Below are 72089 nucleotides of genomic sequence, written 5' to 3' on the forward strand. Positions count from 1 at the left end.
TGGTATATTAGAACCGGTAGTGGAGCCATCTTCTTATCCTGTCAACTAGCACTGATAATGGAGGCTTTTCTTTTATGAACCGGTCGAGAGGACAACATACTGGTATCAAAGTTCTGGTACAACACAACCGAAAACCAGTCGTGGCAGCTTTTTAGTGTTCCGACAACCATATTTCCGCTTCCTAGTCTTCATGATAACCGGTTGTGGGGGTCAGTTTTTTAAGGTTTCATCTGGTCTCGTCCTGACCTGCTACTCTAAATTTAGCCTCCAAGAGGCTCATTCTATGGGCAGGTCATATCTATCTCTTCGGATCTTCGAGGGGCTTCTTCTCATAGCCTCCTTTCCTCTTTTTCATTGTATCTAAGCAAGGATATAGGATTTTCTTCTTGATTCTTTCCCTATTGAGCTCTTGAATCAGTTTTCTTATTAATATATATATCAGTGGCTTACCACTTTTTCCAAACAAAAAAAAAAAATCAAAACTCGGTTTATGAACTCTTAAATTAGGAAAATCAAACAAATATTGATGATTTTAAACTAAATTTAAATGATCATTATATGAAATGTCTACACAACTAGACAAAGCTTTGATGTTGCAATTTTTATTTCAATAAATAAATATTTATTAAGAAAATAAATCACCTTCACTCAATTTCATATCATCTCAAGTATTGTGTTCCATTATTTATTACCTTAACTTGTTTCTAATTTGTGACATATTTTCCTCTAGGTAGTTCGGTTGCAAAAAGTTCAAGGATAGTGAAACCACTTTGATACATAGCAAATACCCAAATTTTTGAATTATCTTCATTTGGAAAGAGTTGAAATAGTATAACATGGATACTTTGACCAACGATGGATTGGTCAACTAAGGGCTAGTAGCTTAGTTGTTAGAGCACTCCAACAATAGATGGAAGCTCTTCAATTTGAGTCCTAGTTTGTCCATATGAGTTGCAGCTCAACATGTGGGCTCGAGGCTAAGTTAGGAACCCTAGGCACCATTAGTGTGGCTTAAAGGAGTTTTGGAAATAACCTATACTTAGATTGATAATGGGTTGGCCATAAAGGGCCCAATAGCTCAATTATTATAGCACTCTAGTAATAAATAGAAGGTCCTAGATTTGAGTCCTACTTGGTTTATATCACTTGTAGCTTGACATGTCACTTATCTTCTCACCTTCCTTATATAACAAAAAGCATCACATGTACATTATGTATCATTATATCATTATTGCAACCAAAATCAAGCAATCTATTCTCTTGCTACTCTCTTATGGAAGGTTACAGGTTTTGAGTTTGCAAGTGATCTCGAGAGCTTGAGTCCTTTTGTGGCTCTTACACCATGAAAAAAATTAATCTGAAGACCATTTTAAGTCATTGTCATCATTATTATAGTGACAAATAATCAAGTCCTTATAAATTTTGTTCATGAGTATCCAATATATCTTTTAATGCAAGTAACATAACTTATACATTTATGTAAGATAAAATGTTTAAACTTATCAAATTATACTTTCATGCACAAAAAAAACTAGATATTTTATTCAAACAATTTGAACCAAACAATTATTTTATTATAAATGAGAATTATTTATCCCAACTAGCTAATTTTGCCTTTCACTTTCAAGATTATCTTTTCCTACGCTAAATTTTAAGGAGTTACATTGACATTGCTTAAATCATGTTTCAAATTATATTCTTCTCCATTACCACTAACCAATTAGATTTTTTGTATTGATTTTTACTTTCATCATTATTATTGTCATCATCAGCATCATTGTTATTTTCATAATCATTAGAAAATCATCATGTTGTTATTATCATAAACCACTACCATAACCACATGTTTGAGTTTGTTACCATTTTTAGAACCTTCTAATATACTGTATGTATCTTATACTAAGTTCCTTATTTAGGCCAAGCTCCTTTGGTCTGTGCTAGTTCTACCCTCTTAATATGAATACTGGATTTGGGACGCGTTTATTTTGGCTCCAAAACGGCAGTAAGGATTGACTAACATGCGTGTTAGTCATGCATTTTACAATAAATGGCTGCGATTGACTAACACATTGCTATCACGCTATATGAAAGGTCTTTTTTGAAGCCAAAGTAGCTCCAACCCTAGATTTGTACATATACGCAGCTAATCCCATTGTTATATCATTAAAAATCACCATAGAATTATTAGTTCTTGCCATAGGCAGGAATACTTATGAATTCATTAGATACCAATTGATCATGTTACTGAATTTTAAAACTTTCTTTTGTCATTCTATAATTTTTTTTTTTTGGCAAGGTGGCAATGCCACTTGATATATTTGATTAATAATACATAATTTTTACATTATATTTAAAAATTGGTTCAAATTGAGCTCCCAGAGAAAAGAACCAGCAAGAAAAACTTCAGTCATTGCTCATCAAAATGACTATAGAATAGAAGTAGTGAACAATCCTCTAGCCAGAGCTAGTTACAAAATAGAGATCAGCAAAGGAGCATGCAGGCTCATTTACAAATAGGAGCATGCAAGCTCATTTTACATAATAGGAGCACGCAAGCTTATTTACAAAATAAGGACATGAAAAAGAAATAACATAGGCTGCCCAGTGAATGAAGAAGAGAGCTCCAAAAAGCAAGAGGACTAAACCAGCATCGAAGGACAGATCCATCTTCATGGGATATCTTGAAGGCCTTGCAACCAAGAACTCCTGCAACCAAAATTGACATGCCCCTGCACCAAAAAACACTTGCAACCAATATATATATATACTACAAAACACAGAGAATTTACAAGAAACAAAAGGGTCCAAAACATAACTGACACCAATGACATGAGATCTGTGGTGTGCCATTATAGACAAATGCCAAAGGAGAAGAGGTGAATGCGGAAATGCTAGAGAAAAATGAAGCCCAAAAATTTTCTGTCGTAAATGAAAAGAAATAGGAGATATATCATAAAAAATCTGACAAACCAAAAGAAGCGACGTACAAAGATAATCATGAAAACAACACCACGCCAAACTTTAATTGGCATATGAAGGACAGATTCCCAATGTGAAAATAAATATCTCCAGATTTCGCACCAGAAGAGAGTACCAAACACACGAACAACATCAATAACAACCAACTCATCATTAATGAATGCCAAGTGATGATCGAGTAAAGCAAAGTACTTCAAATCAAAACCAAATGGAATTATGAAAAGGAATACCTCACCGAGAGAAGAGAATATCAACTCGTATAAATGAGCAATCATATAATAAGAAAGATTAAATAGTCAACTCTCTATAGGCTATACTTAATAGGTTTGGGAAGCTCGTCAAATCACACCCCAATCGAGAGGAATCAATAATAGTTTTGTCACAACCCATATTAGCGAGACAATCAGCCAATGCATCACCTTCACAATAAACATTTGAGATGATGAGGTGCTCAAACGTATGAAGAAGAGTCCATATTTGTTCAAGAATATATCGGAAATGCCAATTATTAGCTTTTCTTACCTTGCAAGCATTAATGACAATAATCGAATCACCTTCAATATGAAGGTATTTGAAATTCAAATCCTTAGCCATAACAAGACCTTTTAAAAGAGCACAAGCCTTGGCCATATTATTTGTGCCAAAAGAAATTGGCATAGATTTTAATGCTAATAAAGAACCCAAATGATCACGAAAAACTACCCCTATTCCTGAATCACCAGGATTTCCACGGGAGGATCCATCAAAATTCAATTTACAAAAAGGGGCATTAGGAGGATGCCATTTTATAGAATTTTTGTCTATGGGTGTTTTCTAAATCCTTGGAAAGGTGGGTGATACAGGAATAATGATACTTTTCCAAGAAGAAATCATAAAATTGTCCTAGGAAGAGAACTCTGAATTCATATTAAAATATTTCTGAACATGAGCATTAACTTACTCAATAATACTTCTTTCCAAAATCCCAAGAACAACAGTTAAATCCGATGAGTCACATCTAAAAATGCGTTTGTTTCTTTCCCACCAAATGACCCATATGACTGAAGAGGGAATTATAAACCACAAACAAGCAAATAGAGAAGATGAATACAAAACTGGCCAAGACTGAAACATGTCCCATAAAGATAAAGGCAAAGGGAATGAAAGAGATAACTTTTGGAGGACAAAATGCCAACAACTATTCGCAAACTCACAATGAAGAAAAAAATGATTGACATCTTCAAGAGCTTTACCACATAAGACACAAGAAAAGGAGACTGCAATATTAAATTTGACTAAACGATCACTAGTCAAAATTCTATTTTGCAGCTCGAGCCAGGAAAAAACACCAGCTTTAGGTAATACTGAATTATTCCAACAGAACAAAAAGGCACGATGAGGAGCAATTTGATTGGCCATTTGTTGAATAGCAAAATATCCTTCTTTAACAGAGTAGTTTCTCGATTTAGAAGGGCACCAAATAAGTTGATCTTTGATGTTAGAAAGGAAAGCCACTCGGTCTTGCAAAATAGATTTAAAATTAATATATATTTTAATATTTTAAATAAAATAATTTATCTTTTTTCCTATTGACTTATCAAAATAACAGTCATTGCAGAAATTTGTGTTTTTTTTATAACAAATATTTATGAAAATTTCCAGAAATCTTATCATAAATATAAAAACATAAGAATTCAATCAGATGCAACCACCTGTTTTTGCTTGATCGAGACAGGTAAAAAAATTGAATGCGGATTGAATGCAGGTAATGAAATAACAAACTAATGGGTGCAAACACCATAGACATGAATTGCAGAGTGAATATATCCAGCATTCTATAATAATTTTAAATGGCTACCAATTTATTTTTATTTATTTTTATACTTTAGTTTATAACGGATTAAAAGTTAAATAGAAGGATGGCTAATAAACTTAAATGAGTTGCCGCACACGCATCCATGATACTCTAGGTTTAGTTTCGCATTAGGATTATTATTATTAGAGGTTCCTTTAGCATTAGGTTTAAAGTATTTTAGTATTTATTTTATGATTTTTTTTTTAATTTCATAATTATTGTGTAATTATTATTAAAATAATTTAAATTGATTTTTGTTAATATGAAAACATTTTTATTAGATTAATTTACATTAATTATTGTAAATACTATTTTTTAATGTTTTTGAAAAATTAAGAATGTAATTATTTAAATTTATGTCATAAATAGTGTATAGCAATGACAAAATATTCCATTTACAACCTACATCATCTAATTATCATCCATTCTTGAACTACACACACCTTTCCTTTTATTTAATCATAATTTATACTTCAATTTCAATTATCTATCCTAGCTCAATTATTAGATAATTGTTTTTATTTTATTTTTCAATCTAGATTTATACAAATAATTTTTTTTTATTATAATAAAACTAGATAATGATCCATAAAATGTTAAATATAAATATAACTTTGCATTTATAACTTCACATACATATTGCACAACTCATCATATCTAAGCAACTTCAATATACTTAATATAAAATATAATTTTTGCTATTGTTAAAATAAAATAAAATAGCAATATATACTTATCTCTATCTATTTATTCCTCCATCATAGTGCCACATCTCTCTCTATCTCTCTATCTCTCTATCTCTCCATATATAGTTATCTATCTCTTTCTATATTTCTCTACCTTTATCTCTCCCTCTTTATCTCTCCATATATACTTATCTATCTCTTTCTATATTTCTCTACCTTTATCTACCTCTTCCTCTCTATATCTCTCTTTACCTCTATATCTCCCCTCTTCCTCTTCCTCTTCCTCTTCCTCTCCCCTTCTATCTTCATCTCTACTTTCATCTCTTTGCAGTCTCTTGTTTTTTATAAGCATCATCATATGGTTTTGTGTCATTTTTTATTGGTTTTGTAGTTTCAAAGCTTAGTTTCTTCTTCCATTATGGTGAAACTAATTTTTACATAAAAATAAAGTAGTTAGGAATTTATTTCAAGGCATCTCAATTTAAAGATTTTTTTATAGGTAAACCCATATTTTTTAGAATTGTGAATAATTTCCAAAGTATTACTTGTTTTAAAATGATTTTTTCAAATCAAATGAAAATTCACATGTCTAAATTTTATATTTTTATGAGTATTTTTAATAATTTAATCAGATTTGTATTTTTTAATCAGTTCATTCTAAATGATGCAAAATTTAGAATTCATCTAATTTAAATTTACATTTTTTAAAATATCAAGAAATTTCATTGTTGATATGTTTCTTGGATCTTTAGATTTATGTCCAACCTCATTTTAAATTCGTCTAGTCAATGTGTGGTCAACTATGACTTATTTACATACTTCTTAATACTCTTTACTTAAGATCATCAAAGATTTGAATTCTAAGGACCAAAGTACATGCATAGACACTATCACACTACACCATCTTACTAGAATATTTCTCTAATAAGTCTTTCTATTTTTAAAATTATTTTTTAATTTTCATAACAGATTAATTTTTCAATATTGAAAAGATTCAAAGCACAAACCATGACTTATGGTTCATATCTAGTTTAAGGGTTTTTAATGTACATCATTAAACATTATTTATTACTAGAAGTTATGTTGGAATTGAAGACTGGGGAAAGGAAGCCAAAGAAAGGCTTATCAAATTATCCTTTGTGTAGTTGAATAAAGATTCATGTGTAATAGTGAGGAAAAATTAGAGTTTTACCAATTATGATAATAAAACACTAATCTTACCTCATGGACCAAAACATTGAAAGGTGGGCAAATCCAATAGATCTAGCCACAATCCAAATAGGAAAAGGGCTAAAATTCTGATTAGATTCATTGGTTATTGTTTGCCACCCTCTTTTAGTTGAAATTTGGATGTGAACTGTGAAATTGGGGCAAGACAATGGATAATTAAGATGAAATAGTAAAAACAGAGTGCTACAAATATCCAACAAAGGGAAGCAGAGATTCACCATGGTCCTCCAATTTTTACTTTGTCAAAATATGAACCTATTTGCCATCATCAACTCTATCATAATCTCTAAGTACAACTCCTAAGTCAATTCCCTACACACAAAAAGAGAGGAAAAATAATGTGGATAGGGGTTTGTCTTACCCCAGTTTAAGAATTAACCTTGAAATTGAATTAATAATTGTAATGGAAAATTGCAACAATATGCTTTACTTTTGAGGGAAAGGTTGAATCTAAAATGTAATGCTTGTAATTGAAATGTATACCTTGGTGAAGCTTTCTTGAATCCTCATGCAAAGGTTTTAGGATGTCTTGTAGAATGTCTTCGTAGAAAGTTGATCATGGTTGTCATCTTGAATGCTTGAACTTGAATTCACTTCTTCTCCAATGCTTGATGAATGTCTGATTACTTGGTCACTTGAATTGAATTTTCTAGAGTGTAATTGAGATCATTAGATAGAATAGGTTTCAAATGAGAGGGGTAGACTTCCTTTTATACTTGATTGCTAAAAAATTCTTTAAATTTTTGGAGTAGGATGACACGAGATCTAATTTCCTGCTCACTTGATCCAACCACTGCGAGGACCAAATTTGGGTCCTAATTGAGAGTACTGGAGCATTAGGCACCCTGGTCCTAAGAATCAGGACTCAGATTTGGGGAGAAGATGGGGAAGATGGTGAAATTGCAAGTTTGTGAGGTGGTGTGAAAAATCAAAACAATCATTGGGTATCAAAAGATGAAACACCAAGGTGTGTTCTAGGTTAGGATGAAATTGTATGTAGATACAATTTATGACACTACATTTAGCCCCCACTTTAGCAGGAGTATGAGACTAAACATACTCACAATAAAGTACAAAGTTGCATTGAAAAACATTCACCAAGATATCAAAAGGACAAAACACACCAAGCCCCTAGGAACTTTAGGATCTTACTAATCTAATATCAAGATAAAAGGGACAACACGTGAAAGGGAAAGAGAGAGCATGACTGCACTAGCCTAGTAATATTTTCTTACTATGAGTCATGGAAAAAAAAATACCAAATTACAAAGAAAAAGGCTTAGTTTGCAAAGTAACTTGAGTATCGAAAACATGACATGGTGTGTGCATAAAGTGTAACATTGAGTGGAGTGTATGCCCTCACATTAAATTGATTGTGTATGCCTAATTGGGAGCAACTACTTTAGGGTAGCATGCATCCAAAATAAAAGAATGTTACTACAATTAGATTCCTCCAAGAAAGGAAAAATCAAAGAATAATGATCAAAAAACACACACGAAAAAGAACATAAGGGATCTAGTAACTCTAGGGTTAGTTTTCTCTTATGATAAATAATGTATATCAAGAATATTTGTATTGAATTTACCTCATCCCACAAAGGTAGTGGAACTACAAACACAATGGAAGAAGAGCACAAGAGATAATGAACAAATGTCTTTTTGAGTCAACATGGAAGAGACTGAAAAGAAGATCTCAATGCTTTGTGTCATCCTCAAGTAGATAACACAAGGCACATTTAGGAATGATAGCACTTGTACAACATAACGTAGATACAACATATAGAAGAATTGAGATACAAATAGAAGAATGTCATAATGGATTTGACCTCTTTATTACCTTGCACTAATGAAGTAACAAGGGCCATCTAAAGAGAACCTAACATAATGTAAAAACATGTCAAGAAACACATCACAAGAAAAGGACATTATGAACAAGCAAAAACACAAAAGAGAATCCAAGAAACGAATAAATATAGTTAAGAAAATCATCAACCTCCCAATCTTGCTTAACATATCTAGGTATAGTGGAAAAGATGCAAGAGGAGCCACTTCAAGCACAAGAGATGGAGCTATTGCAAGTTTCAAACAAGGATCATGGTCTAAGGATGAATCACTTTGTTTGTCACTAGGAGCTAGGATTAATTCTTTTGAAAAGTGTGAAGATAACTCATGATTAATTTTAAAAAGCTCATAAATATCATCAAAATTATTAGAATCAACTTTGTTAGCATGAATAACATTATCATCATCCATATCATCATCTAGATTAATAAAAATAGGATCTTTAACACTAAAATAAGTTGAACCATCATTTTTATTAAGCATTTTTAATTTAAGTGATTTGAGTTGAACTTCCTCCCTAAGGTTAGGCGAAGGCTGGACAAATGGGACCAAGTTATCATTTGGTGTCTTTGGGGAGGAAATGGTTTGGGAAGCAAGCTCACAAGCCTTAGCATGACATCTTCATCGACATTCTCTCACACAACGATTCCTTTTAGTTTTAGTCAAGACTTGCTAAGGTCGAGGATCAATGGACATAGGCTTCTTTTCTTCCCTTATGGGGGGTGGATGAAAGAAACCTCGATAGGTTGAGAGATACTTGATGCCAAGCGCTTTCCTTTGTAGGATGTAGGAGGTGGAACTGAGGCATATATAGGATGAATATAAGTAGAAATAATGCAAGGTCCATTATGAGTTGGAGGAATATCCATGGGGGTAGGGTCTCTAGGTTTACTCGAGGCCATGTTCATCTCATTTTTCTATTTTTGATAAGATAAAAAAGGATGTCATTTTGAGGCTTAAGAGGCTCGAGTTGTTTAGGCCAAAAGTAATCAAGAGTGAAATTTCCATACTTCGCAGTGAGTTGGTAAAGGCTATGATTAAATGTTACAATAGTGCCATCATGATGGAATTTCAATCTTTAATTAATTTTAGAAGTGACAACTTTCATTGAAGAGAGCCAAGGATGTCCCAACTTCACATGAAATTGATCCAATGTAGGAATAATAGCAAAGGTGACATCTAAGCACTTAGTACCAACCTCAATGGGAAGAGTCATAGAACCAATAGTAGGACAAGAGAAACCGTCATACACCTTAACCATAACATCATATTTATCATATGTTACTTGATGCAATTGTTGAGTATAAAGATGTTCTTTGGTAATCACATTCACCATACACAGAGGATCAATGAGTACCCCTTGTGAGAGTTTACCTTTGATCTTCACAGTAATATATAATGAGTCATTAGGTGCAATGATAGTCTCACTAGGATCAAAAGTAATGCATATGTCCTTTGGAGGTGTAGGTTTGTCAACAAGGTTCACAACATTATTAGATTCTATGCCTAAGTCATTAGGAGAAAAAGCAAGAGACTCGGACTTGACAACATTGGTGGAATGAGAAGGTAGTGAATCAGTAAGTATTTTGAGGTTTTTATTAGGAGCTATGGATTTATGCCCTTTTTCATTAACACCAGCTTAAAATATAGTATTGTTATCAATAAAGTATTGGATCTTATTTCTCAACTGGTAATATTTCTTAGTATCATGGCCAGACTGGCGGTGATATTGACAAGAAGCTTTAGGATCATGGGAAGCTAGAAATGGTATAGAATTGCCAATTGGTTTTATGGGAGGAAGTTGCAACACATTAGAATTCATCAACCTCAACATTATACTACGCAAAGACTCAGAAAGAGGAGTTGATTCTTTTCTAGGTATTTGGATAAAGGGGCCACACTTGATGTCATGGCTACCACTTGAGTATTGATGTTATCATTTATTTTGATGAAACCTTTGTTTTGTTTGAACTTCATAAATGATTGTTGAGCACTCTCATTCTTGTCAACCAAAGCTATTGAAGAGGATGATTCAAATTGACTCACTTGAAGTTGATAATTATGAAGCACTGCGCACAATTTTGTAAAAGAAGTAAACTTAGAAAATAGAATCTCATCTCTTATATCATTTTGTAAATTAGAAATAAAAATTCTTTTAACATCATGATAAGGCACACTTGATAAGAAATTTGTGAATGAAAATGTTTATATCTACTAATAAAATCAGTCACTTTTTCTTTAACTCCTTTCTTACAATGAATCAAATTAGTCAAAGTAATCTTAGGACCAATGCTATTTTGCAATTGTTGAATAAAAGCATTAGCCAATTGTTGAAAAAAAGTAATAGAATAAGGAGACAATAACAATACCATTACAAGGCTTTATCTCTAAAGGTTCTAGTAAACAATTTAGCCATAACTCTTTGGTATGAGAAAAATCACTACACAAAGTTTGAAATGTCTTCACATGGGTCAAGGGGTCACCTTTTCCATTATACTCCTCTGATTGAGTAATTTACATATGCTTAGGAGGAACCACACAAACATTTTCATCGGATAATGGGCTCGCTACATCAAAAGTGGGAAAAATGAACTTGGATTGAATTACAGAAGCCAATTGGTGTTGTAAGGATGTAACAGTTTAATCTAGGTTATTAATGGTTACTTCGATCAGTGGATTGAAATTAGACTATTAGAATGTGATGGAGGAGCAACATTTTTGTATGTAGGTGGAGGTTGAGAATAAGGAAGGGGAACATTATGGTGTGTTGGTATTGAAGAAGGTTGTGAAACAAATGGAAGACTCACATGAGCATTGTAAGAATATTTATTAATAGGATTTCCCCCATGACTAACATGTGTAGAATTAACATTTTATGTGGAAGTAGTCATGATGGAAGATGTAAATGTAGGCACACTAGGCAAGGATGTAGGGATAGGAATGGAATGTGTAGACGTCTAAAATTAATTAAATTGATATTTAATTAATTTAAGCCTTTCTACATAATTAATTTATTTAATTATGTCTATCCCATTCTTTTTAAAATTAATTAAATTAATTTGATTAATTTTATCACTATATTCCAATAATTAATTTACCAGAAAATTAATTATTTCCCCATTCTTCTAAAGTATGTCTCAATCATTATTTCTTCTAAACCTCTATTAGTTAATTAATTTCAATTAACTAAGTTGACCATGTGATTCCTACAAATCACCTTTTCTAATCCTATCATCTAATTTGATTAATCATCCTCTAATTACACTTATCATTTTTCTCAATTTTATATTCCTTCACTCATTATCTCTCTTCATGTCACATCCTCCTAACTTTCCCACTCACACTCTAATCCCTCATTAAGCCACCTAATTTTTCCTTCTAATCACTTGCACATTCCTAATCACCCTGATTAGGGATGAGTCAAGTGTTTGCCATAAACAGCTTTTCCATCTCATCCTCCAACCTTAATGCTACCCACTTTGGTCCTTTAAAGGAAATTCAAGTTCTTTGAATCTCCCCATGCCCCCTCTTCCCAGGGATTTTTTAATTCCTTTTCACATTTAGTCTTCTCATACAATCTTCTATTTTGAAATTTTTAATTCCTCATCCCTTCCCCCAAGGAATTTAATATTCTTTTTCTCTTCCCAATGTACTTGGGGAACTCTTCCCCATGTACCTTGAGGGGTGTGGAGATAAGAAATTCCTTTGTGTCATATATCTTGGATCCCATATCTTGTCTTCTCGATCCTCTCCACCTTCTTTCAATCATAGCCCTTCATTTCAAACCAATCTTGGTCCTCCATTCTGGCCTCCTCCAATCTATAAATTGGAGTCTCCTCTCCTCACAAATCATCCACCAAGTTTTAATATTGTCTTGTTGTCCATTTGAGGATGGAAATCCTCCATCATACCATCCTAATGCCAAAATATTTCCATAGCCAATCCATCGCCCATCGCACTTAGCCAATATCCATTATCCTATCTTTTTGTGTAGTGGAGAGCAATCCACAATCCCTCATCCAAGGAGTGAATCAAGTGGAGCAAAAAGGGAACCTCTACTTCATCAAGCTCAATCAGAGGAAGAACTAAAGAACTAAGGTATATTGGTTGACTTATGTATTTGAATGCTTTGTTTGTGTTTTAATTTGATTTATGCACTAATCATTAGGCCCAAAAAAATTCACTCTTCAGAATGGTTAACTTGCTTGTGGGTTGAGAGTAACCAAGGACTTTGACACACCTTTTTGATTGGTATAATATTAGTATCAACAATATGAGCAAGGCCACACAATAAATCCACACCTATATTATAATTTTGTACCCTTCTTTTCAATCCTTCTATCAAGGGGATTGCCTCACTATCCGGGTATTGTTGAGCCATCCATTGTTGAAGATTCTCAAATTCATTATCAATCTTCTCCAATTGGTCAATATTAACCCTAGTTAGTGATTCATCTACACCATGAGAAGTATGAGGAGAATGGGAATAAGTGATATCATTTGTTGGATTAGAGGAAGCATCAACATTCATATGGAAAAATTTAGCCAACTGGGGCTCCATATCCTTAGTGTTTAAACCTTGGGAGGCCTTAAGTATATAACTTATTCTCACTAGAATATTGTATGTAGAACTAAGGGTAATAAAGCTCATGCACAAATGAGGGAAATTGAATGCAAAGATTGAAAACTATGATTAAATAGTACAATTATTTGTAAAAAATGATTGATCAACCAATAAATTAAACAATGTGAATAATGATATTGGGAATTAGATGCATAGAATGCCATAACAATCATATCTGAAAACACAACTAGAAGATTATGCAACCCACAAGTCAATTTTAGAATAATAAATGAGGGTTTTTATGAATTTAACCTCTAAATTTATGTAATTCAATTGCAAACATGATTTATGAGTGCAAGCATTAATGTTAAAGTGCATACAAATAAGATCTAAGACAATAAATCAGAAACATGCATGAAAGAAGTTGGGTTCACCAAAATGTAATGGTGAGGAAAAATTAAGGTTTTACCTATTAAGATAATAAAACCAATAATCTTACCTCATGTACCAAAACATTGAAAGAGGGTTTTTACCATAGTACTTGCACAAGGTGCCACAATGTAGCTTTCACTAGAGGACAATTTTATTTATTTTTTTTATTTTATTTTTATTTTTTGTAACTACTATAATTTAAGAATGTAAGAAATTAAGGTGTATTATGTTCATGGGTTCATCAATCTCATGATCATCTAGGGTGGACAAATAATACACATTTAATCCATACTTGGTGATGATGTTAAAAGGGCCCAACAAATTAGGACCAAATTTATATTTATTTTTATATTCTTGGTTGGTGTTACGTTAATTTCTTTAAGGACAATGTTGTAAAGATCGTAAAATAGCTTCACAATGCTCTAGCAACCTCATGAATGAGAAAGAAAAGATGAAGAAAGAATGTTAGTTGTTTAAAATTTTAAAAAGTTTGTACAAGAGTTTTTGACAAATTTCAATCAAGAGGCAAGTTTACATCAAGTTCACCAAAATGTAGAGGAGTAAAATTGAACCACTATGAAGGGTGGTCAAAATCCATGATGACTCAATATCCTTATCTCCACTCTAAGTAAACCTTTAGGGTACTATGACCTCTAAGTTTTCTCACTTAGGATGATAAGAGTGTGTGCAAATTCAATATACTAATAAGTAACAATATTTTACCACAAAGGCCAAAAGTATAGGTTATCAAGACAACTTGGAAAACTTCGTAAACTCTTTGTCCAAGACACACATGAAGATCGGGAACAACAATGTTGTGCACAAACATCTTGTAGAAACGAGGCACAAAAGTTCATGTCAGAAGGTACAAAATAACAAGTACTTAAACTTTGAGTGCTAAATATGATAAAGCTATTAAAAAACAAACTAACAAAACAAAATAAAATAAAATGATGAAAAGACAAGGAGAAGAAAGAGAAGCTCATAAAAGGTTCAATGATAAAGCCTGTAGCACACTCCATGTTCTTCTTTGTTATACCTACACACATACAATGAAGGATAAAATATTGGGGTGGTTGTGATTAGAGGTTTGCCATAGTAAAACCCCCATTTTGGTGTTTCCATCTCTACAGACAGCTAGATAGATAGATTATGATGAAATAAATAAAGTGATACAAATAGAGATAAACAAGAATGGAAGAATAATGGATATGTTGAATAATAAAAACAAAATAACCTAGGAAAGAAGAACTTTCATTCAATAGCAAAAACAAGAGCATGTTGAAGTGAAGAAGAGAATAGAATTCTTGAAACTAATAGATCTTCACTGTGTGTAGCAATGGAGATGAGAAACTGGAAAAAATGCAAGGAGATGTGAGAGATAGTGAGTGTGAATGCAAGAGAGAGTTAAAAAGTAACTAAAATGAGTGAAAAAGTAACCAAAGAGAGTGAAATGAGGTGAAAATGGCAAGTTAAAGGGGACTAGGAGTCATCCTAACATTAGTGTGAGCCTATAGAGGTTTTACACTACCAAAATTAGCAAGTGTAATGTCTCAACAACCACTTTTAGTCACATATATTCACAGGATGAATGTGATGCACATGGATATCTTTTTGGCATGTAGGTGTTCATGATGAATAAGCCAAACCAAATGGTCAGGATGATAGGAATGTTAGATGGCAAAGAAAGATGAGCAAGTTGATGAGGCAAAAGTTTGATCATTGTCTGGGATTGGTTTGGATATTGGTGCATGTGTCAATCAAGTATATTGGGTACCTTTGATACTATAATGTTTTTTAGTGGAATTTTATTCATATTAGGGTTCATAGATATGGTTGTCGACATGGTGGAGACAAGGAAAATGTTTACATTGGCTTTGTATATGTTAATGCCAAGATCTACACTTGATACTGTATCAATATTTTTAGAGTGTTGGGGCTTCACAATAATATAGACATGGGCATGAGAGGACATTGTGTTACCTCACATAAAGGAGTGCAAATAGAAAATGAGATAATAGTGTATGAGTGGTGTAATGGAATTAGGCTTTCACCAATTAGGATAGTAAGACCATTAATTTTACCTTTCGAACCACTGCATTAAAATAGGGGTGAATCCAATAGATCTAGCCACAATCCAAATAGGAAAAGGCGTTAAATTCTAATTAGATTCATTGGTTTTGTTTACCACCTCCTTTAAGTTGAAATTTTGGATGTAAGATGTGAAATTAGGGTAAAAAAATTGGTAATTGAGGTAAATTGATATAAACAAAATGCTATAGATATCCACTAGAACCGCCAACTAGAATTTGAGTAAAAGAAGAGAATCAAACTGTGTTCCCAGAAGTTTGAGCTAATTTTTTTGGATTGGGTAGTACAAATTCACCCTGGTCCTCCAACTTTTGCTTCGTTGAAAGCTGAACTTGTTTGTCATCATCAACTCTGTCGGAATTCCTAAGTATAGCTTCTGAGTCAACACCCTACACATATATTGAGAGGAAAAATGTTGTAAATAGGGGTTTGTCTTAGGTCAAACCTATGTTTAGGAATTAACCTTGAATTAAATAATGTAAATTTTGAAGTAAATGCTAGGAGACATACCTCAAATTTTTCAATGGTTGATAGAAAGATTGATGATGCAATTCTCTTTAAATATAATCACAAATGTTGAATGTAATGGCATGGAAAACACATGAACATGAATAACCTAATCAAACACACATGCTTTCATGAAAATGGATGTAACTTTGCTCCATAATGCTTGAAGGATAAAATGTTGCCTTGAATCTCTTAAAATGTTTGATGATCAATGCTTGACAAATGCACAAATATTATGGATGTGTATTGGATGTCAAAATGAATTGATAAAATATATTTATATAGGGATTCCAAGGTAAATTACCAATTAGGCCGAAATCCAATAGTCAAGTGTAGTCATGAGGACCAAATTCTATTGGGGAGGGAGAGTGCCTATCCACATCTAAATTGGTCCACTTTAAGGGGGACCAAGGTGTTTTCGAGCACTCTAGTCTAGGACCAAGGTGCTCCACACCCTAGTCCTCCAAAAATAGGACCAACAAATGGGAAATCAATAACAAGCAACCTCAAGATGGGGGCCCACCTAATAGTGTCAATAGGTGATATCAAGGTTGGAGCGAAATGGGGCCAAAATAGGCCTAGGGGGAATGAAAATGGGACACGCTAAAGTAGGAGTACAAACATGAGGTGTAAATTTTAATGCTTATAATTTATGATGCTACATTTATCCCCCACTTTCATGGGAGTGGAAGCCTATACAAATACTTGTGGTAAAGTAAAAAGATGAGAGAGAGGTGCAACTAGGAGCAAGATCACAAGGAGATATGACATCACTAATTTTGAGGAACTAAGCCCCCAATCTAGGGACCTTAACTCACACAATCATATGCAAGGGTACACAAAACAAGATAAAGACTAAAAGACAAACAATAGACAAAAGACACACAACACAAGGGGGTTAGTACTAAAAATAAAAATGCTCCATGTCAACTAGTTGAAGAGACCTAGATAATCAAAATGTCTCAACCACTAATATCATTCTTGGAATTATATCATAAGAACACAAGTGGTCACATAAAAAAGAGTAGGAGTATGTATCAAGTGATTAACCATGATCCACAAATAGAAAAGCTATGAGCTCACGGGGAAGAGAAGGGAGAATGTGGATGCCACAGGCTAGCAAGTTGTGTTATGCTAGGTGATCCATGAGAAGAAGAGCAAGAGAGGCCATAGAATTGACATGCTAGCAAGCTATGTTATGCTAGGTGACCCATGCAAACATGGATACTCATGGAACAACAAGTTGTGTTGTGTTGTGTGATTCATGTAGAGGAGAGTTAGAATAGTCTAGCAAGTTGTGTTATACTAGTTTTTCTCAATTTGAAAAAGGAAGAATTGAAAGGTCTAGCAAGTTGTGTTATGCTAGTCAACTCACCAAACTTCATATGTCATTGTTTGGTTTCGGGACTTAAGCATCTCATCTAAGACTTTAGTCCTAGTTTTGAGCATGTAACAACTTGTATAAGATCCATAATTGAAAAACAAACATGTCTGGTTTTGAGAACATCTCGTATCAGAGTTAGGTCTAGTTTCAAGAATGTATACCCCATATGACATGAAATTTTTAAAAAAAATGTCCGGTTTTGAGAACATCTCGTATAAGAGGTCAAATTTTGAGAATGTATACCCCGTATAAGACATATAAAAGGGTTGTGTCTAGTTTTGGGAATGAATCATCTCATATAAGAGTTAGGTATGGTTTCGAGATGTCAACATAAAGGTATGTTGATGTCTTAAGGAAGCTAGAAACAAGGATACACACCTTCAATACCAAGGAGATATCCTTTAGGCAACAATGTACATAAATCCAAGCTAAAGAGGTATGACTCTTATAAGAAAGGAAAAGATAGTTGTAAGATAGAAATCTTGCAACAAGTGAAAAGGGAATCCTTTGGAGGAGAAGGAGGAAGAGATCTTTGCTAAAAAACATTTACCTCCAAGAAGAGATTTTGAACAAAAATAACATCATTGACCAAAAGAAGGGAAGGAGAACAAGAATTCATACCATCCTCATATTGTTAGTGTTGGTTCACATATTTGTCTCTAAAAATTAATGTGTAGATGACTCATGAATGCCCAAGACAAGAGAGACAAAAGGAACTAATAGTTGAAGAAATTGCTATTTAATTAGCAATTTTTCTCTAAATTTTAGAGGTGCAACTACATCCTATAGTGTAATTTGATTCTAATTTTTAACCCAAAATTTCTAAAGATGGAAAAGAAGATCTAACAGAAACATAATCGAATAAAATACAAATGTTTTACCCTAAAATTTGAAGGTTTGTGGAGATAAGACATCACTTCTTCATATTTTCAAAGCTAAGTTTTCACAATAATGAAAATATGCAAAAAAAAATAGTTTCCATTATGCTTAGTATTTCAACATAAGAAGAATAATACAATTCATCAATCGTAACAAAAAGTTCAAATTTCACGAAGCTGCATCCAAATTTTTTATTAATAATGTCATTTCAAAAACTGTTAAGAAGATTCCTAAAACAAGCAAAAGAAAAATTCATTTTTTATCCCCTGCACGTCATCTGGCATAAATAGACCACAATTCATAATCGTCTTTCTTTAAAATAACCGTCTTTGAAAATGACCGTTCCAAGAAAAGAACTAAAAAGTTATCCAATTTTTTTTTTTAAATGGCCGATATGAGCCTAACTTGTATCACCCTAAACTAACCATAGATTTAGAGGACAAGACTTATTAATTAGCAGGAAGCACATGGTTCTTTCTAGCCAGGATTGCTAACTGGAGTTCGACATCATGCATTTTGGCCTTTTCTTCTTCTTTCTCCAATACAAAGATAATCCTCAGGTACTATGCATAATTCCTTTTACATGTCTAAGCCAATGTAGTCAATCCAAAAAGGATATCCTCTTGTGGGTCTTCGCCCAATATCAAATCATGCTAAAGTACGAGAGTGACACCTTCTCCTAAGAGAACCATTATGTACCACATTGACTTATTGACTTAGATAAGTGATAGGTTAATTCTCCTCAGATGTTGGGTTTCTTACTGCAACAATTTCCCTCTACAAAAACTAATTATGGACTTATGCTTGTCTTTCCTCTCATTCCAAAAAGGAAGTTATCCTTTTGTACTTAGCATAATTGAGTTTCTCTCTCCATGCAACTCTATTCAATTGAGCAATGGTGTCTTCTCATTCTCTTTGATTCCAATTCAAATCAAGTTGGACTATGGTAAAATGATCTTCATGATGAAGCACCATACTATTTTGAGGCAAGGGCATAATCCATGTCGAATGTTGGTTTGAGAGGTTTTAAAAGCAAAAATAATTGAGATTCTAGAATTCCTTCTTTCCCAATAAACACACCAACTTTCCAACTTACCATTTTTCTAGCTAATCCCTAAAGAAAGAATGAATTTGGAAATTTTCCGCCTTACATGTATGTGTTGGCATTTGGCATAATTGATGCAGATGAGGTGATGCATTTGAAGATGGATGACTGCATTAGTAAAGGATAGAAGTCTATTTGTGATGAAGAGATTGAGATTTTGCAATTAGATGACTTGATCAATTATTTGTGTTGTCATTGATGTCAATTGATATTCCTGATGTTCCTGATGTTTTGTTTTGTCATCTAAGTGATTTGGTTTACTAGAAGATAAGGTTTATCGGCAGAGAACTAAAGTCTGTGAAATAGGACTTTAATCGGTAAAGTCGAGATGTTTTGATCGAATCGATCGATCGACGATGATTGGTGATTTTCAGTTTGGAAGGTGAGTGATATACTTATAAAGAACTGAGAGGGGGGGGGGTGAATCAGTGACACCAAAACAAATACTACTTTAAACACTGACCGGTAGATATACTTAACAAGTTTTCTTAACACTATGCATGCAATTCAAAATGATATTAAAGCATCCACACAAAGAAAAACATCCACCATAACACAAGTGTTTATACATGGAAAACCCAAATGGGAAAAACTATGGTGAGATAAGACTCACAAGTTAATTGTAGACATATAAAAATGACCATATTCCTAAATGAATATTTTATGTTCATTTCTCTATTTAATTAAATCCAATTTAATTACCCGCATTCCTCTATTTAATTAAGTAAATTACTCAATTAAATTCACTATACCATTTAATAGGATAAATTCATTTTATTCAATTAAAGCCCCTGTCCACTTTTTAATTAAATTCAAATTTAATTAAAATAGTTATCCTAAATTAAATAAATCTAATTTGTTTAATTACAACCAAATTGAATTAAATTCAATTAAAACCTATTTTCCCTCACCCACTTGCAAAATCCTACACCTCCCACTTGCATCCTAACCCTCTTTCTAACCTCTTCTAGATTCTTCTAAACCTAATTAATTAACCCAAACCCATCCATTATCCCTTTTCCCTAAATTTGAGGAGGTCACTTCTCATAAATTGGAGTAAAGTCTTCAAATTGCATTAAAGCCTTTATCCATTCAACAAGCTAACTTGTTGAATGCCCCCAAATTTGGAAGGACTCTTACAAATTTATCCCCAAAGTCTTCATAACCATTAATGGTTAACTCAACCCTCTTACATGGTTAAAGAATTTTCATAAACTCAACCTCCATCTAACCCAAGGGTCTCATCAAGCATTTATTGCTTTGACCATGGTTATCCTTGAACCTTTGCACAAGAGTTTATCCTTTGGGTAAAAACTTTATCCAATGGATAACCCTAACTTAACCTTAACCCTTAACCCCTAGGGTAACCATGAGGTCTTCTCAAGCATTTAATGCTTCTTACATCTCCTCTCAACCAACCTTATATTGACAATTGTCACCATTTCATTGGTGCCAATTGTAAACATGGATTCCCAACTTTCAAACTTGGCCCTTGATTGCGTCTTTCAATCCTGACCATCCATTGCCCTATTTTTGCTATAAATAGAGCTCTCATTCCTCTATTTTCATCATCCAAGTCTTTAGCATCACACTTATACTTAAATCCATTCAAGCTTTCATATCTCATTTTATGTTCAATCATTTAGCTTCTCTTTTAAACAGGAATTAATCTAAATATGTTAATTTAGAGTATGTTCCTTATCATTTAGCTTAAATCATGAACTAATATAGTATGCTAGGATAGTCTAGTTTACTAACCTTGTCATCTTATAGCTAGTTTATTGCATTTGTAGCATCATTCATAGTTTAGGATGCATCTCATCTTAAAATCAACAAAAGCATCCCTTGTTCTTGCATTTGTCATCCCTAAACCATTTTGCTTAGTGATCTAAAAGCAAAAACATTGGTTTGAGGGACCATGCAAGATAGAGAACCATGGAACCATCCTTGGGAAGCTGAGCCATACTGCATGACTGCGTAGCTTGCACCAAGAAGTCCTGTGGGTGTGTGAGCAAGGCTCCATAGAGCTCCGTTTTTCACATATTGAGTTCTATCGACCCGCTTTTCCCACATACATTTCTAGCGCCCATCGTGGGGCATTACCCCATATATCAAATCGGTTTTTAAATTTAACCACTTTTGCAGGTCCGCGGGAAACGAGAATCAGTGCGTGGGAAGCATTCCCTAGTGCATCTAGTCAATAGCCTAGCATCCAGTTTACTGTTTAGTGCGTTAGGTCCATCATATAGTGTGTGAAGTCTTTTCCTTAGCGCATCACAATACTAAACTTTTCCTGTAGGTCTCAGCGTGGGAGAAAAATAGAGCAGCGTTCTGGAACATAGAGTAGCGCATCGCGAAAACAGCATAGCGCATCACTAATTTATTTTAGTGCATCACTGTTATTTTGTAGCGCGTACAGTTTGTTTTGTAGCGCATCATAAACAGACATAAATCAAAAAAAAAAATTAAAATCTGTAACCGAGGGTAAAATTTAGACTTGTTGAAGTCCACCCGTCATCTAACATTTTTGGCTTGTTCTTTTGCAGGATTCTAACAATTTTATTGCAGATGGGAGCTTAGTTTTAAGATTATTAAGATAGTTAGAATTTTCACTAACTTAGTTAAGTTGGTTTAAAATTTTGAACTTCTTTCATTCTTAAAATTAAACTCACTTATTTTTTTGGGCTATAAAAAGAACTACAAATCAGAAAATTGTTTGCTTTCATAGGAGAAAAATTTATTTTGGGCTTTAAAAAGAACCATACAAACCTTCCCTTTTGCAAAAGTATCTATAAAAAGAACCTCACCATCCTTTGGTGTATAAAATGATTCATTTCAAAAAATTTGCAAAGGAAAGAACCACACTTAAAAGCTTTTGTTACAATCAAAGGAGGGAAGTTATTCCCCTTTTGTCGGTTTCCTTTTGTTATCTAAAATCAAACTTTTTCTTTGTTGACTCGATTATTTTCGTAGATTAAATAATCACTAATTTGGGGAAAATAAAATTAACACCATGCTTTTTGGAGCAACATCTCCCAATAGAAATTAGCAAATCATTTGTCTTAAAAGCTTAAAAAAAAAAACATTGTTTGCTTTGTCTCGAAAGTGGAAGGAATATGCTCTCCCCTTAACTGGGTGATCAAAAATCCAGACCACTCTTAAAGCTTTCTTTACTTCAAGCAATAAATCCTTTAGCAAGCCTGCCTTCCCGAGGAGTTGGAATCAACTCTTAAAGCCATTTATGGCCGGTGTGAAGGGAATGACCTAAGTGGGAAATGACTTTGACGCCAAGTATTCCAACCCACTATAATCAAAAGTGGAAAGTGACGAAAGTCCTTTTCAATGGTTGCGTGCAGCAATTAGCCTTCCCCCAGTATCCTCGAGATACGTAACGCCTTTGTTCTAAAGGTTGGGAAGCCTCCTGAGGGAGTTTATCACTGACGGCTGAACAGGAAGCCTGATTACAAACCATAGAAATAGAAACCTTGAGCCAAGTCAGTAACCAGACATTTATAACATCATAGTGCAAGGGTGGGGAAGAATCTGCCCCCAAGATCACTCACCATATATCTCCCAAGATAACTACTCAATTGTGAAGCGATTCACTTTGAGTTAATTTCTGGCAAAAGGCAAAAAAACGGGTGCCCTCTAGGGGGTGACACGACTGTTTGAGCTGACGGAGTATCAAGACTTGTGGGCTATGATGTTATTTATGACCTTTGAATAAAGAGTCTTCTTGAAGTGTATTATTCGTATCCAAACCCGTTAAAACATTGGGGATTTGAACACATCCTCGCAGAACATACACTTTTTGTTAGATTAGGTGAAATGGTTGTCTTTTTTGTGTTGTGCTTGCATTTACTACTTCAGAAAATCATCCATCAAGATTGAAAAACTCACAATCAAATCCAAAAATTGCAAAAAAACCAACCAAAGGAAAAATCAGGGCAGTTTAGCGCATGAGAACAACTTCTTAACGCGTAGGGTATATTTGTTAGCGCATCAAAACATTAGCGTGTTTAGTCAAAATAGTAGTGTTTTATCCAAAATTTCAAAACAATGTTAAACAGTTAGTGCATCTGGAAAACAACATAGCGCATTGAAGCATCAGCTTAGCACATAGGAGTCACACTTTAGTGCGTAGGGTTTAACAGTTAGCACGTCACAGACCCATACTAGCACATAGCTTTTTGAGCCAGGCAAAAAACAAAATTTAAGTAGTCGAAAACTTTAGCGCATAGCAAGGGGCAGCCTAGCGCGTGTGGTCCTTTATTTAGCACATGAAGTAAATTTGATAGTGCATCTTGTCTCTGTTTAAGTGTGTGACCAAAATCAGAAAAACAGGGGGCAAAACAGTGAGAAATTTAGAAAATTTAGAAAACATCTTTGGAAGCCTCTTTTCATCAGCATCATTTTTTGTCAAAACAGAGTAGCAAAAACAAAGCTATAAAAACTATTTCTTGAGCAAAGTTTGTGTCAAACAAACATTGTAAAAATCCAAAACTGATTGCACGATAAAACATATCTATCCTATCAAAATCCGAAAACATCATCACAAGTATCAAAAGGATCCTTTATCATCTCACGGATTTCATCTCAAAAACACTTGTTTAAAACCTCAGGTTGTCAAATCAAGTTTCCATATTGGGAGACTTTATCCATATCATTTGACACGCTTTGTTGTGAAGGGGCATCTAAACCTTCACTTTGATAGAGTAAAACTTGAATTTTCAAAACAAGATTAACTGAAATCCAAAACAAATCAAAAGGAAACCATTGATCACTTATGCATGACTAATCCCCATATCCTGAGAAGAAAGAATATTTATCGTAACACCACGTTAAGGAAACAACAACCAAATTTTTCCAAATTTATCAAGAGAAACAAGTTTTTATACATCAATTGTCAACTCTTCAAATCTCATCAAGTATTCCTTCATCACGTCAAACATTACATCCAAAACAAATCCAACGAATTTGACAAAGAGCCTTTAAAGACTAGGGCAAATTGTCAAAAATCCGCTTTTAATCAAATCATAAACCATGGAGGAAGGATCAATCTAGCATTCCTGCCCGACAAATGTATCACTTATAACACACCTTGACCTGAACCACCAACCCCTGAGCAACATATTGAAGAGGATTTTGTCCCCTTTGTCACTAAAAGTTTCTACTAAAATGCATGTTACTCATTCTCAACAAAACCAACAAAGCAAGGCACAAGAAGAATCTAGTATGAATCGAAGGTTATCAAATCCTTTTGAAGGTCCACACCTAGAGGATACTAAAATTTCTGAAGAGCTTCTTCAGGAATGCCAAGAAAGTGTTTCATTCCAAAAGCTTGTAGAAAATCTCATGGAAAATGACAAAGAAAAATACTTGCTCATGCTCACAAGCAAAGGAGTCAAACTCCCTGAAAAATTTGATGTAGATGTGTTTAGAATACAACCTCAACATTACGAATATCAAGAACGACAATGAGAAGGGGAAGCATGCGACCCTGAACAAGATATCCCTGATCAAAACATACCAGAACAACATACACCAAGACAAAACATCCCAGATCAAAACATACCGGAGCAACATACACCAAGACAATACATTCCTGAGCAAAACATATCGTTCCATACACCGTTTCAACCCAGGATCAATACAAGGGAAGAACTTTTCCCTCAGAAAAATAATGCGCCTTTGGTTGCCCTTACTCAACAAATGTAAATGTTACAAAGACAAATGCAAGATATGTAACAAGGGACAACAGTACGGTACTCATTAAACAAAATCTGTCCTTATCCTTTTAACAGAAGATTGCACATGATCCCTTTTCCTCCAAACTTAAACGTACCTAAATTTGACAAATACGATGGAAAAAGTGATCCCCGTGATCAGGTCAGAGAATTTTGTACCATGAGTCTTGAATTTGCTCATGATGACACCTATTTGATGAGGTTATTCCCAAGAAGCTTGGGAGGACAAACAATGGAATGGTTATCCAAAATTACACCACCTATCAGATCGTTTGATGAATTGGTTAACAAGTTCATAATACAATACTCCTATAACATTCAACATGCTATAACCATGCTAGACATCTACAACACCAAACAAAAAAACAATGAAAAATTCATGATATTCCTTCAACACTGGCGACGTATGGTATCACGATATCCTCAAGATATTCTTGAAATGGAGAAAATAGAAATCTTCATCGACAACTTGAATGGTGAGATGAGTTACAGGCTCAAACTCCAATGCATACCGTCTTTCACTAAATTGATTGAAAATGGAATTCAAGTAGAGGAAGCATGTGTCAAAAAGGGAATGCTCGAATTCTTCAAAGAAGGAACAAATTCATCAAACTACAATAACCAAAACAACAACAACTTAGACAAGTCTCGATTCTGGACTCGAAACAAAAATGAAGGCCACAATGAATCGCATGATCCAAAATCCAAGCAACAAGTGCTCTCATTATCTGGAAATCCTCAAGCTATGAAAAATCCTAAAGGTGCTAATCCAAACGCTAACACATATGCACCAAATACCAATCAAGGTCAACCCAATGCAAACAACACCAATGATACTCAAAACAAAACCAGGAATCAAGGACATAATAACAATACGCGCGACAGCACTAACAATTTCCAGAAATGTGTCCTCACACCATTGGGACAATCACTAGAGTCAGCATTCAGAGAGCTTCTGGCAAACAAGATTCTCTCGTTGCCTGCAATCAGCAACTATGAACCCCAAATCAAACCACCTTGGTGGAATGACTCACATTATTGTGATTTTCATCGTAACAAAGGTCATCAAATGAACGATTGCATGAGATTGAAAAACATTGTTCAAGACATGATTGATCGGGGTGACTTAATGGTAGATGGTCTCAAAACAAATGGTGACCACAGAGCCTTTAAAAATCCTCTTCCAAACTACAACAAAGATGGAGCTTCAACCTCAAATGATGCACATGGAGCTCGTATCAACCACGTCTACAATAACAACATCAATCACATATTAGCTGAAGACCATCAGGTAAATGTCATCACCATCTGAGACCAGCATGATCATGAATCCATCAACGTAACCACCAGAGCTCAGAAATATGTCTTGAAGGGACATACCGTGCCTACAACCACTACACCCAAAATCCAATATGATTTAGTCAGCCAACTACACAAAACTTTGACTCAGATATCTATACTAGAACTACTGAAACCTTCACCAAAACACAAAAACATATTGGAGCAAGTGCTATTGGAAACAAATGTACCTCAAGATCTGGATGCAAATAGATTTCAAGCCATGGTCGCTCATATGACAGGGCCTCATAATCTGACCTTCTCAGAGCATGATAATACTTCCTTGAGTCATCCGCATAACACTCATCTCCATATTGAAGTCATCATTTATAAACATCAAGTAAAAAGAGTCTTAATAGATGGAGGAGCTAGACTTAATATATGTACTTTAAAACTTATCCATGCATTAGGCTTCTCAGAGGAGTCTATTGATCCCCGTAAAAAGATTACCATACAGGCCTATGATGATGAGGAAAGGTCATCTAAAGGAACCGTGATGTTACCCATTCAAGTTGGACCAGTGCAAAAGGATACTATGTGTTAGGTCTTAGACATAGACCTCACCTACAATATTTTATTAGGTCAACCCTAGACACATGAAATGCAAGCAGTGCCTTCTACGTATCACCAGTGTGTCAAATTTCCCTATAACGGACAAGAGGTCTCCATATCTGCTTATCACAATCCATTTCAACATTGTAATGCAATGGGGGCAACCCAGGATAGTTTGGTTCCCCATAATAGGGAAAATAGAGATCCTCAACATTAGATCTACAGACGGCAAAGCCCGAATCATTACCTAGAGATTTCAAGCAGAAAATGCAAATCAGAGAACAAGGTATGGGAGAATACTCTTTGGAACCCATGTGTTTGGCCAAATTACCAACATCACCCAGATCTCATGGATTGCCTACTACATCAACACATCAGGTAACTCAACCCATCACCAAATTTGATGGTACCTTCATCCAACTAGGCACTCTAGCACATGAATCAGAAAAGAAAGAAATTCTTAGCTAGTTATACAAAGATGAGGAAGAAGATAATAGAGAAGCTGCTCTGGATATAGTTCTACCAACACACCTATATGGAAAGGGCTACTTAATCATGCAGCAAATGGGATATGACGATAAAGGACCTATTAGAAAGCGCAAAGGAGTCACTGAACCCATAGATCTTCCTTCACAACCCAGTAGAGACAAAACATGATTGGGTTGTAAACTCACTTTCCTATTAAGAAGGACACCATGCATAACTCCAAAACCTCAATGGAAAGCAAAGAAGAAGTACAAAGAAGAATCCTGGTAGGAAGCATTATTTGAGTCAACAGAAACAATCCACAAGGCACGTGAATGTCAAGAATAGAAGCAACATCAGGAAAAGCTTCTAAGCCACAAGAAGGCCATATCTGCAGCAGTAGCTCATATTCAAACACCAATATCTCAAAAACCAATAGAAACATCTCCTGATACTGTTATTCCTCCCCAAGGAGGCACAGTCTATGAACAAATACAGAAAGTAGAAGCAGGATCCGACATCGAATCAACAAAAACTATCAAACTGGTATCCATCATCAAAGATCTATTTTCACCCTACAACATACCTGTTTACAACACTAATAGAATCTGGGATGATGCCTCAGAGACTGATTCCAATGAATATAAATGGGGTAGCTGCTCAAATGCTACTACAGATATCACTGACAATACTAGTACCATATCCCTTTCTTAGGAAGAACATAACGCAAAAGATAGACCTCTTGAATTTGGATTACAGAATATCTACGACGCCAAGGAAAGCGAACAGAAACATTACAAGCAAATCTATACAGAAGATGATACCATCGAAGACCTCGATGAAATCCTTGACTTCTTTACCAAAACCAATCACGATGAAACCTCTATCTTGACACTTACAGTAGCAGAATTTGATCCAATGAATGATTCCTTACCACTTGTCTTTCTTGACCTCATTGACTGGGACGAACCCGAAATACATGATATATGAATTTTTCCAGATGATGAATCTATTATCCATTACCTATGTACCATTAACTCAGAAACAGGCTCTACCAATGAACGAAGTAATGATGTCTGCAAACCAGGGAGTGCCAAGTCTCTCAGTTGCAAAAATGAACTGAATAAAAGATCTGATGCTGAAAACCAATCAATGGCAGCTCTAGATCACAAAAAAGTAAAAATAAAGGACACATCTGAGGGTGAAAACCTTTTTAAGGCACCTAAAGATGGGAGACTTGACACCCTTCCAGAACACTTTCATGAGCGATCACCCATATTGATTGAGCCCAATCAATGAATCAACATTGGTACCACAGAGGCAGTAAAAAACATACACCTAGCAGAATCTCTAATAGAGGAGGAAAGATTGGCATTCCTCATCTTTTTTAAAGAAAAGAAAATTAACTTTGCTTGGTCATATGCAGATATGCTTGAAATTGATCCACACTTAATCATGCATCACTTGTCCATCTCTCCAAGAGTTAAGCCAGTCAAGCAAAAACTACGAAAGATGAATCCACAGGTAGCACTCACGGTCAAAGCTAAACTAAAGAAACTATTAGATGTCAAATTCATCCGACCCATCGACTATGTAGAATGGATCTCCAACATAGTGCCAGTATCAAAACCAGACGACAGCATCAGAGTCTGCACTGATTTCAGAGATGTCAACAAAGCCTGTCCAAAAGATGACTTTCCTTTACCCAGTATTGACATAATTGTAGACCTCACAGCAGGCCATGCAATGCTCTCACTAATGGATGATTTCTTAGGCTATAATCAGATAAAAATAGCACCAGAAGATCAAGATAAAACAACGTTCACCTATCCTTGGGGAACGTACTATTGGAATGTTATGCCTTTTGGCTTAAAGAATGCAGGGGCTACTTATCAAAGAGCAATGACAACAATCTTTCATGACATGATGCACACATTCATGGAAGACTATGTGGACAATCTGCTAGCTAAATCATTCACCAGAGCAGAACATCTCAGCATCCTAACAAAAATCTTTGATCGATTGGAGAAATTCCAAGTTCAGCTCAACCCTAAGAAGTGTGTCTTCGGGGTTACATCATAAAGTTACTAGGCTACATCATCTCAGCTAAAGGTATTGAAGTGGATCCAGCAAAGGTACAAGCCATTATGGAAATGCCACCACCAAAGAATATCAGTCAACTCAGATCTCTACAAGGATGACTTCAATCAATCAGGCGATTCATCGCTCAACTAGCTGATAAAAGTCTACCATTCAATCATTTGCTCCATAAGAATGTACCTTTCAGATGGGAGGCCAAGTGTGCAGAATCTTTTTATCAAATCAAACAGTATTTGATGAACCCACCTATTCTAGTACCACTAGTCACAGGAAAAATCCTTATTCTATACATTTCAACAATAGATATATCACTGGGGGCACTGTTAGCACAAGAAGATCAACAAGGAAAGGAACGAGCCATCTACTACATCAACAGGATATTGAATGGCTATGAACTCAACTATACATTCATTGAGAAGGCTTGTCTAACATTAGTCTTTGCATCTCAAAAGTTTCAACATTATATGCTGGCACACACAATTAAGCTAGTAGCAAAAATTGATCCTCTCAAATATCTACTCAGCAAGGCAGCTCTTACTGGCAGATTGGCTAAATGGGTCATGATTCTCAATGAATTTGACATCCAATACACCGAACGAAGAGCCATCAAAGGACAAGCAATTGCAAATCAACTAGCTGAAGCACCGCTACCAGGAAAAAAAACTATGGGGATTGAATTTCCGGACAGGGACGTTCTTGCTATTTCTACCACACAATGGACCCTATACTTTGATGGATCCTACACCCAACATGGTTCAGGTGCTAGCATTCTTTTCATCACTCCTGAAGGGCATACCATACCAAGATCATAATGGCTTATGTTCCCATGCACAAATAATGTGGCTAAATATGAGGCATTGGTTATAGGCATCAAAATGGCCGTAGAATGGAAAATCACTGAGTTAATGGTCTATGGAGATTTGCAACTAGTCGTTAATCAAATCAACAATGACTATCAGACAAAGGATGACAAGCTACTCCCCTACAAGCGAATGGTGGATGACTTCAAACAGTATTTTGTACACATCACCTTCGAGCAAATACCAAGGTTGAACAACAAAGCAGCCAATGCCATGGCTACTATCGCTTCATTACTACAAATTCCAGAGCAACAGAGTCATTACGAGTTCCTGGTAGAGCAACTGTTCTCCCCAGCCTATGACCACTCTGAATCCCATGTTTTCTATGCCTTAACCGGTTCTAATTCACCTTTATATGGACCGATATATGATTATCTAAAGAACAATATCCTACCCATTGACTTATCCCATAATCAAAAACGTAATTTTATCTGCCAAGCCGCCCAGTATACTCTTACTACTGATACTTTATACCGTCGAGGTCTAGATGGTACTCTTCTTCATTGCCTTGATCGTAATGATTCTGATTCTGCTTTACACGAGCTTCACGAAGGTATTTATGGAATACATTCAAGTGGGACTACTCTTGCTAAAAAGCTTCTAAGGATGGAATACTACTGGCCTACAATGGAGAAAGATTCTTACCACTTCGCCAAGAAGTGTCCTAAATGCCAGATCCATGGCAATCTGATACATGCACCAGCACAGGAACTGCAACCATTTACAACATCCTGCCCCTTTTGTCAGTGGGGACTAGACTTGGTCAGCAAAATTCATCCTTCATATTCAAATGGACACAAGTTCATTATAACTACAACATAATACTTTACCAAGTGGATAGAAGCAGTCCCAATGACCACAGTAACTGGAAAGCAAATTGCATCTTTTATCCTAAACTATCTGATCTGCAAATATGGTATTCCAAGTTCCATCATCACCGATAATGGACAACCATTCAAAAACCAAGATGTCCGAGAACTATGTGAGCAATTCAAAATACAACATCGGTTCTCTACACCATACTACCCCTAGGGGAATGGTCAAGCAGAAGCATCCAACAAAACAATACTAAAGATTCTCAAGAAAACAGTAAATGATGCAGGCAAAGATTGGCATATACAACTCAATCCAGCACTTTGGGCATACAGAACCAGCATCCGTACACCTACAGGAGCAACACCTTTCTCATTGGTCTATGGATGTGAAGCTATTTTACCACAGGAAGTAGAAATTCCATCTCTCAAAGTATCTCTAAAAGGCTTAATTCCAGATGAAGAGTATCGGGTCAACCAACTTCAAGAACTGGAACTATTAGATGAAAGAATTCAGCATGTGCCGAAGCTACAATCACAAGGTCATCCCTCGCAACTTCAAGGTTGGTGACCTAGTCCTCAAAGAAAATCCAAGAAATCAACAAGATCGAGAAAAGAAAGGGAAATTTGAACCTAACTGGCTGGGTACCTATGTCATCATATCAGTCTATGGATCAGGTGCTTATCAGCTTACAACTTCAGAAGGAGATGTACTCGATGAACCAAGTAACAACATTCATCTGAAGAAATACTACACTTAAGTAGCCTAATGCACAGAAAAAGCAAAAAACAAACAAAAAATTAAAAAAAATCAAGAAAAAGCAAATAAAAAGGTACAATAAAAGCAACTGGTGAAAACCTGGTAACAGGCGCTACTGTGAAAGAATAGCTCCTTCATCTATATCTATACACTTGCAGTAAATTACTATCGGCCATCGCCCAACACTTAACAAATATCCAGTCAGGACATACTTAGCATAGTCACTATCCTAGCTTATCCATATATCCTCTCACCACATTTTACCATGGCTTGCACATCCGCATCAAGAGGTACACTCAGCTAGGGGCAATAAATCATCAAAACTTGCAACACATTCAAGACAATCAAGACTATTTGCAAAACTCAGAAACATCACATCCAACAAACAAAAACTTTGAGACATCGCAGAGCAAAATATTGGATCACTAAAATAAGAATCACAAAAAATACCAAAGATGGATGATTTTCTGAAGTACTAAATGTTGCATCATCGCATAAAGTCTTAACTATTTTTGCATTTGAACTTTTTAAATTATTGGATTCTCTACATTTTCTCACTAAATGCTTCAAAGCTAGAGATCATGGGGAAACTCCAATATTTTCTTAGTCTTCTGTCTGTGAGGCAATCACTTGTACTGTGTAAATACTTGTCTCAAGACGTGATACATCGAATATCACTACAGACATGATTCCACTTTACGCATACAAATGATTTAATCTTGTTTGTTTATATGCAATCCGCACTCTAGTCATCCTGGTTCAATTATACCTTGACGCTTGTGCTATCTTGCAAAATCAAACATCATGTAAATTTTTCTCAGGTCATTATGGTTCAATTATACCATTATTCTTGTATAAATTTTTAATATATCCCGAACAAATAAATGCTCAATGATGATACCTATATCGAAAGCAAAATAACATATGGTTATATCAAGATGACAAATGCAGAATGAGGATGCTCCAAAAAACAAATAGTTGCATATCATTTTAAAAGTAGTTGCATATCATTTTGCATATCAAATCATACATAACATTTTCAAAGATACTTCTCACATCATTATCATTATCATTATCATACATCTCATTTTCAAGATACATCTCACATCATTATCAAATCATACATCTCATTTTCAAGATACATCTCACAGCATATCAAAGCATACATCAGACATTTACATCATGCATCATATCATCTATCTAAGCATTGCATCATCATCAAGTAAAGAAAGAACATATAGAACATGCATCCATATAACATGTCACATGATCAAGGAAAATGGTGTCATCTATATATATATCAAAAATGATCAAAATGTACAAAATTTGTCATGTTTGTGCCCAGTACAAGCAAAACAATGATCTAAAAATACAATAGAGACATCGTCTCTCAAGTATGACTATCTCCTGAGGGGGATGGTCTCACAGCTGATGTCCCAGCTCCTGGATCTCCAGGAGGATCCTATCTTGAGGGCCATGTCACGCCTCTACTCTCTGACTATTTTCCAGTCTCTCGAGATCGACTTGATCTCGCCTGCGTGAAGCTCTGTACTCTGTGCTCCCTGGGCATGGCATCCTCATAATGGCATCTATAATACTCCACCTCCCTCACTCTCGAGGATAGCTCTCTCATGATATCTCTCATCGGTCCCCCTGTTGCCGCTCTCTGAATGCTAGCTACCAGCTCCTCCACCCGACCGTGCCGCTGTATCTTTGTATCTCACTCTAGAGTCAACTAAGTAATCTGACGCTGCTACGTCAATAGCTATGCCTGCAGCTGCTGAATGGTCAGCTATAGGGTCCTGATCTGAGCATCCTCCACATGTGTCGAGACTCGGACCCGTAGGGGTACCTGTGAAGGGGTACCCCCTATCCCTCTGCCTGTCCTAGGTGCTGGTGGAGGTAACTCATCAGTCCTCCTCCTCTATGCCGGCTGCCTCCACTCATCTGTCCCTCCCACCACCGCCATCACCTCTCCCACTCTCCCCTCCTCCCCTGCTCCAATAACCAACCCTCCTCTCCCTCTTTCCATCACAGCTCGTCGAACTACTCTCTCCACCCGACCTCCCCCATCTCTACCCCTGTCTCCTCTCCTCCCCCGATATCCTCTCCCCCGTCGTCCACCTCTGCCTCCATCATCTCCATCATATCCATCTCGCCCAACATCCTCCTAATCATCATCGAAGGCCAGCCGCATCTCGTCAGGATCTGATATCCTGGCAACAGCATGAGCTGCAAACAAACTAGAAAACTCATGGGTCATCCCTGCGTCTAATATCTCAAGAGCATAGTCCCATAGTTGACCCACTAAGCTGGAGAACTCCTCTACAGCTACTTTGCTATCAATGGTAGGACCCCAATCAGGTATGTCCTGTCTCTGATGCACATACAAGCAGGTCCCCTATGGTATACCCTGCTGCCAACCATACTGCCTCAAAACCTTGCCTACCTGAAATCTCTCTATCATAAAGGGCATCCGCCCTATCAAAAACTGTCTCATAAACACAAAAGGCATCTCTAGCCCATCCTCCGCCTAGACCTCACAATCTGTATACAGTCGCCAGATGACCATATCTATATCATCCAAGACCCTCCTCCAATGCTCCAGTTTGCCCAGCTTACGCTGGACAACTAGACCCCTGTAACCATAAGCATATGCCCGCCCAGCAGGCCTGTCTCTGTCCACCAGTGGTCTCGTTGCTGGAATGTGCTCCCAGCACCATACCTGTAAAAGTGTCACGCCAGCTGACAAACTATCGTAACCCAGATACACAACCTCATGAAGGTCCTTGTACAAGTGGGCTAACATGGCTAATCCCCAAGCAAACCTGCGGCCTTGGGTCACCATCTCCTCGAGAACCAATCCCCAACCCACAGAGAATCCCTTTGACCTGCGATCAAGACAAAGGAATCCACCGATGAACCCTGCTAGTACTGAGGGAGAGGCGCATAGTCTAGATCCAGGAACTCCTGCCATGGGATCTCATACCCACATACTGTCTCATCATGGAAAATGCACCGCAACACCTTAGTACCACCCTCCTCTGTCTACTCATACGGCAATAAAGCACTTGCTACAGGAATCCGTAAGATCCTATAACAGTCCTCTGGAGTGACTATCATCTCACCGGTAGCAAAGTGAAAGGTGTTCGTATCACCGTGCCACCTCTCAGCAAGTGTTGTAAGTAAACCCCGGTTCACAGTGAACCGAGGCATGTCCAACAAGGATGATAAGCCGCATCTCTCAATCACATCTAGGTCAGCCTATGCTAATCGTGGTATCAATGCCCAAGGTCTAGGGAACCGCTCTCGCGATTGCACCACTCCCAATCACTCCTGTCAAAATGCAAAACGAGTTCAATATCAGTGTCCACATCAAAACAAAGATATCAAAATCAAAATCACATCAAAAGAATGAAACAATTTGCTCATCTAATCAAGTTCCACATCATATCATTCCATATCAACTTGTAACACAACTCAAGTTTTCAAAAACCATATAAAAACTTGTAATAAACTCAAGTCTCCACATCACATAAACTTGTAAAACAAATCAAGTTTCCCAGCCATATCAGCTTGTAAAATAACTCAAGTTTCCAACCCATATCAGCTTGTAACACAAATCAGGCTCCACACATTGAACTTGAAAAAGTACAAATCAAATCATGGTTCAATCAAAACAACACATTAATATATCTACATCAATAACTTGAACAATCGTAAATTAAACCAAGTTATATCAATACTCATATTGGACAAATTATCAAAAACATGACAAAAGACCGAGCAAAATGGCAAAAATCCACCTCCACAGGCAAAACTGACTTTTCCTATGAAAACTTTCACATTCAAAAATCACTAAAACTTGCAAAACCCATTCCATGCGCTACCCTATTTTCTCCACGTGCTATTATGTCTACCCTATGCGCTAGACTAACTCTACGCGCTATCCTTTTTTCTCCATGCATCACCCAACCTACCCTAAGCGCTAAAATTGACCTATGCGCTAACCTATCCCATGCTTGCGCTACCTATTTAACCATGTGCACTAGGTCTAACCTACGCGCTACATCCCCCTACCCATGCGACCCCCTGTGGACCCTATGCGCTACCTTTTAACCCGACACGCTACCCTATTTTTATCATGCGCTAACCTAAGACCATGCGCTAACCTAAAACTTTCATGCGCTAACCTATTCATTTTCGGATGCTACCCTAAATGAATACCCTATGTGCTACCTAATTTATCGTATGCGCTAAACGAAGACCCCTACACGCTAAAATGTTAAAACCGAATTTCAAAAATAAAAAACTGACTAAAAATGATCAAATGAAAAATAAAAAAGGGGTTAAAAGGGTTGACTTATCGGCAGTCCATATGCGGTAGGTCTTTGATGCCTGCAAACGCGCTCAAATCGACGCGCTCAAATCGATGCGTGGAATAAGGAATAGGCATTTTGTCTTCTCTCCAAAAAGTCTCTTTCTCCAAAGTCAACAAGCACAAATGAAACAAATCAAAGCACTTTTTCCCTTTTATAGGAAAAAATGAAATTAGGGTTAGGGAAATGAGCATGTAATTTGCTCGCGGTCTCCCTCATACCCTAAAACACGTCAATTATCGGGAGATGAATCAATTTCAATGTTTCACCTAGCCAAAATTTTGCGCCACAAAAAGCAATTATCAAATCAAATCAAATTTTTCAAAATATTGATTCATCTCCCGAGGGGGCATTATCACCATCGTTTATCAAATTTGGGGCATCACACATCAAATCTGGGGCACGACATAAAAATCAAAAAAAAAAAAGGACATCGATCATAAAATCGCAACAACACATCATTTTCTTTGAAATAACATGTGCACACACGTCACTTCAAAGAGGGTCAAAATGTAGACGTATAAAAATGACCATATTCCTAAATGAATATTTTATGTTCATTTCTCTATTTAATTAAATCCAATTTAATTACCCACATTCCTCTATTATAATTAAGTAAATTGCTCAATTAAATTCACTATACCATTTAATAGGATAAATTCATTTTATTCAATTAAAGCCTCTGTCCACTTTTTAATTAAATTCAAATTTAATTAAAATAGTTATCCTAAATTAAATAAATCTAATTTGTTTAATTACAACCAAATTGAATTAAATTCAATTAAAACCTATTTTCCCTCACCCACTTGCAAAATCCTACACCTCCCACTTGCATCCTAACCCTCTTTCTAACCTCTTCTAGATTCTTCTAAACCTAATTAATTAACCCAAACCCATCCATTATCCCTTTTCCCTAAATTTGAGGAGGTCACTTCTCATAAATTGGAGTAAAGTCTTCAAATTGCATTAAAGCCTTTATCCATTCAACAAGCTAACTTGTTGAATGCCCCCAAATTTGGAAGGACTCTTACAAATTTATCCCCAAAGTCTTCATAACCATTAATGGTTAACTCAACCCTCTTACATGGTTAAAGAATTTCCATAAACTCAACCTCCATCTAACCCAAGGGTCTCATCAAGCATTTATTGCTTTGACCATGGTTATCCTTGAACCTTTGCACAAGAGTTTATCCTTTGGGTAAAAGCTTTATCTAATGGATAACCCTAACTTAACCTTAACCCTTAACCCCTAGGGTAACCATGAGGTCTTCTCAAGCATTTAATGCTTCTTACATCTCCTCTCAACCAACCTTATGTTGACAATTGTGACCATTTCATTGGTGCCAATTGTAAACATGGATTCCCAACTTTCAAACTTGGCCCTTGATTGCCTCTTTCAATCCTGACCATCCATTGCCCTATTTTTGCTATAAATAGAGCTCTCATTCCTCTATTTTCATCATCCAAGTCTTTAGCATCACACTTATACTTAAATCCATTCAAGCTTTCATATCTCATTTTATGCTCAATCATTTAGCTTCTCTTTTAAACAGGAATTAATCTAAATATGCTAATTCGGAGTATGTTCCTTATCATTTAGCTTAAATCATGAACTAATATAGTATGCTAAGATAGTCTAGTTTACTAACCTTGTCATCTTATAGCTAGTTTATTGCATTTGTAGCATCATGCATAGTTTAGGATGCATCTCATCTTTAAATCAATAAAAGCATCCCTTGTTCTTGCATTTGTCATCCCTAAACCATTTTGCTCAGTGATCTGAGAGCAAAAACATTGGTTTGAGGGACCGTGCAAGATAGAGAACCATGGAACCATCCTTGGGAAGATGAGCCATACTTCATGACTCCATAGCTTGCACCAATAAGTCCTGTGGGTGTGTGAGCAAGGCTCCATAGAGCTCTATTTTTCACATATTGAGTTCTATCGACCCGCTTTTCCCACATACATTAACTATCTGCAGTAATAGATAACTGACCGGTTATGGTCTACAAAAGTGCTCTACTAGGAGTGAACCCTGTTAAATATCCCAAAGCTCTGTTAGGAGCTATACCCTGTTAAAGGTAGTACACTGTTAGGAGTAACCTTGGTAGAGGATTTATGAATCCAAACTAATGGATCACCTTGTTAAAGAATTTATACAATGAAGCTTGTTAGAGCTTACCCGGTTAGGGGATTTGACTGTTGTAATGATTAGAAAACAACAGGTGGTGTGATCTAGAAGTAGCACAACTTGCTTGAATAAATCATCTTCTGCACACTCAAAACTGCTTCACCAACATACTCTGCGATTTAACACTTCTATCTTCGCATCAAATCATCTCATATCATATCACATCACATACATAGAATAGTTCACCGTAATATCATTATATAGACAATTATATTTCATGTCGACCTTAGAAATTATATCACAATTTCCTAGGTGCAGTGTATCTGGACAATCAAGCATAGCTCATCACAAATTACCGCCAAAATGTTGATTAGGATAACTCATCACGACCGGTGATAACTCATCACACAATCAATGAATACTGATTAGAACATTCATATTGGTTGGAGTTAACCTCTATCAACATGTGAACCGATTGTCCTTCATTTCTTCTTAAGTAATCTTCATTGGATCTTCAGGTTGATGTCAAGTTATCTCCTGCATATAGCGGTTGATTCCATGTACCGATTTGACACCATCATAAGCTAAACTTCTAATACCGGTTGCAATACAAGTAATCTTTAGAAGTAATACTGGTAGACAATGTGAACATATGTGTGTGTGCATGTTCCATCAATGACAACATATGAAGTCATTCATTACAATCATCATCAATTCAACAATCTCCCCCTTTGGCATTGATGGCAACACTTAGAAAATTTTCAAACTATACAGCTAAGTGTGCTTACAAAAAAAAATATACCACACATACCACAATACATGCTCCCCCTTAATGGGTACAAAATTGTCACAACACACATACATATTACTACTCCCCCTTTGACAACAATGCCAAATTGAAAAGTAAAATATATACATATATAGCAAAAATTTGCATCAAAAGTTTACATATACAAAAACTTGAAAATCTGAATCAAGGATTGTTCATTGCAATTCTCAGAAAAATGTCACTAAAATGACGCTTCAGTTGAGAAAAATATTTTTCCCATGTCTCCAGCAAGGTTTCAGTGATCTTTATTGTAGTCATGACCTGTGTATAGAATTCTTTCATGGCATCAAGTGTACATGTCTCTGGAGTAGCCAAAATTGCTTCTGCATTCTTGTATGCTTTTTGTAACATGTCCACTTTTGGTGTGAGTAAATTCTTCAACTCCTTCAAGGATCAGAGTCTTTTTGCCTGTTCACAATCATAGACATCTAACTGATTTTGTAAATCATCCATAAATTTGCCAAAAGCTAAGATTGCATCTTGTAAAGATATGTAGGCACTACATATCTTTTCTAGTTCTTGCTTGGTCTTTGTTCACATTTGATTGATATTAGTATAAAAGAATGAAACATTAGATGTAAATGCAAGAATTTTTCCTCTTGTTTCTATAGCTTTTCTTAACAGGTCTTTATTCAGTGATAGGGAAATTCTCCCTATATCAATATCCTTCATGATCTGTTCTCCTTGCTTCTTCATGTAGCTCTTCTCCGCATAGGTCTACACTTCTTCTTCAAGGGACTTATGTTGGTCAGAGGCATCAACAACCAACTGGCCAAGCTTGCTAATGGGAGTTGACAAGTTCCCTGTAGCAGTTTCCGGTAGAAGGCTTGATAGGATATCTACAACATTTTGAATAGTTTCAGCTTCCAATTTCTATTCCTTAAGCCTCTTCTTCTGAGCTCTAGATTGCATCACATTTGCAAACTCCAGTAATTTTGATGCACTCATACTATCAACATTTATAGGCCCTTTGATGTCAAATGAGTCATCATCATCATCATCATTCTGCTATTTGACTAATGCCTTTTCCGGTTCAACATATTTCTCCTTCTCATTTTTCTCTTCCTTTTGTTCTCTTACCTTCTCCTATTCAGAGGTCTTTTCAGCAACTTTTTCAGCAGGTTCCTCCTGAGTAGCCTGTGAAGCCGGTGGGAGTTGGGCTTTCACTGGATGATCATTTACTAGTGGGGGTAGAATATCCACACTTGGTTGAGTTGTTGGTACCTCCACTATATTAACTTGTGAAACATTAATTTTTGGTGGCTGCATATATGGTGCAATGATGTTTCTAGATAGATCTATTGTATCCTGAATATCATCAGTGAAAATTACCAGTTGGGAAGTAGTGACATACTTCTTCTTGATAGAATAGACAATATCAACTTGCATTATTTCTTCCTCATCCATTTCCGGTATATCCACAGTATCTTGCTCATTAGCCTATTGCGACTCTATTAGTTTACACATATTCTAAATTTCCTTTGCTATCTGATGAGTATCAACTTCAACAGGTTGCATCTTCCCACTAAGTAACTTCAATCTCCTTGACTTATAAGAAAATTGAGAATTGTGATTGTCAAGAAATGCAATTAACTCATCTTTTGATAGATTAGGAAAATATTGCAAAAACACATTATCAATAATTTCTTTTTCTTTTTGCACAACTTCTTCCCATTTATCCAAAAGAATGGTATATAAAGAATCAGAAATATCCTTCTCAAGATCATGAGGTAATCGATTGTAATGACATAGATAGTTGATAAACTGTTGAAAAATTTGTGCCTTTTGATCTTCATCAAATGAATCAAAATATTCTTTGACATTATCAAATCTATTCCTTCCCAATGTCTTTACCATTCTCTCAAAATTAGTCATAGGCTTGTAAGACAAAGAATTAATGGGAATAGTCTGCTGAGAGGTGGCATCAACTAGTTTGGACTTCTTGCCAGTTGCCTTTACCTTCTTTGGTTCTTCTTCAGTATCAACATCATCATATTCTACTTGAAGAATCAGTTGCCGACCTTTTTTCTTTGTTGCAATCTGCTTCTTTATTTATACCTTGGGTGTCAGTTCCTTTTTAGTTTTTACACATCGTGTCACTCTAGTACTTTTTGACACCGGAGGTGCTTGCTCAGACTTCTTCTTCTTTCCTTTACCACTACTGATTGGAGCACTACTAGTTTCAGCTTTTGCAGTTTACTCCTTAGCAGTATCCAGTCTTTTCTTCTTCTTGTCCACTGAAGATGCCCATAGATTATTGGCATCTTCAGTGGACAAGAAGAAGAAAAGAATTCATAGCTCATATCTTCAATTTCATCTTCTCTAGGTTCAATAGCTTCCATCAGATAGAAATCAGCAGTGACTGTGAAAATGATGTCCTTAGCAAAGTTTTTCACCACATCCTCAGGTAACCTTACCCTCATACTCATTTTCTTCTGAAATTCATTGAAATATTTGCTCATTACAGTCGAGAAAGTTTTCTTAACAACTTTAATGTTGTTCTTGATCTTAGCAGTTACCGGTAGGTCTTTAGACCATTCAAGATCACCAATTCCCGATAGGAAATTCTGAAAATAAAAGAATAAACCAATCAATAACTGACCAAATTTGAACTTCTAACTGTTGTCCTTCTTGATTGATTGTAGATTCAACATTAATTGACTCCTTATGGCCTCGCAAAGGTCATAATCTACATTCTCAACAATCATTTTATAGGCAGTATGCACTGCTGCAAATGGTATATTGTTCATTCTACTGGAATAGAATATTCGGTATCCTATAACCATAGTATCTAGTTTAACCATTGGGTCCTTAATGTTATTAACATAAAAAACACGCCCATCAAAGGTAGATGAGGTTAAGGTGGTTACTGTTTCTTTAGAAATTTGCCTCAGCTTAGGAACTTCACTGGTTGACCAAAAACTAGTCACAACTTGAATAGCCTCCTTGGTTATAGTGTGTGTCCTTTCCAAATGCATATTCTCACCATGAACATGAATAAGAATAATTCTAATGTGTTCCTCTTCAAAATCCTCAAGAAAATAAGTTGCATTATAAAAACTTTTTTCATAAACCCTAATATACTCGAGTTGAATCTTTCCGCTCTTATCGCAAAGGGATTTCAACTGAGAATAAATTGACAATGATCCTAAATCTTTAATTTTACAATCAATGTAGCTAGACAAGTCACCTTTTACAATGACACCGCAGGAACTTGAGATAAAGCATTATAAGACACAATTCATTCCGACTCTACAACCTCCATAGGTTCTGATGTGATCATTAATCTTTCTACTTGCTTAGATGATGAAGCCATTCAAATAAACTAGATTCAAAATGGGATTTACAAATAAATACCTTAATTCACATGTGCTACCGCAAACACCAATAGATTTCTCAAATACACACCAGTTCAACCTTCACTAACCTTCGAATTAGCCTCAATCATGCAAATCATAGCACGAATTCATCTAATACCAGCTAGCAATTCTCTCTTTGCTCTGCAAGTGCTCAAGAATTCTCTTTCGAATGCATTTAGGGTAAAAATAACATAGTAAAACTTGCTTTTATCCTTTTTACCTACTGCATTAAATGTTCAACAACTAGGGTTACAAGCCCTAATACATTGCTTAACGATGAATACAATATTAACAGGTGTAAAATTGGATGATAAACTTTTGAAAAACCGATTGACAAAAGATATCAAGATTTCACACATAACCACTCAAAATTCTAACTCTCATACCACTCATCTTTCAAGGGGTCCGGAAGTAGATTTACCGCTATGCAACCCTTAGCCCTATTTGAAAGACTCAGTTTACCAGTGCAGGATTCTCTACACTGGGTGAAGGATTAGGTTCTTCTACAGGTATATCATCACTCTTCTTTTTCCATATTTGGTTCATCTCTTCTTTGGTTTCCTCAACATTTACCTTCTGCTTTCCTTTCTGATCTTTAGAATCATTAACTAGTTTGTTCTTTCTGGATCTATAGAACTTCGCCATATGTCCTAGTTTATGACAATGATAGCAGGCCATTCTAGATGATCTCCAAGGTCCTGCATTGCCTCTTCCAGATCTCTTTCTGCAGTTCATAGCCACATGACCATAATTGTTACAAATGGTGCAAATGACATTAGTTACCTTTTCCATCTCAAATGGACTAAATTGGTTGGTATAGGGTCTCTGCCTGTTCATGTTACCCCGATTATCATAGGTTCTCATCCAGTTACCATTAGGTCTTGGATTCATGTGAGGTACTGGATTATTTGCTCCATATCTGCATTCAACTGATCTATGTCCATATATTTTGCATGTGAAACAATGACCTTCAAATCTCTTAGATACATACCTAGTATTTGCATTGTAGCTTGTATTTACATTGGGTTTGTTTCTACACACATTTGCAGTATGTCTAGGTTTATGACAGACAAAGCAAACAGGTTTAAAAACTTTCTTACTGGTAGGCCTGTTAGACTTAGGAGTAATTTTGTCCTTGTGAATGTTAGTCTTTCCAAAAGACTCTCCTTTCTTAGATGTGTTAAAACCTAGTCTAGATGTATCACCTTTCATCCTCTGTGATTGAATCTGCTCATCTAGCATGGTAGAACTTTTGTTGAACTTTTCCAGCTTTCCATTAGCCTCAATGAGTTCTTTGGTAAGATCTTCATTATGTTTTGAAAGGGTCTCTCTCAGAGATGATGCCATTTCAAGATCTAGCTGCAAGGCTTCTTGATGCTCTGCAAAAAGGATTAGAAAATCTATTTGATGGCAACACACACAAGAGCACAAGAAACAAACGTTAGTGTTAGCAACAAAAGATTATCCTAAACAGGCATATCAAGAGAGATATTAAGCATGAAATAGAAAGCATACAAACATAGAATAGATAAACTATACTCCTCCAAATGCTAATCAAGATGCTCATAGTTGCTCCTCCCTTGTTCCTCTCCTCTCCAAGTTCCACATGAGTGTAGCTCTCAACTTTTAGCACTAGCCATGGATGCCATATGGAGATTCAAGATGGTTGAAAATGATAAACAAATGCTATGCAAGTGTAGATAGTGATGCTATGAAAAAGCTCTATGCTAACACCAGTATAACAACAATACTCTAATGCTTCCTCCTTTGCTTGAGGAGAAGGATTCTATTTATAGAAGAAATGGGGAAATGAAGGGTTAAGATTGAACAATCTTAACAAGGGTTAGGATTGAAAGATATTCAATCCATGTGAGACTTTCAACCCAATCCCATGTTGACAAGTGTCACCATGAGGAGGCTTGAGAGGAGAGATAAGGAGAATTAAATTCTTGAGGGGACATGATGGTTACCCTAGGGGGTTGGGTTAGGGTTAGGTTAATGGATATTCCTTTTATCCAAGGGATAAATGAATGTGCAAGGGTTAAATGGTTACCTTAGTCAAAGAAATAAATGCTTTGAAGAGACCCATGAGTCAAAAGGATGGTTAAGCTAGAGGAAAGTCTCTAACCAAAGGTAACAGGTGAGTTACCCATTAATGGTAATGTAAGAGCCTTTAATGGTTTGGAAGACTTTAGAGGTTAACCATTTGAAGACATAAAGCCTTTAATGGTTATTGAAGACTTTGGAGGTTTTTGAGAAGTGACTTAATTTTATTTAGGAATGTGACAATGTTTAGGGGATGGATTAGGCTAATTAGAAGGAGTTAAAAGAATCTAGAAGAGATTTAGGCCTGCAAGTGGATTTTGTAGGAGAATGCAAGTGGGGGGAATTTTGGGATTTTCAATTAAAATAAAATCATTTATTTCAATTAAATGGTGTAGTTTGCATTTCAAATAAATATTAACTTATTTAAATGAGAAAAAGAAAAATAAAGCATTAAATGCTTGAAGACTTTAAGGGAAACCATTAAAGGCTTTAAGAAGACTCTAGAAATAAGCCATTAAGTTTGAAGACTTTAAGGGAAACCATTAAAGTCTTAAGAAGACTTTAAGGGAAGCCTTTAAGGGAAACCATTAAAGTCTTAAGACTTTAAGGGAAGCCATTAAGTTTGAAGACTTTAAGGGAAACCATTAAAGGTTTCAAGTGGGTGAGGATAAATAGGATTTTAAATAAATAATTTATTTAAAATAGTTGTGCAATTTGAATTTGTAGGAAAATGCAAGTGGGTGGAGGATAAAGGTGATTTAAATAAATGTTAATTTATTTAAATGTGAGAGATGACATTTTGGGGGATTTAAATAAATATTAATTTATTTAAATGTGAGAGATGAGATTTTGAGGGATTTAAATAAATATTAATTTATTTAAATGTGAGAGAAGATTTAATTAAACAAATATGATTTATTTCTTTAATTAATGGTCTTAATTTGGTTAAGTGAATTAAATCAAATAAATTGATAGGAGAAGAGGGGTAATATGAATTAATTAAATATTAATTTAATTAATTATTGATTGATGGTTAAATAATCAAATAAATACTAAATATTCATTTAATTAAGTGGATAGATTTATGTGACTACATTTGCCCCTCTTTGAGACGGTGTGATTTTATCACGTCGTTTCAAAGAAAGAAAAATAGGAGCGAAGAAATATGCCCCATAAATGTTAATTTAGTGGGTGGTATGCCCCCTCAAGAGATGGGCTGAAAAATTTCAAAAAATTGGGCGATCTCTCAAAAAAGAACAAGAAGTGGAGAGGAGTTAGAATAGAAGAAATGAGCAATAACGGTGAAAGAATGGAAGAAAACATAGTGAATATGGAGAAATGGAAAGCCAGTGAGTACCCGTAGGGTTATGCAGGAGATACGGTTCAAATGTGGTGTTGTGCTTTTGATTGATGCTATACAATTGATCAAAATGGTTGGACAAACTGGTGCAATTGGTTAAATTGCCCCGATCGAGTCAAAGCGTGACAGTTGATGTCAGTTGTTCGCTTGGACATGATAAAGTCTGAGTAAGTGAATCAAAGTGATATGTTGTGACTTAGACAATTGATGTAATTGTCTGATGAAGTCAAGGTATTTGAAGCAAAATACTCATTGAGACTTAGACAATTGATGTAATTGTCCATTATGATTGTGTTTGATTGGTTGATCAATTGATAGTGTGTGCATGTGATGGATGGTTGTGGTGAATCATAGCAGCCCCATTGAGACTAGGTCATTATGATAAATGCCTGTTGTAGTCTAGGTTTGCCATAATCGATTACCTATTGAGACCCGAAGATACTTGATTAGAGTATCTATTGATAGTCTAGGTGTGTGTGAGTCGATGTGCCTGTGTAGACAGAGTAAAGTGCTTGATTGGGTTGATGGGAAATGATGTAGGGTATGTGATGCAGTTTACCAAGATGGGGAGGATGAGGGTGGGATTCGATGTTAGATAGAAGAAGTGGAGGACCTATTATGCATTCCTATGGAAGAAGAGGAAAATAGAGTATCCATTGTCATTACTATGTATGAATGATATGCAGTTATTTATGAATGTATGGATGGATGGAATGCAATGGAATGATGACGATCCATAGTGCTTTATTTTTCATCATTGAGCTTTTGAATTGTTGTAAGAAAATACAAGCAACTTGACATAATGATTCAAGATGACCTGAGTACTCCTTTCATGGATTTTGATATAGCAAGTTAATACAGGCAACTTGATATAATGGATCAAGTTGACCTGAGTATTGATTACATAATAGACAAGGATTATCTCCTTTCATGCATGACTTGGAACGTCCTCCTTGATCTTTTTCCGATCATATCTTGAGACAAGTTCATACCGTAGTAAGAGATAAAACCATTATCGAGCTTGGATGAGGTAGTAGGAACCAAAGATGGAGCATTGTACCTGTAAGCAAACAACATATATAAAGAATAAAGAATATGGATCCTCGATAATGGTTCATGCTCATATGGTCAAGGTATATGTTGTAGTCAGCAAGCCGTAGTGATCTATGACTGTATTTTGCCTATGATCGCGTAGCTTAGTGAACTTCCCACATAGACACCATTAGTACATGCCCCAATACTTCATCGAAATAATTCGCAGAAGATACACAAACAATGCTGTAGGAACTTGATATATATAAAAGAATGAATAACCTACAAATCCAATCAAGTATTTTGATAGCTTAAACATAATTTTCTTGTCAAAGAAAATGTCATCTTGTCTTTGTTTTGGTAAGGAAGGATGCATCCTTGTTAAGACACTTTGTGTGTTGATGGTTGATTGTTGATTTTGATGTGATAAGTGGTCATCGTTAGAGTATTTCACAAATTTTTGTTTGGTATCTGTTTTGAAAAAAATGTATGTATAGTGTGTTGCCATGTTTTTGTTTGTCTTGATGTTTTATCATGTTTTTGGATTTTGTGAGATAGTTTTGAATGTTTTTGGTATTTTGTGATTGTTTTTGAATGTTTTTTGGTATTTTATGAGATAGTTTTGAATGAAGAACTCAGTGAATCACAAAACAATGTAGTATCCAGTTCCATCAAACTAGATTAAGGGTTTTGCCCCCAGTTTAGACATGACTATGAAAAAGTAGGATGCCAGACGCATGAAGTACTATCCTTGATTGTAGATCAATAACAAGCCATGACTTTTGACAAATGGATGAATGGATGTAATCAATGTGATCGCAACAAGTCTAAAAGACAATGGAGCCATAGCCTTTAGAGTGGTGCCTATTTTCCAGGTTTTCACCATCGTACTTACCCAAGGTGCCACCAGAGTGGTTGTCCACCATTTGGATACATGATTTTTCTTTACTATTTTGATGTTTTGTATTTTCTTCAGGACATTTATCTGAATGTTTTTGGTGTTTTTTTGTATATCTTTTAGGTATAAAACCATTTGAGGTGCATGTTGTTGATTGGATCTGCTAGCGATTCTCCTTTTGAAGTCGCCAACTGATATGCCCCGGATCCAAATACAACAGTGATAACATATGGACCCAGCTAGTTTGATTCAAAATTCCCCTGATGTTCTCAGTTTGGTTGGTTATGAGGATTCTCTTGAAGAACAAGATCACCTACCTCGAATGTGCGAGGTCTAACTCGATGATTATAGCTTCTACTCATATGCTGCTAATAGGCCTTGAGGTGATTGTATGCAACTTGTCTTTTCTCATCAAGTAGCTCTAAGTCTTAGAGACGGGATACTCTGTATGCTTCATCATCTATGAGATTATGCAAGGAAACCCATAGAGATGGTATCTCAACCTCAATAGGAAGGATAGCTTATGCACCATAGACCAGTGCGTAGGGAGTTGCACCTGTAGGGGTTCGAATGCTAGTTCAGTATGCCCATAGTGTTGGATTCAATTGAACGTGCCAATCACGACTGATATCATTGACTGTCTTCTTGAGGATTCTTAATATGTTCTTGTTTGATGCTTTGGCCTGCCATTGCCTTGTGGGTAATAAGGAGTGGAAAAGTGGTGTTGGATGTGAAATTTCTCACAGAGTTCATGGGCATCCTGATTTTTGAAAGGAAGACCGTTATTTGTGATGATGGACATGGGTACACCATACTGGCAAATGATGTAATTAAGGATGAATGAGGTGATGTGCTTGCTGGTGACTTGGGTAATAATGAATTTGTGGTCGTTGGATGAAGATGGATGGATTTTACCCACAAGGTCAAGACCCCATTAACAAAAAGGCCATCGTGTTATGATTGGTTGCAATTCTTGTGCTGGTGCATGTATCAGGTCTCCATGAACTTGGCATTTCTTGCACTTTCTGACAAAGTAGTAGGAGTCTTTTTCCATGGATGGCCAATAGTATCCAGCTCGTATGATCTTCTTGGCTAGTGACGAGCCACTTGAGTGAGTCCCACAAATTCCTTCATGTACCTCTTCCAAGGCCTTTGTTATCTCATCCTATTCCAGACATCAAAGGAGAGTACCATCAAGACTGCATCGGTATAGGGTTTCAACAATAATGGTATATCAAGCGGTTTGGCAAATGAAGGTTTTACGTTGGTTATTTAATTGGTTAGGAGGAAGGGTGTGATCACAGAGGTAGGTATAGAACTCACCGTACCATGGGGATTCAGAACTGACAAGGTGACATATCATCTCGGATTTGGGGATATCATAAGCGAGAACCCAAAGCTGTTCGACCAAGAACTCATAGCATGTTGAATTTTTTGAAAGATCTAGGAGAGATGCAATAGTAGCCATAGAATCAGCAGCTCAATTCTGATCTCTTGGTATTTACTCAAAGGTGATAGTAGTAAATGATGCCTTTAGACTGTCCACCATTTGCTTGTATAGCATGAGTTTGTCATCCTTGGTCTGATATTCATATGTTGCTTGTCGAATGACTAGTTGGGAGTCGCCATATACTTGTAGTTCTTGTAACTTCCATTGTATGGCTAGCCTGAGTCCTGTGATCAAGGCCTCATATTCAGCTATGTTGTTTGTGCATGGAAATGTAAGCCTGTAAGACTTGGCCCTTGATAGCCTTATGGTCCACATACTCGATGTCAAATTCACTTAGAATCATCACCCATTTGGTCAAGCGGCCTATCAATGCTACTTTACTGAGTAAGTATTTGAGTGGATCAATATTTGCAATTAGTTGTACTTTATGTGTCAACAGATAGTGCCTCAGTTTAGTGGCTACCATGATTATTGCTAGGCAAGCTCGCTCAATAGGTGTGTAATTGAGTTCATAGCCAACCAGTGTGCGAGAGATGTAGTAAACAACACACTCTTTCCCTTCTGCATTGCGTTGTGCCAATAGTACACCCAATGTTGTATTTGTTGCTGATATATAGAGTAGTAAAGGCCTACTTGGATCTGGTGAGACCAGCAATGGTGTATTCATGAGATAGTCTTTAAGCATCTGGAATGCTTGCTGGCATCTAGCATCCCACTGAAAGTGGATGTTCTTGTGTAACAGGTGTGTAAAGGGATGACACTTATCTGCCAGTTGTGCAATGAATCTTCGGATGGATTGTAGCCATCCTTGTAATGTCCTTAGTTGACTTATATTCTTTGGTGGTGGCATGTCCATGATTGCTTTGACCTTTGCAGGATCAACCTCAATACCTTTACTTGACAACGTATCCTAGAAGTTTCCCTGAGGTTACTCCAAAGACACATTTCTTTGGGTTGAGTCGAACATGATATTGTTCCAGTCTATCAAACATTTTCTCTAATATTTCTCGATGACCTTCTCTTGTTAGTGATTTTTCCAATAAGTCATCAACATAATCTTTCATTATGGTATGCATCATATCATGGAAGATAGTGGTCATTTCTTGTTGGTAGGTCGCTCCTGCATTCTTTAGACCAAAAGACATTACATTCCAACAGTATGTGCCCCATGGACATGTGAAGGTTGTCTTATGTTGATCCTCTGGTGCGATCTTTATCGGATTGTATCCTAAAAAACCATCCATGAGTGAAAGCATGGCATGTCCTACTATTAGGTCCACTATGATGTCAGTGTTTGGTAGGGGGAATTCATCCTTAGGATATGCCTTGTTCAGATCTTTGAAGTTAGTATAGATACAGATGCCCCCACTTGGTTTGCTGATAGGCACAATGTTGGATATCTAGTCTGCATAATCAATTGGTCTAATGAAACCAACATCTAGGAGTTTCTTAAGTTCTGCTTTGACTAGTACTGCAATCTGAGGATGCATCTTGCGAAGCTTCTACTTGATAGGTTTGGCTCCTTCTACTATGGTGAGGTGATGCATGACTAAATTAGGATCAAGCCCAGGCATGTCTGTGTATGACCATGCAAAGTTGCTCTGACGCTTCTGGAAGAACTCTACAAACTTAAGTTGTTCCTCTGGAGTTAAAAGAGATGCCAGATGTATGTGGTGAGGTGTTTTAGGAGTCCCCACATTGTATTCTTTTGTCTCTTCAATGAGAATTGTTGATCATTCCTATTGTGTACTAGAGGGGAGAATGTCAAACCTTTCATCCTCAAGCACCTTAGAGAGGTTTTGACCATTGGATATGCTCTTTCTTTTTAATTTTATGGGATCAAACAGTGCCATAGTGTGGTTTTCACTGGAAGATCCATGTTTTATTGTTATATTTTTGCAGCTGAAAGGTTTGGCATCCACCCCAAAGTATGCTACGCTATTAAGTTCTATGGTGAATCCAGCTTTGTGATTCCTACTTGGTATATTATCCCGTAGTTCCAAAAAGTCAATGATAAACTCATCATTTTGGAAATGGTCAAGACATGGGGGATTAGGTTGGTTCCATTCGATGAGTTCAGGATGGATAATGGGCATTACTTCATCGATTAGGTTAAGTTCATTAGATGTGTCAATGAGGGTTAAGACATTATGGTGAAGGTCATTGATGGTACTCTCCCTGTTAGAATCAAGTGTAGGATGTGACATAGGATCTATGGAAGATGTTTCCAATTTAGGAACCCAAGAGGTCTTTATCTGTGCTTCTTCGTAAACAGGGATGTCTTTGCAAGGTGGAGGTAGTGATGTGTCTTCCTCATCTGAAGTATTAAGCTGGATGGAATCAAATTCCCATTCATGTGAGTTAGTCTCTGAGTCGTTTTCTAGTATCTAATTACTATACCATACTGGGATGTCCTTTGAGTTAAACACTGTAGGTGTGATCAGTTTTGTAGATGAAATGATTGGTGTTGCAGGAAGGATTATGGGGATCAATGAATCCGATACGGGGAGTATTGGTAGTGTTGACATTGCTTCTTCTGCTGGTGTCATAGATACTATTGTGGGTTCTGATATAGTTGCTACTGCTAATGATGCTATTGATGTTATTGTTGTTGCTGATGGGATCGTTGGTTTGATTGGTGGGATGAAGGGTGTTGTAGATAGTTTTGCTGGGATTTTTAGCCTTAATGGGGCAGTTGGTGTGGTTTGTGGTGCTGTTGATATAACCAAAGGTGACCTCTTTGTAATAGGCTGATATAGTGGTTTGTTGGGTTTCCCTTTGAATCTGAGTTTAGGAAAGATCTCCTTTGGAAAGCCTAGTCCTGTGTTATCTTTGGGATTTAATTCTGGCTGCAATGGTTCATGTCGTCCTTGCTTGCAAGGTCCCAAAGCACTCTGACCATCATAACCCATTCTTTGCATAATGAGAAGGCCTTTGCCATACTGATATGTGGGAAGCTTAGCTTGCAAAATATTGGTGGTGATGGGATCTTTATAGATCCATTCTGCTAAGTCCTCATCTCTTGTTTCTTCTTCTTGATTCTTTCCTAGGATGAATGGCATCAAAGGACATGCTAGCTTGTCCAGTGGCATTTGAAGTAACTGTTGAGGTTTTCCATGTGTTCTAGGAGAAGTAGGCATTTGTCCCACACAAAAGAGTTGGCTCAAATTATATTCCCCAGGACCTTCCTCTGTTATTTTCATCTTGAGCTTTTCTTGCTTGGGTATAGTGGTGTTTGAACTAAAAAGAGAGGTTGGACTTACGTATGATGTGGAGGAGATGGCTTCTCTATTGTTAGGAATGGTAATCTCTAGTTGATGACTGATATTATGACAATATGCAAAGGGGTTTGCATCTCCTAGGATTGTGATCTCTACACCATTATGCGGGAACTTGATACACTGATGGTAGGTGGATGGAACAACTTGCATGGCGTGTATCCAAGGTCTTCCTAACAATAAATTATATGGAAAAGGAGGGTCTAGAACTTGATAGATGATGTGTTTCACCACAGGGCCCACTCAGATTGACAGCACTACAACACCTTTGGATGAACGCTCTGCATCATCATAGGCTTTGATTGTGATCTTCTTGTGGGGATCCACTAATTCAATTGCATATCCCAAAGCTATGACTAATTATAGAGTACAAATATTCAGGCCTGCTCCATTGTCGATCAAGACTCGCTTTATCCTATGCTGGTTGATAAACCCCTCAATATGGAGTGAGGCATTATGAGGTTGCTGGAAGGAGGATTTTTCACTTTTCGAGAAAGTGAGACAAGGTGATGATCTTAGATTTTCAACCATGGCTTAGAATTGATTTGTATATAGGTTTACAGGGACTGACGCCTCTTGGAGAGCATGATCCAAGATTGTTTTATGGGATGGAGATAGGCATAATAGCTCTAAGATAGATATTAGTGCAGGCATTTTGTCTAACTGGTCCACAAGGTTATACTGCTTTGGGATAGATGGGGTTCCTTGTGGAGCTACTTTTATGGTAATCTTGCCGCGATGTGTAACAACATTGCACGTGGAGCTGGGATTTTTTATGGTAATAGTTGCAATTTGTTCACTAGCATCATATAGATGATTCACAGTGTAATTATATGCGGCTTGCGTATAATTGGTGGTATCTGTGTTTCGCCCTGAAGTGGAAGGACCCCTTTGATATTGGGATGGAAGTGGATTTTTGAACATAAGATGATCATTGTTTATTGTTTTTGGGTCATGTCCTTCGATTTCGATTTCACCTCGGTCAATAAGATCCTGAATAAGATCTTTCAATCTATGACAATTGCTTATCTTATGCCCTTTCCCTTGATGGAAATCGCAATGTTTAGTATCCCTCCACCATGAAGGTTTGACTTGAGGTTCATAATTTGATGTTTTGGGTAAGGTTACCAGATTTTGAGAAACCAACTGATGTAACACGGTTTTGATGGGTTCTCCTAAGGGAGTGTATGTTTGTTTAGGTTTAAAATTTTGTTGACGTTGTCTGGGTTCCTCTTGAGATGTATTGCATCCTTGACTTGGAGGAGCAACTATGTTGTTCTTGGGTGGGGGGTTCTGTCCTGCAAATCGTACCACAGGTTGTGCACTTTTCATAGTTCTTGCATCCACAACCCCATCGTTGATGACATTTTTGTTTTTGTTCCAAAAGTTAGGCTTGTAACTATTGAAGCGTGGGCAAGGGCCATCCTTTGGTTCATTATATATTTTGATAAGCCCTTTTTTTATGAGAGCCCGCTCACATTTCAAACCCTTAGTGATCATGTCATTGAAGGAGTCTATGTCTTTTATGTCTAGATGAAATTCCATTTCGTCATTCAAGTTGGAAATAAATATTTCCACTAGTTCTTGTTCAAGTAACTAAAGAGAACGTCTGCTAGACATTTGATGCCATCATTGCAGAAAGACTGAAAATAGCTCACCTGGTTTTTGTTTAGTGTTACATAGATCAGCCATTGTGATATCACGTTCAATGTTGTGTGAGTAATGTGCTAGGAACTTTTGGATGAGTTCTTCAAATGTCCTAATGCCACCGGGTAATCAGGAAAACCATGATATGGTTGTTCCTCCTAAGCTTTGGGGAAAAAGTCGCATTAGGTATGTATCCTCGTATGCCACTTCGAGGCAAGCTGAATGGAATTCTCTAACATTATCACGAGGGTCTCCTTTTCCTCTATACTTTTCAAAATTGGGTGTTTCAAACCCTCGTGGAAAAGGTGGCATATGAAGATTCCTATCAAAGGGATAGGGACAAATGTCATTAAGTGAAAACTGATTAGTTTTCACACCACTATGAAGTTGTTGGGTGAAATTCTCAACTTATCGCCGCAACATTTCTATTTCATTTGGAGGAGGAGGAGGTGGGGGATTACCTTGAGGAAGGTTATATCTGATGTGATCTCGACCTTTTTCATCCTCATTATGACTTTGGCATTCTAATGCTTGTCTTAGTTGTGCAACATCAAAGTCAGAGGATAGTTTAGCCCCCTCTTGAGCAAGTCTTAAAAAGTGAGCATCAACATTTCTCCTGAGTATTTCATCAAAAAGTCTATTAAAGAGAGGGTTGTGTTGTGCCCTTTCTATTGCCGCAGGAGTAGGAGTACTTAGATTTTCATCATTTATATTTCCTCCTAGGGCTTCTTGGAACTCATTGATATTTTCTCCCTCTTCCTCTTCAATTTCTTGTTGTCTAGATCTTGATCTGGTATGAGCCATTTTGTTTATAAGTTTTTATTGAAGTTTGATTAAAATGATGATGAGTTGGTGATGAAATGAAAGATTGATGTTTGGTGAAGTGTTTTGCATATGAATCTCTAGCACTAAAGGTAGATGGTACCAAAGTTCTTTCTTGAATTGCTTGTTGTGTTTGATGTGATAAGGTTTAGAGAGATCTGAGATGTGTTACAGACTCAACCACCTAGTAATGAGAGGATTCACTCATAGACTAGTTTTAACCTGAGTAGAAATGCCTCTTAGGATGTGTTTATCCTAGATGTAGAGACACTCTAAAAAGTGTTGTATTATGATAATGGATGAGATGTTTAACTTTAATAGAAACTGTGTTACAAAAGGAACAAACTCTTCCTCTTCTTGTTTAGGGGTTGGTGATTCTTCCCTAGCTGAGTTATATGTGATACAAATATCTGGAAAGAAGGCAATATTGATCTTGCCTCCCTTATTTTGATGATAACTCAAAGCTTGATATTAAGTAAAAGCTCTGCGGTTTAATGACTCTTGATCAAACTTGTTTGATTTCCCTTGAAGGTATTAACGCATGTGATGCAAGAAGGTTCTATGAGAGACAAAGATATGTCTATTAAGATAGAATAATTTCCTCCTTTTGATAAAAGCCTTTGAGCTCAATGGTATTTTCTTCAATTTGATGTGTTGATGAAGATTATTCTTTCTCAAGATGTGAAGAATGGTCATATAGCTTGATACTTTGACTATTGCTCTTTTTTTTTATCTTTTGTATTTTTTGGAAATGTTTTGAAAATTCTGTGTTGGATGAATACTTGTTTTGGAATTTGATTTTTTATGTTTCTTTGACAAGAAAACAAAGAAAGCACACAAACACAAGAATGTTGCCTCAAAAGGCACAAATAGGTGTGGGTCTAGATCAACCCAATCCTTTGAACTTTTTATGACCCTTTCCTTCAATTTTTATTTATTTATTTATTTATTTTTTTCAGGTGTTTTTCCAAAGCCTAAAGTCGGCTCAATTTGCACTAGTCTTGACTCAAAACGAAAACACTTCAAAAACTCTTTATCCCTATGGTCAAATGGCTAGTTGCGATAAGTTCAACCCACATCTTGATATTTCTTCGACTTTGGTACTACATACCTTATGAATCCCGCCGTGGTAGGTAAGGATGTGATATACTAAGTCTTGCACGAGCATAACAAATAGATGATCCCTATGATGGGGAAGTCACCAATTTTATCGGGCTACAAGTAACCTTTCAAAAAGCTATGTTTCTACTCAAGTAAATATGTATGGTGAGTATTTTGGGAGCAAAACCATCTATGCTCTTACACTGAATTTATCACAAATATCCTCAATCAATAGAACGAGTGGGCTACTACATAAAGGTATTTAGTAATTTTCGATGTTTTTGGACATAAGTTCATTCTGCAATGACTCACTTAAGAGCCTTGTAACTTGTGGTGGGGCCCATTTGTCCATTTGACAAGTTGCACTATAGGAACTGCTATACCCAAGGTTACAGCTTTTGTTCACACCTAATTTCTATAGCGGCTCGAAGGATTTACCGCACGAGGTCGTTCCCAAAAGTGATCGATCTCTTGGTAGGCCTCTCTTAAAAAGATAAAACTTGAGTGTTACTAACACTTTTCTCTTGCACCTAGGACCACGAAAGCCAAGGGAGAGGATAGTGTGTGTTAGAAGTAGGACCACTCGACAAACTCTTTTTGCACAAGTGTGCCAAACATGAAATGCACTTGTTCTTTTTAACTTGTCATTGCAATGATGTTCTATGTAATTGGAGATGTTGCTCCAATAGTCATGGTGTTCTTTTTATCCTTCAATGGAAAAATGTGTTGTAATCTAGGAATTGGAAATCCTGGTCAACTAAATTAAGAGCACGTTTTGCTTGAAGTAAATCGATTTGAGAACAACTTTCACAAATTGGGGATTCTTTTTAACTTGCACAAAATGAAGTGTTGATTGTGAATTTTAGTTTGATGCAAGAAATAAAATTTGCCTTGTTGATTTTAAGCAACAAAAGAATTTGTTCCTAACTTTGCAAAAAATAATTTTGTGTGTTTGTTTTTGTGATTATTTTTAACTTTGAACAAGTGTGATTCTTTTTAGAGCTCTAAACGAAAGATGTGGTTCTTTTTAAAACTCCAAATGAAAATGTAGTTGATTTTAACCCAAAAGGAAAATGAATTTATTTTATCCTAACTTGAAAGACAAAGTTAGCAATATGAACAAATTTATTTCCTAAGCTAAAATTGTTAAAAAAATCCTATTGTAGGGGTTAGTTAAAACTTGCACAAAAGATAATTAGTTAGAAAAATCCGCATGTTTTGGTGGGCTTCTACAATCCTAAAAATTTTGGTTTTCGATTACAAGGAATTTCTTACAGCTCTCTGTTACAATAGCTCTACTCTGTGTAAAAACATAAGCGCTATTTAACATGAAAGAGCAACAGTATAGACAATAGCGCTAAAGTATCAATTTGTGAAGGTGCTAAACTGAGAACAAAAGCGCAAGAGAATGACCTATGTGTTAATTAAAATATTCAAAAGTTAGTAGTCTTCAAAATGATTGCTCTTTGATTCACGTCGGGTTCACCAAATGATGCTCTACAAAAAGGATTAGAAAATCTGTTTGATGGCAACACACACAAGAGCACAAGAAACAAATGTTAGTGTTAGCAACAAAAGATTATCCTAAATAGGCATATAAAGAGAGATATTAAGCATGAAATAGAAAGCATACAAACATAGAATAGATAAACTATACTGCTCCAAATGCTAATAAAGATGCTCATAGTTTCTCCTCCCTTGTTCCTCTCCTCTCCAAGTTCCACATGAGTGTAGCTCTCAGCTTTTAGCACTAGCCATGGATGCCATATGGAGATTCAAGATGGTGGAAAATGATAAACAAATGCTATGCAAGTGTAGATATTGATGCTATGAATAAGCTCTATGCTAATACCAGTATAACAACAAAACTCTAATGCTTCCTCCTTTGCTTGAGGAGAAGGGTTCTATTTATAGAAGAAATGGGGAAATGAAGGGTTAAGATTCAGCAATCTTAACAAGGGTTAGGATTGAAAGATATTTAATCCATGTGAGACTTTCAACCCAATCCCATGTTGACAAGTGTCACCATGAGGAGGCTTGAGAGGAGAGATAAGGAGCATTAAATGCTTGAGGGGACATGATGGTTACCCTAGGGGGTTGGGTTAGGGTTAGGTTAATGGATATTCCTTTTATCCAAGGGATAAATGAATGTGCAAGGGTTAAATGGTTACCTTAGTCAAAGAAATAAATGCTTTGAAGAGACCCATGAGTCAAAAGGATGGTTAAGTTAGAGGAAAATCTCTAACCAAAGGTAAAAGGTGAGTTAACCATAAATGGTTATGTAAGAGCCTTTAATGGTTTGGAAGACTTTAGAGGTTAACCATTTGAAGACATAAAGCCTTTAATGGTTATTGAAGACTTAGGAGGTTTTTGAGAAGTCACTTAATTTTATTTAGGATTGTGACAATGTTTAGGGGATGGATTAGGCTAAATAGAAGGAGTTAGAAGAATCTAGAAGAGATTTAGGCATGCAAGTGGATTTTGTAGGAGAATGCAAGTGAGGGGAATTTTGAGATTTTCAATTAAAATAAAATCATTTATTTCAATTAAATGGTGTAGTTTGCATTTCAAATAAATATTAATTTATTTAAATGAGAAAAAGGAAGATAAAGCATTAAATGCTTGAAGACTTTAAGGGAAACCATTAAAGGCTTTAAGAAGACTCTAGAAATAAGGCATTAAGTTTGAAGACTTTAAGGGAAACCATTAAAGTCTTAAGAAGACTTTAAGGGAAGCCATTAAAGTCTTAAGAAGACTATAGAAGGAAGCCATTGAGTTTGAATACTTTAAGGGAAACCATTAAAGGTTTCAAGTGGGTGAGGATAAATAGGATTTTAAATAAATAATTTATTTAAAATAGTTGTGCAACTTGAATTTGTAGGAAAATGCAAGTGGGTGGAGGATAAAGGTGATTTAAATAAATGTTAATTTATTTAAAAGTGAGAGATGACATTTTGGGGGATTTAAATAAATATTAATTTATTTAAATGTGAGAGATGAGATTTTGGGGGATTTAAATAAATATTATTTTATTTAAATGTGAGAGAAGATTTAATTAAACAAATATGATTTATTTATTTAATTAATGGTCTGAATTTGGTTAAGTGAATTAAATCAAATAAATTGAATAATTTATTTAATTAATAGGAGAAGAGGGTTAAGATGAATTAATTAAATATTAATTTAATTAATTATTGATTGATGGTTAGATAATCAAATAAATACTAAATATTCATTTAATTAAGTGGACAAATTTATGTGACTACACCTCTTTTTCTTCTTTTTCAACATCCCAATGCTCATACAAAGTTGCATTCTCTTGTTTTATCTTAGCAATATCATGATCTCTTTCTTTGACAAGATCTTTAGCTGCCCTCCTAGCTTCTAGCTCTTGACTCATGCGGATAGTTAGGGCTTCTAACTCTCTTCTTAGATTTAGCTTCTCACCATTCAGTTTTTCAACTTCTTTAGCTAATGCATCAATGTTAGCTTCATCTGAAGAACTATTATAAGACATTTCCAATAGTTGTTCAGTCAGCTCTCTCCTTTTGACTTGTTAAGCTTTGAATCTGACCCTTAGGGTTTTAAGCTCATCCTTGGTAGCTTTAAGTACTCTATCCATCTCAAAGTAGCTCACATCCCCCAAGGTAGCTTTAGGGTTTCCTTCCAAGCGATTAAGCATTAAATAAGTTAGGCTTTGATACCAATTGATAGACTTATAAAGCACTGGGAGGGGGGGGTGAATCAGTGACACCAAAAACAATACTACTTTAAATACTATCTAGTAGATATACTTAACAAGTTTTCTCAAAACTATGCATGCAATCCAAAATGATATTAAAGCATCAACACAAAGAAAAACATCCACCATAACACAAGTGTTTATACGTGGAAAACCCAAATGGGAAAAACAATGATGAGATGAGACTCACAAGTTAACTATCTGCAGTAATAGATAACTGACCGATTAAGGTCTACAAAAGTGCTCTGCTAGGAGCGAATCCTGTTAAAGATCCCAAAGCTTTGTTAGGAGCTATACCCTGTTAAAGGTAGTACCCTGTTAGGAGTAACCTCCGTAGAGGATTTCTAAATCTAAACTAATGGATCACCTTGTTAAAGGATTTATACAATGAAGCTTGTCAGAGCTTACTTGGTTAGGGGATTTGACTATTGCAATGATTAGAAAACAATAGGTGGTGTGATCTAGAAGTAGCACAACTTGCTTGAATAGATCCTCTTCTGCACACTCAAAACTGCATCACCAACATACTCTGTGATTTAACACTTCTATCTTCGCATCAAATCATCTCTTATCATATCACAACACATACATAGAATAGTTCATCATAATGTCATTATATAGACATTTAGATTTCATGTCGGCCTTAGAAATTATATCACAATTTCTTAGGTGCAGTGTATCTAGACAATCAAACATAACTCATCACAAATTACCGTCAAAATGTCGGTTAGGATAACTCATCACGACCGGTGATAACTTATCACACAACTAGTGAATACCAGTTGGAACATTCATACTGGTTGGAGTTAACCTCTGTCAACATGTAAACTGATTTGATTCGGTGGTCATGATTCCTCTTATCCGGAAGCAAGAGTTAACCAGTAGCCAGTTAACTAGTAAATTAGGGTTATTCCAATGCAATTTTGGTCTGAAAATATTTCATGTGATTGCGGTGATTTTGGTGATTAAGTTCGAGGTGTAAATGATTAGGTTGACATTGGTGAAGCATTTTGGAAAAAAAAATTGATTTGGTGTTATGTCTTGTTAGAGATTGAAGCCGACTTGAAGCTACATGTTACATTTTTGATAGCCAACTTGGAGGACATTATTTTTGATATGACCGGTATATAAGATTGAATTGGTGATTGGTTTTTGGTGTATTACTATTTGTGGTGATCCGTTTTGGTGCGATTGAGCGCAGTTTCACATATGCATTTGATTCCTAGGTGATCCAGTAGCTGACTGAGACATAAATAGAGCGAGTATAGTCAGAGATCTTGTGCTTAATCGAAACTCATTTTTGCATTGTCAAATGCTATTTCAAATTTATTTAATTCTATTTTCTCATTATAACTAAATTGTAAGTTAGTGAGACTTCCTTGAATGTTGTAGCCTTCCGGGTCATTGTAATTGAGTAGTGAGCTTGAATGCAAGTGCATTCCTTATTTATGTAATATTTATGTACTCCTAGCCATAGTATATGAATATTGTGGGTTCTATCCCCACCATGGTTTTTCCCTTTTTGGGTTTCCACGTAAAAAATTTGGTGTTGTGGATCTGTGGTTTATTTATTGCTTTCTTATGCTCTTTACTATTATACATTGCTAACCAGTGGATAAAGAATAAGTTTGTGAATTCGATTTTCGACAGATCACTGATTCACCCCCCCCTCTCAATGACCCCTGATTCTAACAATCGGTATCAAAGCCTAGTTCCTCTAAGGAAGCTTAACTTCTTGAGGAAGATCCAGGAGATTGATTCAATGGATTCTGATTTTCAAAGAAAACTCAATGAGGCACTTGAGGATCTTGATGCAACTAGAAATGAGATATGTACCTTGAAGAAGAACCTGGATGTTGTTGATGATTTCATTAATGACTTGAAGGATCAAGATAAAATATCTAGAGAGAAGAGGAAGGAATTGATGGACAAGCTAACAGAGAAAGAAGATCAAATCATGGAATACTAGGATAAAGTTGATGAAGTCAACAAACTTGAAAGAGAGAATGTTTCTTTGAAGAATGAGATGCAATCCATTGTGATGAGGCTGAATAAGGAGATTGAGGACCAAAAGAAGAATGAAGAGAATCTAGCACAATCATTTGAAGGAAAGAGTTGATGAATGCTTCAGGCTTACCTATGAGAATAATCAGTTGAAGCTTGAGTTGACATAGTCAAGGAATAATGGTCAAGAACTTGAGAGACAGATTGCTACCTTAAGGGATGAAATTGTTGCTACCAATGAATACAAATACAAATTCAAAGCTAGATTAGTAAGGCTTGATGAGATACTGAAAAGTTAGAGACATGGAAAGGACATGCAAGGTCTTGGATTTGAGAAAGGTGAATCCCATGGATCTGGACAAGGCAATGCAAAACCTGATCAGAAGAAGAGCAATAATACTCCGGTAAGACAACCTAATGCTCACAAATTCAATGGTAGATGCTTTACTTGCAATAAGTTTGGTCATATGGCAAATCAATGTAGAAGTAGGATGAATAATTAAATGAACAACATAAATAATGTTCCTACCTTTACTAAGTTAGTATTTCATATGCAATAACTTTGGACACAACTCAAATATGTGTAGAGTGGTAATGAATAACTTCCAAAAAAAAAGATTTTATGCTTGTAGAATGTTTGGAAATATTTCTAATCAGTGCAGGACAAGACCAAATCAGATGAACTTCAGACCTATGCAGAATAATGTTGTTTGCCATGCATGTAATAAAACTGGTCACATTGCAAAGTACTGCAGAAGAAAGAATAGTGCTCCAGTAGACAAGAACAAATCAGATGAGAAGGGAAAAGTGAAAGTGGAAGATATTAGAGACAAGTATGAGAAGATGTGGGTGAGAAAAGATGAATCTAAGGCAAATGGTGGATCTGTACCTGAATCCGGTACAGAACCCTCATCTGGTAACTAGGGATTTTGGCCTTAGGGGGAGGAAAATTCATGCAAATCTTTTAGTACCCCTTGATGAGATATGTAGTCGATGGATTATAGATGGTAGGAATTGAATTTCAGTTGATATTCAGAATTTTGATGGTTGATTTCAGCATCCGGTAGCTAAACAAGGCATTCGGTTGGATATTTGATGTGCATTTATTCCAAAATGAAATTAGGGTTTGCAAAGTTAAAAGGAAAAATACAAGAATCATTTTTCACTTTGCAAATAGTGTTTTTTGAGCTATAGAAGAAGGTGATCAAGACTTTTAGGCGATCAGAGAGCTAGAAGTGTTTTGGCAAGAAGGTTAGGGCATTTGACATAAAGTTAAGGTATTTTTCGAGTCCATATCTGAGCTTAAACTTCTCAAAATTTGAAATGGCATCTTCTTGTTCTATTGCTATGTCATTAGTTGTTGAAGTTAAGGATACAACTCGTCCTGTATTTAAAAATCATCCATACAAATCCATGGAGGACAACCCCATTGGTTCATTTTCTTTCATTCCATATGGAGTTTTGCATGTTGATTATGTGCGAGCGTACATTCACTATGAAATCAAGGAAACTAGCTCAAAATACATCTCAGATTTATATACTGACAACCTTATGGTTGGAAGAGTGGAGGAGATCAGAAAAGAAACTATTGAGATATGGAAGAAATTTATCACTGAGAACCGGCTACAAACGACTTCCCCTCTGGAAGTAGATTCACAAGCCACTTAGTTAGAGGTCCCTCTGGTGACAAATGAAGAAAAATTGGAGGTCACATAGGATGTTGCAGAGCAACAAGTTTTGGATTTAGTAGAGGTTGAGCCTGATAAGACAAATGATAAATCAGTTGAGACAGAGGTTGGTGCACATAAGGCACCCATAGAGGATAAAGGCAAAACCAGATAGGATGAGGCAAATAAAAAGGAAGAGGAGAAGCAAGATATTTAAGACAAGGGGAAAAGAAAAGTGACAGAAACTCCAATCCTTATGGCGATTGACACTTCCAAAATTTAAAGCCAAGGGACTTTTCCTCAATTTAACATCAGTTTTGACAAGTTGTTTAATCAAATGTCTCCCGCTGAGAGAATGATTGTTGTTTCTTCTCTTCAAGATCAAGTTATTTGGGAGTTAGCACAATTTGAGTTTGAAGAGAAGAAGCTTATTGATAGAATAGTTAAAGTTTTAGAACAAGTGGTAGCAAAATTACAACTTGATGTTGATACAATTTCATCCAATAAGCTCCAACACTTGGTAGATCATATATCTACTCAATTTGATTATTTGGCCAAGGCATCAGCCCAACAGGCAATGGAGAAATTCAAAGATGCAAAATACAACCATTTTTGCAAATGATTGAAAATGATAAGGCCCAGCTTGACAAAGAACTTAAATTAATTGATGAGGCCTTAATGGAAGGCGATAAGATTTACAAGTCTTGTCAAATTTTTACAAATTTTATTACTGAAATAGACAAGCAGATAGATAATTGCAGAGGTCAGTTAGCCCAAATTTCTCAGGCATATGATCCCACCGTAAACTTGACTAGAAATGTTGAAGGTCAAATTTTGACTCTTATGGGACAGATTAGTAATCTGAAGAAGGAGAAGGACAAGATACAGAGAAGGGCAAGTGAACTCTGGAACCTAATTGGTCCCCAGTTAGACACCTTAGTGCTCCATAAGATGGACTGTATTCAAAATATGACTCAGGAGACACCAACTGAGTTGCATGCAATAGAATTCCATGCTTATGTTTTGAACGGTTTTGTCTCAATTTTGGAGAAATTGCGAGCAAGTTGGAATACCTATTTTAGATTTCTTAAGTCTACATATGTAGATGTACTTAAGTATGTGTAGATCTAATCATTTGATGTGTATATATGTACAAGGAATTTTTCTTCACACCCTATCTTTGACATTGTTGTCAAAGGGGAGAGATAAGGTGAAAAATGTACAGTTTGAATGGAGTGTACAGATTTCTGCAAGTTTTTGGGTTGTTCATCTAAGGGGGAGCCTTAGAATTCTTTCATTCTCGATCTGATGTACAGGTTTCACAAGTTTCAACACAGCCATTTTTTATAAGTGTTGCCATCAATGCTAAAGGGGGAAATTGTTGGCAATTGACACTCATCTAGTGATTTTTTATGCTTGATTCATGAATTAGGGTTGTCATTAATGGCAACTCTTCTTGGAGATTCAATCTGGTGGTCGTGATTCCTCTTATCTGGAAGCAATAATTAACTGATAGCTAGCTAACTAGTATATCAGGGTTATTCCAGTGCAGCTTTGGTCCGAAAAGATTTCCAGTGATTGTGGTGATTTTGGTGACTAAGTTCGAGGTGTAAATGATGAGGCCAACAATGGTGCAACATTTTGGAAAATTGTTTTGATTCGATGTTATGTCTTGTTAGAGATTGAAGCCGACTTAGAGGAGATTACTTTTTATATGACCGGAAGATAAGATTGAATTGGTGATTGGTTTTCAATGTATTACTATTTGTGGTGATTGGTTTTGGTGCAGTTGAGTGAATTTTCACGTGTGCATTTGATTCCCAAGTGATCTGGTAGCTGATAGATAGAAACAAAGCATATTGCAAAGTGAGTACAGCTAGAGATCTTGTGCTTAACCGAAACTCATTCTTGCATTGTCAGATTCTATTTTAGAGTTCTTTAATTGTATTTTCTCATTATAAGTAAATTGTAAGTCAGTGAGACTTCCCTGAAGGTTGTAGCCTTCTATTTCATTGTAATTGAGCAATGAGCTCTAAGCAGTGAGCCTGAATGCAAGCGTATTCCCCATCTATGTAATACTTATGTACTCTTGTCCATAGTATATGAATATTGTGGGTTCTAGCCACACCGTGGTTTTTCCCTTTCTGGGTTTCCACATAAAAATTTTGATGTTGTGGATTTGTGGTTTATTTATTGCTTGCTTATGTTCTTTACTGTTATACATTGCTAACCAATGGATAAAGAATAAGTTTGTGAATTTTATTTTTGGTAGATCACTGATTCCCCCCCCCTCTCAATGATCCTTGATTCTAACAAGAGAATCCTTGAGAAAAAAAAACAACTTCACACAAGGAATAACATTGTATTATAAGAATACACCACTCAATAAAGGAAAAGTGGATCCTTAGAAAAAATAGGAGAAATCAATTCCCCCTAGGCATAGGGACAATGATAAGTATTACACAACTTGCAAAGAGAGATTATACATAAAAGATGTAGCACTTAAAGCAAATAAAAGGTATTAAGCAAGGAAAACACATGTACTCACATGAAGGAAGATTCAATGAGAGAAAATACATCAAGATGTGCAAACTACAACTCAAAAGAAGAGGCAATATTTGAAAGGAGAGAAGAATTGAATATACTATCCTTGCACCCCAAGCGAGGAGATGCAAATGAATTACATTACTTGCCCAAGTATGATTTGATATTAAGATGCATAACCACACATGACAAAGAGCCCCCAATAAGGTTAAAATAATAGTGTCATAGGGTGAGGAGCAACATAATTAAGTGAATAGAGTGCTAAGGCACTACATCTTCACCAAGAATAACTGGAAGATTAGTTGTTCGATCTATGTGAGCTCGATCATATTGGTCTCAAACGAATTCTTTAAAAGCTCTACAATTTCAAAAGAATGAGAATAACAATGATGAAAAAGAAAATACTCATCACCTTCTTTATTCTTATTATTATATAGATTATGAAAGGAAAAACAACATTCTTATCACACTTCAATCTCCAAAAGATGCTTGTAGCTATTTTTTCTTGATTGTCAATAGGGGTAGGTCTTATCTCTTGATATGTAGGACAAGGTGTACTAGTAGAAGGATAAGGATTGTTTTCTATTATTTTGAGAGTTCCATTATCAATGAGTCCTTGTATTCCATTTTGAAAATAAGGACATTCATTTGTATGATGATCATTATTTTTATGATATGTGCATAAAGGATTATTGGAGGAAGAGACACATTTACATGGACAATAGAGTTTATGTTAAATGAAAAATACTCCTTAAGCCTTTGAACTTTAAGGATATCATCTGTAGGTGAATGATGAGGAGGGTTTACAGGGACTTTAGTTCCTTGTTCATATTTTCCAAGTCATTGTCCACTATAACCTTGTTTTGAGATTACATTATAACCACTACTATAAGAATATTTCAATTATGAAGAAGAAGGACCATTATCATGAATTTATTTATAAAAAAATTATAAGGGCACATAGAGGAATCAAAGGTATAAGTAGATGAGGAAGGGACATCCTTCGTACGAAGATTCTCCTTTCTATCGTCATTCACTTGTCCTCTTTGATAGGTTGGTAAGGTGGGTCATTATCATCTAAAGCTTCAGCTTTACTTAATGTTATGTGAGGATATAGGTCATGAATAAAATGTATAACATCATCTTTTCTACAAATATTTTGATGTTTGAGATAAGCTTTAGGAGAATAAGGAGTATCTAGAGAGATTGATAAACCAACATTTTGATCTTGCCCCCCTTGCACTAGAGTATGCATATGAGAAGAAGATTGTGTCATGTTGCTCTTCAATGATTGCTCTCCATTAGAGAGATTATTGATAGGAGTAGTGACTCTTTCCTCATTCTCATGAGATACCCTAGGAGAGGTACAAGTGTTATTGTTTTTGTGGAGCACAAAAATGGAATCGAGTGACTAAGATCCAATCCCACTCTCGTGTACACATAGTGGAATACAAAATAGCCTAGGGAGATAGTTCACTTTGGATACTTCTTGTGAGGAAGAGAGAGCCATATAATATCTCTTAGGGTTTCCATTCCTTTGCTATAAATGAGGAGTAGATATGCAAAATATGATGACGTAATCAACTATGCTAGGAGATGAACAAAGATACAAGTTTAAGCTAAAGATGTAGAGTCTGACATAACTGAAAATGAGCACAGAGCAAGGAGGGGAATTTTGATGTGTACCTGGCACTAAAATTTGATGTTGACTGTGTAGGACCAGGGTGCCACGCCCTGGTCCCTGTCAAAATAGAGGACTGAAACTACAGAACTGCCAAAAAATACAGAAAAACACAAAGGACCAGGGTGCTACGCCCTAGTCCTGGGGAGGACCAGGGAGCCACACCCTAATCCTTAAATAATGAGCTCAAATTTGGAGGCTAGGTCTGTATTTTTGTGCTCTGTTGGTTCCAAAACTTGTGCATTCGTCGGATTCTTGTACCTGCACCTACAACTTGAAAAAGGGAGTCTAGGTGGCTATATAGGGTTTTGCCTTAGTCAAACCCCTTGTTTTGGTGTTTTCCACCTCCACAAATAGACGATAATGTATCAAAAATGTGTGTGCAATAATCTTGTGTGTATGCAAGATCCTAAATGAGAGTAATAAAGAATCTAGAGTTCTACCGTATGCTTTGGAGAGCAAACCCTAAATGCTTGTAAATGTAAATGTAAATGATTCAAATCACAAATGCAATAATGGATCCAAAGAATGAATGTAAATCTGAAAATGAATGTTATGAAGCTCATACTAAGACATGAAAATAACATGAAACCATACCAAACCCTAAGGGAGAGGTACAAGTCAATCATTAGTCGGTGATCTCCTATTATTCTTCAATGTCTTCAAAGCTCCTAAGGGATGTTGAAAATGCTTGATGTAGTCTTGGTGAATGCTTGATTTTCTATTGTAGACTACATATAACCCGCACTTTCACTTCACAAGAGGCTCCTTCAATCGCTAGATCTTAGATCCTTCAAATGAGGAAAGTAAGGTTTAATGTATGAGACCCTAACTTTTTTTTGAGTCATAGGCCAACCTAGAAATAATACCGCCAAAACATGCTCCCGAAATTAGGGGAGAAAAAATCGGGACCATGTTGGTACCAACATGGTCCAAACACACGGTCCAATCGACTTTTTGCCAATTTTTTGGGGAAGAAAGATATTGTGATTTTAAAGCAAATTCCAGGAGTATGTGGGAATTTGCGATATTTAGATATGTGAAATCGGGCTTGAAAGTTGAAATAAGACATTGAAGAGAGGAAAAACCAGCAAGGTGGATTCAGGTGGTTAGTGCACAAACAAAACACTAAAAGATATTAAAACATGAAACATGCATAAAACCACATAAAAACATGAAGACAAAGCTTATACCTTGCTATTTTTATCTCTCCCTCAGATTGAGCTTGATGAAGTGGATGATGAGGATGCGCCCTTGATGCTCCACTTGATGTGCTGCTTGCTTGATTTGGATGTGGATTGATCTCCTTTGCTCAACAAGAATAATGGATTTGATAGGATTTTTGGATGGATTTTGGATGGATTTGAATTGAAAGATTGGATAAAGAAGAGGAGAAAAGAGCAGCATGACAATGCATGAGAAGTGGATGATTTGTGAGGAGAATAGGCTCCAATTTATAGATTGGATGAGGCCAATGGAGGGCCAAGATTGATTTGATTATGAAGGGTTGAGATTGATTTTAGATAGAAAGTATGGATCAAGGGTGCCTTGGGAAAATAAACAAGAATATAAAATTCCTTGGAAAAAGGGGGGAGAAATTTGAATTTCAATATGAGGAATTAAAAATTCCAAAATAAGGATGCATTGAGGGATTCAAAGAAATTTGAATTTCTTTGAGAGACTCAATGTTGATGTGACATGAGTGGGAATTAAAAATTGATGGATAATGATAAGCATGATTATGAGAGATTCTAGAAGGATTAATTAGGCTAATGAGATTAGGAAAAGTGATTTGTAGGAATCACATGACTAGGTTAATTATTTAGAATTAATCAACTGGGTGGGTTTAGAGGAAATAATTATTGGAGGGGACTTTAGAGGAATAGGGGAATAATTAATTTATTTGATAAATTAATTATTGGACAATAGTGACAGGATTAATTAAATTAGATTTAATTGATTCTGAGAGGAATAAGGATAACACAATTAAAGTCAATTAATTATGTTGATAGGCTTAAATTAATTAAATATTAATTTTAGGTGTCTACAGACATAATTAGGGTATTTATTGAAATAATTAATTGGGAGAATAAAATAAAAAGGGGCATGCCTAGGGTAAAGGGCCCAATTTTATGATGTGTAGAGTGATAAGAGAAGACCTTAGATTTAATTAAATTAATTAATTAAATGCTTAAAGGGAATTTGAAATGCAAAATGCAAACACACTAAGGCAGGTGCTAACCTAAGCGTGGAATTGTACCACCCAATTAAGGGTGTACAATTTACGACACTATAGTTTTCAATGTCATCTTTAGGATTATTGTTGTCTACGAAAGCTTTTCTATGATCTACATATGTAATAATTTTTCTTATAAATATCATCATAAAACAACATACAAAATGGATAAAAGATTTGAGAGATTATTTGTAAGTAGGAAACATCTTTGAAATTCTAAAGATGCAATATGCAAGAGTACTATGGATGAAAAGAAGTAATGCAAAGTGAAAGAAACCATTTTCCAAAATATGATTTTGATACATGTAACTAAGAAACAATGTAATCATATGTGAAATAGCAAACCAATCAAATTTAGTAAATTCTATTATGAAAATACCCCAAATCGAAATCTAAAAAGACGAGTGAAAAATTATGCAACGCACAAGTCAATTTTAGAATAATAAATTAGGGTTTTTTTATGAGATTAATCACTAAAGTTATGAAATTCAATTGCAAATATGATTTATGAGTGCAAAATTTAGTGTTAAGTGCATGCAAATCAGATCTGAGACCACAAATTAGAAATAAGCATGAAAGAAGTCGGGTTCACCAAAATGTAATGGTGGTAAAAATTAGGATTTCACCAATTAGGATAGTAAAACCACTAGTTTTACCTTAGGAACCACTAAATTAAAGAGGGGTGAATCCAATAGATCTAACCATAATACAAATAGGAAAAGGTCTAAAATTCTTATTAGATTCACTAGTTTTGTTTGCCACCCTCTTTTAGTTGAAAGTTTGGATGTAAGTTGTGAAATTAGGGTAAAGCAATGAGTAATTGAGGTAAATCGACAAAAACAAAATGCTACAGATATCCAACAGAGCCACAAATTAGAATTTGGAAAAAATAAGAGAATAAGGACCTATTCCCAGATGTTCAAACTAATTTTTGGGGATCGGGTAGTATAGATTCGCCCCAATCCTCTAACTTTCGCTCCGTTGAAAGTTGAACTTGTTCATCATCATTAGCTCTGTTGGAATTCCTAAGTACAGCTCCTACGTCAATTCCTTGCACAAAAAAAGAGAGGAAAAATGTTGTGGATAATTCAAACCCTGGTTTAGGAATTAACCTTGAATTGAATAATGTAAATACTGAAGTAAATACTAGGAGATATACCTCATATTTGCAATGGTTGATAGAAAGATTGATGATACAATGCTCTTTGAATCTAATTACAAATATTGAATGTAATGGCATGACAAACATATAAACATGAAAAATCTAATCAAACACACATGCTTGCATCAAGATTGATGTAACTCTGCTCCATAATGCTTGAAGGATAAAATGTTGCCTTGAATCTCTAAAAATGTGTGATGATGAATGCTTGACAAATGCATAAATATTATGGATGTGTAATGGATGTCAAATTGAATTGATGGGATGCCTTTATATAGGGTTTTGAAGGTAAATTACCGATTAGGCCGACCTCCAACAGTAAAGTGTAGCCATGGGGACCAAATTCCATTGAAGAGGGGGAGTGCCTATCCACATCCAAATTGGGTCCACTTTAAGGGGGACTAGGGTGTTTTAGGGCACCCTATTCATCCAAAAATAGGACTAGTAAATGGGAAATCAAGAACAAGTAACCTCAAGATGGGGGTCCACCTAATAGTGTCAACGGGTGACATCAAGGTTGGAATAAAATGAGACCAAAAAAGGCCTAGGGGAAT

This window comes from Cryptomeria japonica, chromosome 11, assembly GCF_030272615.1.
Source record: "Cryptomeria japonica chromosome 11, Sugi_1.0, whole genome shotgun sequence".
Classification (NCBI taxonomy): domain Eukaryota; kingdom Viridiplantae; phylum Streptophyta; class Pinopsida; order Cupressales; family Cupressaceae; genus Cryptomeria; species Cryptomeria japonica.